The sequence below is a fragment of the Myxocyprinus asiaticus genome, chromosome 23 (genome assembly GCF_019703515.2).
Source record: "Myxocyprinus asiaticus isolate MX2 ecotype Aquarium Trade chromosome 23, UBuf_Myxa_2, whole genome shotgun sequence".
Taxonomy (NCBI): Eukaryota; Metazoa; Chordata; class Actinopteri; order Cypriniformes; family Catostomidae; genus Myxocyprinus; species Myxocyprinus asiaticus.
Window position 1 is genome coordinate 38593746 of NC_059366.1, and position 72089 is coordinate 38665834.

The following is a 72089-nucleotide window of genomic DNA, read 5'->3' on the forward strand; positions in this document are numbered from 1 at the left end:
GGTCTGGCACCACATCGAGACCAAGCCGGGGGTGGTGGTATGTAGCCGTCCCTACCGTTTGCCCAAGCACTAAAAGAAAATAGTTCAGGAAGAATTGGATGCAATGCTCGATATAGGGGTAATAGAGGACTCCCACAGCGACTGGTCCAGCACGGTTGTTCTAGTTCCTAAGAACAATGGGTCTGTATGGTTCTGTGTGGATAATAGAAAAGTCAATGCGGTGTCTAAATTTCATGCATACCCAATGCCTCGCGTTGATGAGTTGCTCGATCGGTTAGGCACTGCTCGATTTTATTTGACATTGGATTTGACAAAGGGTTATTGGCAGATCCCCTTGACACCAGTTTCTTGTGAAAAAACAGCCTTCTCCACACTGTTAGGATTACACCAATTAGTGACACTTCCGTTCAGTGTGTTTGGGGCTCCGGTCACGTTTCAGCGCCTCATAGACCGAATCCTCAGACCGCATTCGGCTTACGCCGCTGCCTATTTAGATGACATCATCATTTATAGTAATGATTGGCAGCAGCATATGCAACAGCAAGGGTGGTTCTGAGGTCTCTGTGATTGGCGGGGCTCACAGCAAACCCCAAGAAGTGCCCGGTTGGGTGGGTGGAGGTACGGTATCTGGGGTTCCACTTGGGCCACAGTCAGGTGTGTCCCCAAATTGACAAGACTGCAGTGATTGCGACCTGCCCGAGACCCAAGACCAAAAAGAGACAGTACCTGGGGCTGGCTGGCTATAACAGGAGGTTTGTGCCTAATTATTCAAACGTCAACAGCCCGCTGACTGATTTCACTAAAAACGGGGCTCCAGACCCGGTCTAGTGGACGGAGCAGTGCTAACAGGCATTTACGCAGATTAAAGCCGCACTTTGCGGGGATCGCTTTTATATGCACTTCCCGGTGCTGTACATCAGCCGTAAGCTCTCCTTGAGGGAAACAAATTACAGCACCATGGAAAAGGAGTGTCTGGCAATCAAGTGGGCGGTCCTCACTATCCGTTACTACCTGCTGGGGTGGGCCTTCACCCTCTGCTCGGATCACACCCCACTCCAGTGGCCCCACCACATGAAGGATACCAATGCGCGGATCACCCGGTGGTATCTGGCTCTCCAGCCCTTTAAAGTCAAGGTGGTCCACAGACCGGGGGCGCAGATGGCTGTCGCCGACTTCCTTTCCAGAAATGGGGGGGGGGGGAGTGGTAGACAGGCCAGATGGCTCCTCAGCCTGAGTTGGGCGGTGGGGATATGTGGCAGCGGGGGTGTGGTCGAGCGTCCGTCCGGAGAGAGAAAAAGCGTAAGGGCGCTTACACCTGAGCTAGATTATGTCTAACACCTGTCTCTAATTCCAGTGAGCATGGGGAGTGCGGCATATAAAGAGAGAGTCTGGCACAAGGGAGCCTACAGTGCTCATGGAAGCTGATGTGTTTATGTTTGTTAAGCTAATGTGTTTACGTTCGTGAAGCTAATGAGTTTGAGTGCCTACGTGCCTCTGAGACTGTTGAGTTTGTGAAGCTGTAAAGCACTGAAGTGGTGGATTAAAAGCCTTACTTATCTGGAAAACCCGCATCCCTGTGTCCTCCTTCCCTTCTGTTTGTGGAGTCCTTCACAATGGCATTCTTCAGTGAGAAGTTCTGCTCTTATATTTGATGCTGAATGTATGCCGATAGGTGTCAGTGCATCATAAACACAAAAATTACTGAGTGCACCTTTAATTATATGATGGCATAAACATTCATGTGGAATGTCTGTTGGGTTAGTGCACAGTAAGACTAAGGAGATATATATTGAGAGTAAACCCACAGAAATTCATGTTTTTATGATCTAGTTATTTCAGTATTTCCAGTGATTCAGTATTTCTTGAAATTGACTCTAAACAGAAGCCTCTCGTTCCAGTCCTGAGTAATTGGCCTGGAGTTTGTCTTCTGTAAATCACAAACTCAGTCAGCACTTCTGAGAGCATTAACAATCTTGCAAGGAAAAACATCCACCTCCGAAACCCTTGCAGAGATGCTCGAGTAGACCTGCAGCTATGGAATCTTGGCAGTGACTTTTGAAAACAAAACGGACTGATAAAATATTTTCAGATTTCATTGTACTTTCTCATCCAGAAACAATGCTATTTCCTGCAAAGGCTAATTTTCTGTGCTGCAGCAGATGTTTTTTTTCTCTCCTTTTCTCCCCAATTTGGAATGCCCAATTCCCAATTCGCTCTAAGTCCTCGTGGTGGCGTAGTGACTCGCCTCAATCCGGGTGGCGGAGGACGAATCTCAGTTGCCTCCGCGTCTGAGACGTCAATCCGTGCATCTTATCACGTGGCTTGTTGAGTGCATTACCGCGGAGACGTAGTGCGTGTGGAGGCCCACGCTATTCTCCACGGCATCAATGCACAACTCACCACGTGCCCCACCAAGAGCGAGAACCACACATTATAGCGACCACGAGGAGGTTACCCCATGTGACTCTACCCTCCCTAGTAACGGGCCAATTTGGTTGCTTAGGAGACCTGGCTAGAGTCACTCATCACGCTCTGGATTTGAACTCATGACTCCAGGGGTGGTAGTCAGCGTCAATACTCACTGAGCTACCCAGGCCCCTGCTGCAGCAGATGTTTAACAGATATAAAAAATTGGCAAACTCTTTGATTGTACACTCATATTACAATATGGGGAGCCGTGTTTGAAATCAGTGAATGATGGCACTCCTGAGTGAGGTTTTCATTTCCTTATTGATTACTGTGTGGATTCCAGATGGAAAGATAGTGCCAAAGAGGAGCATTTAGGCAGAGAATATGTATGAGTTGACAACCAGCGTTGGGAAAGTTACAAAGAAAGTAGTCTACAGATTACTAATTCAGATTTCGTGTCTTATTTCTTTATCGAAAAAAAAGTATTTACGTTACTACGTTACTTTCTACTCTTACAAATACTTTTAAACTGGAAAACAAAGACCAAAATTATTATACAAAACTCACCCATACTTCTTTAAGATATCCGTCAAACTCGGCACAGACCTTCAGAATGTTCTGACTTAATGTACTATAGGTGCATTCCAAACTGCATACTTCTGCACTATTCTATGCCATTTTGTAGTGTAAGCAGTGTGAGTAGTATGCTTACACTGAAAATGCAACAAAAAGAAGTGTACTATAGACCAAGACTATCCATAGGTTTAAGGAAGTGATCTTTGTCCCTTAAACATTTCCTTCTAGTTGTCAAACAACATCTCTCTATCTCTCTATCTCTCTCTCAATCTATCTCATAAAAACATTTTTCAACAAAAACTTTGTATCTTGTTGCACCAAACACGGATGACAACATACCCTCATCTTCATTCTGGAAGTCTGTGGATGGTCAAGAATGTTGGACATAGTCATGTCAGCCCACATTACAGGATCACAATTCGTTTCCTGGTGTTATTTCCCTGCACTCACACTGTTGTGATTATCAACCATTTCACCATAATGAGGCCCCACAGATTTTGGCCTGCTGTGTGCAGTCAAGGGCCAAAGCAGGGTGGGATGTGCTCTGACAGTTTGGAAAACAGACATGACTTCAAAGCATCAAGAGGTTGGCAGATCCTTCATAAGATGGAGAGAGGGAGAAGGGAAGGGAATGTCTGACAAGTTAATCCAGAGCAGGGGGGAGTTATTATGATTTTGGCTGTTCCTGCTCCATTCCTTCCTCCCCCCATCACTCATGTAGTGTTAGAGCTCTTTTAAATTTTTAAAGGAATAGCTCACCCAAAAATGAAAATTCTGTCCTCATTTGTTCTCCCTCATTTGTACCAAACCTATATGACTGTCTTCTGTGAAACACAATAGATGAAATCTTGAAGAGTTTACTAGTCATTTTTTTTAGGATGAAAAAGTATAAATAGAAATGTCATAGAAGTAGTACATACGAACAAGAGATCAAGGGCGGATATCAGGATTTTCAGTGAATAACACCTTAAATTTCAGTCTGTTCATAATATTTTTTTTTTTTTGTTCCATGGAAGAAAGTCTTTGGAACAACATGAGTAAATAATGACAGAATAATAATGACAGAATTTTCATTTTTGGGTGACATATCCCTTTAACAGAACCTCCTTGTGCAGACAGACCATCTAAAGTGTGCAAAATGGCTTCAGTTCTGATTAGGTGAATAAAAGTAGTGGTTCCAAGAACAGGGAGGAGATCTGGCCCTGTGTAACTCTTACAAGGATTCCATGTTTAGAATCAATGATGTAAGGTCCAGCTCTAGGTAAATCTAGGTTTATCGGGACATTTCTAGTGTCCCCATAATTCAAGTTGCTTAAACATACTAAACAATGGTTTTTTTTTTAAAATGGAAAAATGCAGAAAGTTTTTTATGATGGTTAGGGTTAGAGGATAGACTTTATAGTTCGTACAGTATAAAAATCATTATGTCTATGGAGAGTCCTCATAAGGATAGCCGCAACAACACGTGTGTGTGTGTTTGTGTGTATGTGTCTGTTTGTTTTGCACTGGATGCTTTATAGTCCAACCTCTTCAGTTCTGTTTGTGTGTGTTCTGCATTATGGTTGATTTATTTATTATTTTTGACAAATCTAAACACAAAATTGCTCCGTGTCAGTGTATCTCCCATTCCATTTCCCATGGTCTGTCAATGTTGTCTGCGAACAGTAAAGGTGTCACTTTTTTATGAAGACTCATGGAATCAAGTCAAATTATTATTATTGTTTTTATGTTCAGATTTCAAGTCTAGGAAAATTCACAAAGTCTTGTACCACTCAGATTGAGGAAACCATTTTTATAAAAAAACAAAACTGAAATCGGTCAAAAATGACAGAAAGGTCCAGTGAGGTTAAGATGGTGTTTCTCAACTGGTTTGCTTCAGGACCCAGATTTAACATTAGACATGAACTGATGACCCTATATTGTGGTCGGCACAAACCATGTTTATTCACATTGCAAATGAACCTATATTTAATATAGTCTTGTGGCAGGGCGGAGGGTGGGGCCGGGTGTGCGGAATCACGACCCGGCCCCGCTCTCCGCCCTGCCACAAGACTATATTAAATATAGGTTCATTTGCAATGTGAATTAGGCTGATTAAGCCCGAGAGGGATAAGGCCGACCGGAGACGGCAGTGCGACAGAGAGAGAGAGTTACGGACAGCTGTCTGACACCTGTGTGTGTGTTTGTCTTTTGGTTAAGTTTATTATTAAATTATAATTTATATTGTCAAGCCGGTTCTCGCCTTCTCCTTTCCTTTGAACTGTGTTACACGTCTATGTTGTATTTTCTTGTATTGCCATAGTTTTTTTTTTTTTCATGGTTTTTTGAAGATGTGGGCATGTTACACAACCTGTCCATGTTGGTTTCTGCCTAATTTGGCGATTGTAGCTTCTAATAATCTGGATAATTTGATTTAATTGAATAGGTGTAGTTTGCATTACCAAAAACATAAAATAAGGCTGTGAAATCACTGTTCACAAACTCCTTGTTCAAACTGACAATACAAATACAATTTCAATCTGTGAAGTACGTCATCATATTTTTTGCAAATTTAGTCTCTTTCAGCTGTGCACACATTGTATTTGGATTTTTATTTATGTTGCTGTGATTTCAGTCCCCTGGTAGGGGAATATTAGTGTAGCACTTACTACACTTGTATACAGCACTTGAATAATGAGTGTTTTTATTTATTTTATTTTTTTTTGCCAACTCTCCCAGTCTGAAAGAGATTAATAAGGTGCTGTCTGTTAGTCGCTCCAGGGTAAGAAGCTTTATGTGGGCAATTTGAGCATTTTCCAGGGGTGAACACAATGGTTACAACCTCCATATTGCATGCATGAATACATCTATTTATAGTCTGGCCTCTCTAGAGATTTACAGTGATAAAGATTTTAATAAACACATGTTACATTGTACAATTTGTAATGGCTAAACTTATCCCAAACAGCCTGGCCAGCCTTTCTCTCAGAAGCCTGATTGGGTTTCTGTCTAATAGTTTATATTGTAGTTTTTGATGAAGTAGGCCCATCAGATTATTTTTCTTTACAGTGAAACTGTAGCTTTATGGACTACTAAAGTATATGATTAAAAGCAGACAAAATAATGCTGTTCAGTGTATTAGATACAGTATATTTCTCACAGAGATGAAGTTGAGATTCAGAACAATTATTGACTAATCATGCATGTACCTGTAAACTGGTGTTATTCAATGAAGCTTAAGTAATTAGATCAATGGGTCGTTACATTAAGCACGTCAGTCACTCCCTGCTGTTATAAACTGCGAAATAAGGCTTGCCTTTGCAAGTACGACTTCATGTATTTGATTTGATGTAGATCCAGCCAAAGCTTAATGCAGAAAATACATTTTCAAAGACTTGTGCAGATTTGCTATTATATCAGACTGTTAGCTGGTAGCCTTGTGTATAGTTGCATCTTGGTCAACTTGAGGGTGTTGTTCTCACAGACCGATCTCCAGACCCTACTGTGTCCATGTTATGATTTGATCTGCCCTATAATTAGTCACTCTCTGCATTCAGTCATGTTGACCTTATGTCACTGTTGGCATAAATACAATGAATGGATGAACTGTGTCTCTGACGCACTGATTTGTCAGCGGGAAATATTTCCCGTGCCAGAGTGCCCATGCCCACAGTGCACTGAGCGGGATGGTAGAAACCTGCCACTTTTGTCTCAGGATAAACAAAGTCTGCAGGTTCTGCCTGGAGGGCATGTCCATCTACCCTACCATATGATGACCGGAAATTATGTTATTGCCACTACACTGTGATGAGGTTCATATTTTGAGCAGGATTCATTTGTCCCAAATGTGTAACTGTGATTGTAATGACTGGTTTGGGTTCCCACACTTTTTGACCAATGAAATTCCATGACATTTCCAATCAATCATGAATGAATAATTCTTTTTAAAATAGATTTATAGAGATTGCACTCACAAAGAGCAATTTCTAGCCAATGAAATAGTTTAGGGCTGATTCTTCTGTGGTGTAACATGTGAACTGCTTCTGGTACTAACTGGCTGTTAGAAAATCTTGGTAAGCCAATCTAGAGCCAATAATACAGAGGGTTTGGGCAGATTACTGTGACAGAGGTGTCTGTCCTCCAGTGGTGAGACCACTAGTGACTGAGACACATGCTGTAAAATTACTCTAACAGAAATTCAGAATGCTCAAATGAGCTTTGAAAATGGCATACAGATTTGATTAACAAATCTTCTGATTTAAAGAAATAGTTTGCAAATGTTGTCATCTCACCTTCAATACACATACTGTAGAATTGCTCCAAACCCAGTGAAGACAAAAAGAGGATGTTTTGCTGAATGCTTTCTCTGGACTTTTCAGTTCAATGAATGCATACAGTGACAAGGAGCTCAAAAAAAAATAATAAAAAAATAAAAATAAAAATAAAATAATTTAAGTAATGTTTTCAATATGATTTGTGCAAAGTATTCTAAAGCCATAAAATAGCTTTGTGTGAGGAACAGACCTAGTTTTATTCTTACTATTAGTTCTTCTGTTAAGAATAAATCCATCCTATTTGCTCCTTTTTACCATACCATGACTGTGCAGGCCAAATTGCTGACTACCGAATACGTGTCATTGACATGTAAATGAGGGCAGTCATGTGATCATGTGTAAATGCATTCATCTGTTTGTGTCAAAAAGTTGTGAATATATGAAACAAGCCAATTTTTACTGCTTAGTTTCAATAAATATAATATTTTTGGAATGGGGAGGAAGTTATGAATTCTCAAATTTATAGTTTGTTTACATATAGTACTGTAGTACTGTGAACTCTCATATCTCCAAATATCAAGGAAAATTTGATTCCTTGTGATATTAGAAAATCTTAACAAAAACTGAGATTTTTCTTAAGCTTCCACTGTGGAAATAATTGTGGTCTGTGTATTCAAAGGGACACAGAATACTGAAGTCATCATTTTGGATTAATCAGAAACAGACAAGAAGCTGCTCGAAACCCACCAGAACAGCAAATGCACAATAAAGTCTCAGCACAGCTGAACCACGACTAAACTCATCAAAACAGAACAAGTCATGCTTTTAGCCACACATTTTTGTTGTCTTTCCAGCTATTATCATGATTTTAATGTATGTGTGCATCAGTGGCGGCTGGTCCATAGAGGGCATTGGGGCACTGCCCCACCTGGTGGAAAGTGTTTTTCTTTTTTTTTTTAAATAAATATTTTTAAAGTAATTTTTTTTAACTTATTTTAAGTATGTGTGTTTGAAATGCATAATAACGTGTAATATATAAAATATAAATCATTATGTGGGGGAAAATTAGCTTCCTTTTCATCCCTTCTCTCGTCAAGAGTCCCGACCACCACCGACTGCGCGTGTTTGGGGCGCTTTTTCCAGCACCCCTCGGTGGAACAGTGCCAACCAATGCTGACACAAGATATTCACATGCGCAAAAGAAATTTAGCCAATCAGCGGCCTCGATATTATGGCCTGAGGGGCGCTGAGAGAAGCGCCCAAAGCATGCGCAGTCGGGACTCTTGACATAGTTACATTCCCTCTCACCATCGTCTCATAGGACAACTGAGAGTCTCTGCCAATAGATTGTAATACTATAGCAATAATGAACGTGGACACAGGAGCAGGATCTCAGCTGCCCAGTCTGCCCCTAAATTCAATAAGAGCTCTTCAGCAAAATCCATTTGAGAGGAGAACTTTGGTGGAGAAAATACGGGCAAAAAAACCCCCCAAAAAAACAAATGTATATTGGGAGAGTTACTTTAGAAATGTATTCCACTACAGATTACAGAATATATGCTGTAAAATGTAATTTGTAACATATTCCGTTAGATTACTCAAGGTCAGTAATGTATTCTAAATACTTTGGATTACTTCTTCAGCACTGGTAGATTTTTTCACTTGTTTTGACTGTAAAATCTCAGTACAGAAAGACAAAATACACGTTAAAAATAAATTCTCTGAAAAACCTAAATATCTTATGCAGTGTTGTTTCTAAAACAAGATAAATCAAATAGATCTTGTTTTAAGGATTTTTAGATATTTTTACAGGAAAACAATACAAAAATTATTATCAAGAATACGATTTTTGCTCTAATATCAAAGGTCTTACTAGAAAAAAAGAAATTATGATCCAACGTGAATTTTCTTGATAAAAAAAATATGATTGTGCCTGGTAACATGTGCATGTAAAATGTCTAGAAATAGCATTTTAGCTTAGCGTAAAGCTGACAATTTACACAAGGTTTATTTCTATTTCTTCTGCTCCAAACTTACTTCAAACTTACTTCTCTGTCTGCTCGTATGAATGAACACATCATAAGAAAGTGTTTCGGCGCTGTTCAAATGCACTTTGGATCGCATCATTTATATGGATAAATGTTTTCCATCTGAAAGGACTAAATATTAAATGAAACAAATGACAATAAAATGCAAAGTAATCTCTTCAGTAATCAAAATACTTTTTGAATGTAACTGTATTCTAATTACCAATGATTTAAATTGTAACTGTAGTGGAATACAGTTACTTATATTTTGTATTTTAAATACGTAATCCCGTTACATGTATTCCGTTACTCCCCAACCCTGTGTGTATATATACTGTAAGGGAGTTCGAGGAAAGGAGGAGGCGAGAAGCAAGGTTTCCCAGTTCAGGTGGGTGTTTTAATTTATCCAGTTTAAAGTTTACAGCTTTCCAGGAAAACTATTGACATTCACACACACACAACTTCACAATAACTTCCGTGGCAATATGGCTTTTCTTATGCCGGTCTCTCTCTCTCTGTCTACTGACGGTGTGGCTCTTTTATGCCGCTCTCCCCGTGCTCACTGAAATTAGAGACAGGTGTTAGACATAATTTAGCTCAGGTGTAAGCGCCCTTACCGCTTTCTCTCTCTCCGGAGAGATGCTTGACCACGCCCCCGCTGCCACATATCCCCACCGCCCGACTCAGGCCGGGGAGGCATACGGCCTGCCTACCACTCCCCCCCCATTCCTGGAAAGGAAGTCGGTGACAGCCATCTGCACCCCCAGTCTGTGGACCACCTTGAACTTAAACGGCTGAAAAGCCAGGTACCAACGGGTGATCCACGCGTTGGTATCTTTCATGTGGTGGAGCCACTGGAGCGGGGCGTGATCAGAACAGAGGGTGAAGGCCCACCCTAACAGGTAGTATCGGAGAGTGAGGACCGCCCACTTGATGGCGAGACACTCCTTTTCCACGGTGCTGTACTTAGTTTCCCTCAACGAGAGCTTACGGCTAATGTACAGCACTGGGCGCTCCTCCCCCTCCACCACCTGTGAGAGTACAGCCCCCAGCCCCCTGTCTGAAGCATCTGTCTGTAAAACAAAAGGGAGAGAGAAGTCAGGTGAATGTAAAAGCGCCCCCCCGCAAAGTGCGGCTTTAACTTGCGTGAACACCCGCTGACACTGCTCCATCCACTGGACCGGGTCTGGAGCTCCCTTTTTAGTGAGATCAGTCAGCGGGCTGGTGACATCTGAATAATTAGGCACGAACCTTCTATAATAGCCAGCCAGCCCCAGGAACTGTCTCACGCCCTTTTTGGTCTTGGGCCTCAGGCAGGTTGCAATTGCTGCTGTCTTGTCACTTTGGGGACGCACCTGCCCGTGGCCCAAGTGGAACCCCAGATACCGTACCTCAACCCGCCCAATCACACACTTCTTTAGGTTTGCTGTGAGTCCCGCTCGGCGCAGTGATCTCAGAACCGCCCTCAGATGTTGCATGTGCCGCTGCCAATCATTGCTGTAAATGATGATGTCATCTAAATAGGCAGCGGCGTATGCTGAATGCGGTCTGAGGATTCGGTCCATGAGATGCTGAAACGTAGCCGGGGCCCCAAACAAACCGAAACGGAAGTGTCACAAACTGGTGTAATCCAAATGGTGTCGAGAAGGCGGTTTTTCACGGGAAATTGGTGTCAAGGGGATCTGCCAATAACCCTTCGTCAAATCCAATGTCGAATAAAATTGAGCAGTGCCCAACCGATTGAGCAACTCATCAACGCGAGGCATTGGATACGCATCAAATTTAGACACCGCGTTGACTTTCCTATAATCCACACAGAACCATACAGACCTGTCGCTCTTAGGCACTAGAACAACTAGGCTGGACCAATCGCTGTGGGATTCTTCTATTACCCCCATATCGAGCATTGCGTCCAATTCTTCCCGAACAATTTTCTTCTTGTGTTCGGGTAATTGGTAGGGGTTGCAACGTACCATGACCCCCGGCTCAGTCTCGATGTGGTGATGGATGAGGTTTGTACGCCCCAGTAGAGGGGAGAACACATCCGCAAACTCCTGTTGCAACCTAGCAATCTCCGCGAGTTGACTCGGTGAGAGGAGGTCTCCGCAAGTGACTGGGGTGAACTGTTTATGTTTTGAACTCACCTCCGGTCCGAGCTCCGCCTTCTCGGGAACTACCATAGCCAACATCACAGGGACTGCCTCCCTCCATAATTTCAGGAGATTGAGGTGGTATATTTGACGTGTGCCCCCTCTATCGGTTCATTTAACTTCATAATCGAGATCTCCCACTCGTCGTGTGACCTCAAAGGGCCCTTGCCACTTGGTGAGTAATTTAGAGCTCGATGTGGGAAGTAATACAAGCACTTTATCTCCCGGTGTGAATTCCCTTAGCTGAGTTACCCTGTCATACAGTCGGCGCTGTTGTTCTTGAGCTTGGAGCAAATTCTCCTGTGTTAGCTGGCCCAAAATGTGGAGTTTTGCTCTAAGATCAAGAACAAATTGAATTTCATTTTTACTGTTTGAAGGTCCCTCCTCCCAGGCCTCTCACAATACACCAAGCACACTGCGTGGGCATCGCCCATACAGTAGCTTGAATGGGGAGAAGCCAGTGGAGGCTTGCGGGACCTCTCATACTGCAAATAACAGGGGGTCGAGCCATTTATCCCAATTTCTAGCATCATCGTGCATGAACTTACGAATCATGTTTTTGAGGGTTTTATTAAATCGTTCCACCAGTCCATCCGTTTGAGGATGGTACATGCTGGTGCGAATTGATTTAATACTCAACAATTCGTACAGCTCGCGTAGTGTTCGTGACATAAATGTTGTGCCCTGATCGGTGAGGATTTCTTTTGGAATCCCCACCCGGGAGATTATTTTGAAGAGTGCCTCCGCAACACTGCGTGCTGAGATGTTGCGAAGAGGCACTGCTTCCGGATACCGTGTTGCATAGTCCACTAGGACCAATACAAAGCGATGTCTGTGTGCTGACCGTTCTAATGAACGACGAGGTCCATTCCAATTCTCTCAAAGGGGACCTCGATCAAGGAAAGAGGGCACAATGGCGCTTTTGGGGTGGCCGGTGGGTTAACCAGCTGGCATTCGCGGCACGCCGCACACCACCTGCGGACATCGTCGCCAATGCCCGGCCAATAGAAGCGGGCTATTAGACGGTTCAGTGTTTTCCTTTCTCCTAGGTGACCCAACATGGGATTATAATGAGCCGCCTGGAATACCATTTCCCAACGGCTCTGTGGAACCAAAAGTTGGGTTGTATCCTCTTTAGTCTGAGTGTCCTGTGTCACTCTATACAACCACTCATTTATAATCGCAAAATAGGGGTATGAAAGGGCGATGTCAGGCTGGAGTCGTTGACCATCGATGACTCTCACTTGGTCGAAGGCGTGTTTGAGGGTCTCGTCTCGCGACTGCTCCAAAAGGAAATCCCCCTCAGGGAATTCCCTAAGAAGGGGAGGGGCTGCAGCCTCTCCCCCTCTCTCATCATTATGACGTGGAGCTGTCGAGGACGGCCCTGGCTCCGCCTCCCCTGCCAGAGCATTGCACATTGTACATCTTCCTGATTTCGTACAGGACCCATCCACACAAATTCCCTTTAATAAAACTCTAAAGTCAGGCCAATCAGTCCCCAAAATCAGTGGATGGGTGAGGCGGGAACTAACTGCGGCCTCCACTCTATGCTTTTTCCCCCGGAATTTAATCATCAGTGTCACCACCGGATACTTGTGAATATCCCCGTGCACACATTTCACCCTCACCGTTTTAGTTGTGCCCAAAGCCTCGGGTTGAACCAAGCATTGGTGGATAGTGGTTTGATTACACTCCACCAACGCTTGGTGAGTACCCCCCTTGACACTTACCGGTATCCGGTACGCTCCGGCCTGGTCGGGGGCAGCCTGCGGGAGTTCGGAGACCAGCACCACCATCCCCAGCTCCATCAGAGGACACTGATCCCGGAAGTGGTCCAGGTCCCCGCACCTCCAGCAGGCTGGCCCAGGCGTCATGCCTGCACTTGCGTCGGCGGGCACCTTCACCTGAGAGGGAGAGTGGCGGGGCATCAGGGTAGGGGGAGGTGTCGCCTCCCACACCCGGGGAGCTGGTCTCGGTGGCTGAAGTCCTCCTCGCCTGCGTGGGGCAGGAATGGGCCCTGGGGAGAGAGCAGAACGAGAGGAGAGAGGGGAGGGGGATGAGACAGGGGAAAACACAGAGGGAGGAGAGAGAGTGTAGGAGGGCTCTTCCGCCCTCGGGATCGCCACCATGTGGTCCTCCGCAAGCCGGACGGCTTCCTCCAGCGATGCCGGGCGGTGGCACTGGACCCACTCCGCCGTCCCTTTTGGCAGACGATGTATTAATTGTTCCAGTACCACCTGGTCGATGATCCCGTCGACGCCGCAGTCCCCCTCTAGCAGCCATCTTTAGCAGGCGTCGCGGAGCCATTGGGCAAAGGCAAACAGGCGGTTGGAGTTCTCCAGCTTCAGGCTCCGGAAGAGTTGACGATTCTCTTCCGGACTCTGACCAACCCATTGTAGGATGGCTTTCTTCAAGTCACCGTAAGCCAGGAGGCTCGTTGCCAGAAGTTGTTGAGCCGTGAGCTGGGCTTCCCCAGACAACAGCGGGATAAGTTGGGCCGCCCACTGGCCGAGCGGCCAGCCCCAGATCTCGGCGGTCCATTCAAACAAATCCATTTTCTGTAACGCAGGCGGGGGCAACGGCGTGTGAGTGTCCGGGGTCGCTGATGGGGACGCCTCCTGGCTGAGGAGGCTCCGGATCGCCTGCCGGTCCTCTGCTTGTGCGCGTAGGAGCTCGACAAACCGGCGATCTTGATCTTGTCGGAGCTCAAGCAGTGTTTGCTGGTGGCTCTGATGTAGGCCAGCGAGGGCTTGGAGGATCTCCGCCAACTGGGAGGACTCTACGGGGTGACTTCCGTCCATCTTCAACCAAACTTATCCCAGGTTTCAACACCAGTGTAAAGGAGTTTGAGGAAAGAAGGAGGCGAGAAGCGAGGTTTCCCAGTTCAGGTGGGTGTTTTAATTTATCCAGTTTAAAGTTTACAGCTTTCCAGGAAAACTATTGACTTTCACACACACACAACTTCACAATAACTTCCGTGGCAATATGACTTTTCTTATGCCGGTCTCTCTCTCTCCGTCTACTGGCGGTGTGGCTCTTTTATGCCGCTCTCCCCGTGCTCACTGAAATTAGAGACAGGTGTTAGACATAATTTAGCTCAGGTGTAAGCGCCCTTACCGCTTTCTCTCTCTCCGGATAGATGCTTGACCACGCCCCTGCTGCCACATATACACATTCTACTGAACTGGTACAAGCTACAAGTTGGAAATAATTGTTTCCCCCACTTTATACATACTGTATATACTGTACCTATTGTGCACATATATATTAAAACCACAGTCAGTTTCATATTGTATTTTGAAACATTTTTTAAATATTTTACTCTCCCAAAATGTGTTACTACCGAAATATGGAAATACACTATAATACAAAGTTATATATTTATCTTTTAAGAATTTGTGTCCATAAGAATAAAATGACAATTTCAACAATGTTGAATTTATAAGATACATCAAAATTCTTTGTAAAATGTATACATTTTATCATACTGATTTAAGACATAATGATTTATGAAATTGAACATATATTTAATCAATCATTATAATAATATTTTTCTTTATTTTGCATAATACAGTACGTGTATTGGTAGTGGCTGTAAGTGACCAGTGTAAGTTTTAAGTGTGTGTGTGTGTGTGTGTGTGTGTGTGTGTGTGTGTGTGTGTGTATATATATATATATATATATATATATATATATATATATATATATATATATATATATATAGTATATATCACAAAATAATGGGTAAAATCGGCCTTTTTAGTGATATAAAACTATTTTTTTTAAAAATTATATTAAACTACTGCCTTTCAATTAGGCAAAAAGAAGATATTTTTCTAACTAATTGTTCTGCCTTTGTAAAATCTTACATTTCAGAGATATCCAGCTGTTAAAATCAAAATAAACCAAGTAATACAGCAGGCAGTTTTGTACTTTGTATTAGGCCGGCATGGGTCCGAGGCTGTTTTTTTAGTCCCAGTCAATCCCTGGCGACAGCAGACTACTATTCTGCCAGACTTGGCTTTCTGAATAGCAAAGCCTTATTTATCAAAGAAAGACAACTTTTCTCTCATTCTCTCTTCCACATGATTGTGTGTTTTGAGACTGTATGTTATTTTATTGTGTTCCCATGTCACTGTAATAGAGCATTAATCACAGAAATGCAGGAGAAATTATTTATCATCACATTTCTATAAAATATCTTTATATTCTTTGTTATATGATATCATGGGTCTATCATTTCATCAAATACTTTTATGAAACGTTTTTTTCTGTTACATCCAAAACGTCATGGGGAAAAAAGCTAAAGTTCACTTGACCTAAGTGTTTTAAAGCTCACAGACTCTGATAAATGTTTATTTGCTTTTCTAAAGATTCCAAGTTAATAATATTTCATTTTTGCATTTTCAGAATTCTCATTTCCTGTGTTCTTGGAACAGAACATGATTTTGATCACATTCCAGACATCTCCTCCTGTTGTTAAGTCAACAGTTAGGTGAAGAATATTTGTGGTGGCAAGGAGCCTGACCAGTCCTGCACACAAGCATAGACACACACACACACACACACACACACACACACACACACACAGAACCCCCCCCCCCCCCCCCCAGACATTTTTGAATATATCAAAAATCTGACCCAAATATTTAGGAATCCAAAAAAAATAAAAAATAAATAAAAATAGTTTAAGGGTGGTAAGGAGACCACACAGGGAATGCACTGGACAGCATCATTTGACTGGCCACACACTGTCCTGCGGTCTCCAAACTATGTTTTTCCACTCTGGAAAAATTACTCAAAATTTGAGTTATTACTATAATTTAGTAAATAGCTGCTGAAATGTACGTCAATACATAGACTGTTTGGAAAGAACTGCAACATGCATACACATGCTCAAACCACTTTTTTCAATATTATTAAACAACATTACCAAGCAGTATTGTCCATTTCAAAGGCACTGAACTACATTGTGAACTAGATAATTACAACACAGGTGGTCTTACATTGTATAGCAATGCAGGTACATTGAGTTATTGTTAATGGTACAGCAAAGAATATACAGTGACCCCAAAAAGTATTTGAACACTCAAGCTACACTTAAAAATAATGTCATTGCACTTATCTAGCAACCCATTTCACAAATAGATGTTTGTTAGGTTTAGAATAGATATAACGTTAAAATTAATTGAAACAAAGTATTTGGACACTTTCCGGTGGTCAAATGTCCATACATTAGTCCCTTATGCATGCATAGCTTAGCTTGAATGCATAGCTTCAAATCTTGTACCATAGTCTTAGTAAGAAGTTACTGACAAAAATACTGAAGGTCAAGATCTCAGGGAGAAGTCAAAGACATTTGGTGGACATTCTGTTACAGAGCGATGATTGTGCTTTGTCCCACTAATGTCTTCCTAAGTTCCTTCTACAATAAAGTAACGTTAGCCGTATATTTCAACACAAGTCTAATATTACCAATAAAATGCCAGATTGAATAAACGACATGCCAAGTGAATGGAAACAACCTTAAGAATGCACTTCACACACCAAAGTCAACAGTTCCATGGCCTGTGAAGTTTGGCAATATGTCTTTCTCACACAGACTTTTCTCCATCTCAGTGTGCCTGAGGATCCTTTTGAGATTTTAGTGTGATTCAGAGATTTTTCCAGGAGGTCAGATGCAGAAAAAATAAATAAAAAATAAAATCTGTTTTTGTTCAGTTTCCTTAGAAACATTGATGGTTGTCCTTAGCAAGGATGTAACCTCAGCATTGGTGGTGGGCCAAATGCAGAAGTTTTTGAAAAACAATCTTTATTAATCGACAAATAATTTTAATAATAGCAATCTGAGCCAGTTACTTTTTGAATTATTATAATGGATCATCAGCATATTTTTGAAAATAATTATGTAGCTGAACCAAATCATGAACAAATTTCAGATTTGCACTGCATCATTTAATCGAAATGTATCCCTAAACCCCTAATCGACACTTTTACAAATGCAGCACCTTCATTATGTTTGACTGAGAGCATGTTTAAACCTCTGTCGGTCTGAATTCTCACCATCCAGGAGCTCTTTGCTTTCACATGTGTTATTGGTCTGATATCTCCACATGACACATAGAAAATCAGCCTAATAGCTCATGAGTGGATCATCAAAATTATTCAGCTTGATTAGGTAGAACTAATTATTTAAAAATAACATTGTGTGTGAATATAAATCTGAGCTGTAATTTTACAAAAGAAAAACCATATGTTCTTAAGATAAACTTTAATCACTTGCCATAGACATCTTTTAGGCACTTTAGGTACTATTTTTAGCTGCATTTTTGCATTGTAAGTGACTGGGTACAGTGAGATTACACACTTTATTTTTAACACCCCTATATATAGACAATAGAAAATATATATATTTTCAATATTTTGTTTATACTATGTGCAACACCCTCATTCTTCCCTGTTTCCTCCTTTAAGACAAAGGATGATGCTACCTCTGCACAAGACATTTTTGGTACAGATAAAAAAATTGTGGGACATTTCCCTAGGTTTGCCTCTGAAGTTCCATTCACACAATAGCAGTCGGAATTAGTAAATGCTCTTAGTTCTGCATGTTTTCCAACGTGTTTTATTTTCATTTAGAAAAGATGACAGGATGAAATCCCACATTGCAGAAGTGCTTTGAAACAGTCTGTGAGAAATTACTTTTAAATAACTGTGGAGTCATATAATCTGACATAGGAGGAAAAATTATTTAACAAAATTTGTAGATAAAACTAAGCAGCTTTACTTCATGAGGACACCCACATGTTTTAGCATGTTGGTTAAAATACTGTATGACCTTGTTTTCTGTGACATTGCCACAGGCATTGTGCTGTCTTATCAAATCAGCAGTGATAAGTGTACACACTTCCTCTGTCTTTTCAGGATATATCATGCCTGAATGTGTGTCCATGTGTGTGTTTGTGCATGTGTTTGTGTGTTTATGCATGCATGCTCTGGGCAGTACGCTATTTTCATTATGTCAGCTCACATGGGCCTGTAATGCAAATTGTTTTTCTGTTTGGATGTTAGGCGCAGTTGCTTTGCAATGATTATGTGGTGTGCAGCTATTACAGTCTTTAGTCATTAAAAGGAGCAGATGGTATTGTCCTGTGTCCAATGTGATGCAGATTAGCCATTTTTCAGTTCCAGTGATGACAAATAACAAATGTTCCTGTTATGTCTGTCTGTCTAGCTATCTCTATGTAGTTTACATTTCAATCATATTCATGACAAACATTACACCAGATTTTGTATTTTGGATAGTTTACTCACTACTAAGTTTAGTTGCATGCTACCTGCTTTGTTTACCATTAGAGATGAAAAAGGAAGCGTCATGGTTAAAACATGACCCCTAACAAGTCTAAGTACTGGTCGAAGCCCAGGAGTGCCTATCCAAACATCAGTAGCACCATCAATAAATTTCTAAGGGACTTTGCTCCTTCCTGTGACTAATGCAGTCTGTTTTATGCATGTATGACTCAGACTGAGCCACCGCAATGATTGGCAGAGAAGGTTTATTTATGTATTTTTTTAAACAACAAACAGAATGTGCCAGCTCTTTTATTATTTTATTTCAGATGGAATATTAAATGTTTATTGAAGCATCTACATCAAGCAATGTCAATGTCAAGCGTTGTCAATGGACCATAGTTAATGGCCCACTTTAGAGCATCCTCCAATACCCAGATGTTTCTGAGAGTAAAGCAGGATTTGGCAGAATTCAAAATTTAAGATTGGGCTTCCATTTCATTCAGAAGCTGGAATTTGAATTAAATAGGTAATGCTGCACAGGACATCTTGAATTAAAATGATAAGAAGAGAACATTTTAAGAACATTTTAATTCAAAGAATAGTTAGACCCACATATGTAATAACAAAGTATAATTACATTATTAATTTTGACTAATTATGCATATTTTATCCCTAAAACAGTATGTATAACATATTATGAATGCAATCCTTTTTTTTTTTTTTTTTTTTTTTTTTTTGCCATACAGCACCACAAAATATCCAGTTAACTTCAACTGGATATTTTGCCAGTTAACTTTATAAAATAATATATTGATATATAAAATTTAAATAAATTAGAGCATTCTGGAAAGTGACACATTCATCCATGCTCCATAAAATAATAATTCTGGAAATACTATATATGCTGTGTGTATGATCACGTTTATAGATCATTTTCATTCTGAAAAATGAAGTGCATTATTACAAACTATGCATACAACATTTAATTTCTTTATATTCTCATAGAAAGTTATAGACTTTAATTACATTCTAATTCAACTTTCTTCAGTTTATATATATATATATATATATATATATATATATATATATATATATATATATATATATATATATATGTATATATATATTTATATACATACATACACTGGTGGCCTTTTTTTCAAGTTTGGAATAATTTACAGATTTTGCTGTTTCGGAAGGAAATTGGTACTTTAATTCACCAAAGTGGCATTCAACTGATCACAAAGTACAGACAGGACATTACTGATGTAAAAAACAGCACCATCACTATTTGAAAAATGTAATTTTTGATCAAATCTAGACAGGCCCCATTTCCAGCAGCCATCACTCCAACACCTTATCCTTGAGTAATCATGCTAAATTGCTAATTTGTCACTAGAAAATCACTTGCCATTATATCAAACACAGTTGAAAGCTATTTGGTTTGTTAAATGAAACTTAACATTGTCTTTGTGTTTGTTTTTGAGTTGCCACATGCAATAGACATGTCTTAAGGTCAATATTAGGTCAAAAATGGCAAAAAATAATAAGCTTTCTCTAGAAACTCATCAGTCAATCATTGTTTTGAGGAATGAAGGCTATACAATGCTTGAAATTGCCAGAAAACTGAAGATTTCATTCAAAGGTGTACACTAGAGTCTTCAAAGACAAAGGACAACTGGCTCTAACAAGGACAGAATGAGATGTGGAAGGCCAGATGTACAACTAAACAAGAGGATAAGTACATCAGAGTCTCTAGTTTGAGAAATAGATGCCTCACATGTCCTCAGCTGACAGCTTTATTGAATTCTACCCACTTAACACCTGTTTCATACAAAAGTAAAGAGAAGACTCAGGGGTGCAGACCTTATGGGAAGAATTGCAAAGAAAAAGCCACTTTTGAAACAGAAAAACAAAAAGAAAAGGTTAGAGTGGCAAAGAAACACAGACATTGGACAACAGATAATTGGAAAAGAGTGTTATGGATCTTAACCCCACTGAGCTTTTGTGGGATCAGCTAGACTGTAAGGTGCGTGAGAAGTGCCCAACAAGACAGCCACATCTATGGCAAGTGCTACAGGAAGCATGAGGTGAAATGTCACCTGAGTATCTGGACAAACTGAGAGCTAGAATGCCAAGGATCTGCAAAGCTGTCATTGCTGCACGTGGAGGATTTTTTGATGAGAACTCTTTGAAGTAGTTTAAGAAGTTCTGAAATTTTTTTTCAAATTCTAATAGTAATTTTTCACATTATTAATGTCCTGACTATACACTGTGATCAGATGAATGTCAATTTGGTGAATAAAAGTACCAATTCCTTTCCATAAGAGCAAAATCTGTACATTATTCCAATAATGCCAGTATATATATATATATATATATATATATATATATATATATATATATATATATATATATATATATATATGAATTGCCATTTAAAAGGTATTTTCATTTCGTCAACACTGGTGTCAATATTTTAGAGACCAATTCAGTGTATGGGGTGATATGCTCATCTGGTACTGCTCTCTTTCTCTCGGAGTATTTATGAAAATCCTATGTATTCAGAGGCATGAAGTGAAGCACATATATACTAGTCACTCCTCCTTCTCTATCAGTATGACGGTGCTCCACCCTCTCCATCGCATTCATCCATCCTTTACTGTCCCACGAGTGGATAACATCGGATTTCAGCACCGGGACAGATCCTCCACACATCTTCCACCGTCTCAGGCATCATGGCGACAGAGGTAAGAATTAACCCACAATTCATCGGAGCTTCATTTGAGACGATGAGCGTCACTGCGCACAGCAGGTCCGTGTTTTTTCACGATGGTTTGTAAAGTTATTTTGACACCTGCTGTAGGTTTGAATTCTCATCACGTTTCCTTTCTTAGCGCTTTTAGTCAGACGCGATCAAAGAAGCCAATTAAGAAATGTAGTCGCTATTTTCTCTTTAAGCTAATTTCGTCGACATTATACGGAGTTTATCATTGAAATCATCTCAAAGTTCTTATTTTATCTCGAAACACTAATATCTTGTGGTAAGAGCAGACGGGGCTTGATGAAGATTGAGTGAGTGAAACGGACAGACTGTTGTATTATTCAGCACCCTGGACAGAGACAAACATACAGACTGAATCAAGATCCATCGCTTCACAACCCGCGGACTCATTATTAAAACTATATTGGCTATAGACTACTACTCATTTTTAAACTCGTTTTTAGTCTTGCCTTTACTTTTAGAAAAAAAAAATCAAATAAAAAAGGAATGCCTTTGAGGAAACGCTGCGTGTTTTGATAGAATGCCATAAGGGATATTCACACTGGAAAATGAAGGTTACAAATCGTATAGTTCAGAATATTATTGTATTAGAGTCCGAAGCTGTTTCAAAACAACCAGCGATGTGACCGCACAATTGTTAAAATACATATTTAAGCGCCAATTTGCCACGTTGCTTGGCAACCGTAAACTGCGTACAGTTAGGTGATGTAACGATATTACTTGGCGGACTAGTGTTCATTTATATTGGCTTGACAAAACCAACATACATATTCTTGAGTTAGGGTTTTTCAAAATCCCTAAACCAAGATCAACATTTTTGACTGTCACTACAGATTTCAAGCAGCACTCACCAAACTCAGCACAGACCTTCAGACTGTTCTGACTTTGGTTGCAATTTATTTTCTAACTGATCATATGATGCTTTTCCCATAGCAGATAATGTGAATCCAATAAATCCCCTAGCCTAGGGCTGTTCTCACACTGAACGTGTTTTTTGCATCTATCTATCTATCTATCTATCTATCTATCTATCTATCTATCTATCTATCTATCTATCTATCTATCTATCTGTCTGTCTATTTATCTATCTATATATCTATCTATCTATCTATCTATCTATCTATCTATCTATCTATCTATCTGTCTGTCTGTCTGACTTCCCCTTTAAAAAAGTTTACTTCTAAAGAAATGATTTGTAATTTTGAAACGTGTATAAAATCATGACCACTCACATGATATGAGGACTCTATCAGTAACCTTATAAAAGCTATTTTATTCTACATGGGGCAGAGGCGCCCTCATGGGGGCTTCCATTTAGGAATCACATGACCAGCTGAATACTACTCTTAATCTCATTAAACGTCTTGCTATTAGACACTTTCACTCTTGGATTAATTGCTTTACATGCAAATCCATGAGTTATGTCAAATATGTAGAAAGAATCGATCAAGTGATCTCTTATGAGGAGAGACACACCCAAACATAAAGCCACGTTTATTTTGTCATTATTCTCAATTAGACAGGTAATAAGAGCATGGATATTTTTTTATTGGCATCTGTTCCCAAAAATGTTATTTTTTCTCTAAATCCATCATCAGTTCCTTTCAAATAGCATCATAAATGGTTTATATACCCGTATAGATTGCATGGCAATGCACTTTCTGTCTACTTACTCAGCCATCTTGATTACAGATTCATTCAAAAGGCAGGCAAATCCCTCCAGTGCGAATATACAATGAGATTCCTCTGTTTGTAATGCATTTAGGGAAACAATTCTATTCCTCAGCAACCTAGTTATCTGTACTGGGATGCACCTTTTGAAACTGATTGTTAACTTTTACCAAGCCAGCGTTTTCTAGAGAAAATGTTTTTCCTGTCACAAGAATAACTGTCACACAGTTGCTTTGGGCATCTTTTGCTCTGGTTGTCCTCCATCCTGCTTGTCTTTATTAAAATATGTTGTAATGAGTCATCTGAATAATCCAAGAATGCACCAAGTGCATTTCTTTCGGTTCACTGGTCAGTTTAGCATTCAGTGCTTGTTAACTTTGAGTTTGTTATTCTGATGCTTCCTTAGATGGATCTTATAGTTTCTAGACAATGAGCTTCCCAAATGAAGTACAATTAATCCTTAAAATAACTACTTTTGAAAATAAATCAGGTTGTGTTATGCAAGTTCTTGGGTCCCTGTGACATGTGATGTGTGATGTGTGATGTGTTTCTTTTTATAGCACAGGGCTGCTGTTTAAGAAGGCCTTTAGAGGATTGCTTGCTATTCATCAGTCTCGATGAGACTCCAAATTTAATAGTGTACTTTTTACCCTTGTGCAGGGGAATCAAAATGACTGATAAAGGAATACTTCACCATGAATACTCTCCCTCATGTCACTCCAACCCTGTATTATTGTCTTTTTTTTACAAAATAACCATAATGGCTAAGCAGCACTTTTCCATATCATGAACATGGAGGGTGATTTATACTGCCAAGCTTAAGAAAGTACTATAAAAGTATTATAAAAGTAATCCATATGATTTGTGTGCTATATTCAAAGTCTTTTTTAAGCCATATGATAACTTTGTGTGAGAAGTAGACTGAAATTTAAGAATCACGTTAAAAGTGGTTTGTTCTTGCACGTCATGTTACTGATCGTTACGCTGCAAGTTTGAAAAACACAACCACAAATGAGGTTTAAGAGCAAACGTACAGTTGAAGGGAAGATTATCAGTAAACAACTTAAAAAGACTTACAGTTCCTCAGCCAACAGCCACATTTCTTGTATGGAAAACAGAAGCCCAGACATTCTTGCTAAAGATCTCCATTCTTTTTCATTGAAGGAAGAAAATTAAATGGGACTGGAATGACATGGGGTGAGTAAATGATGACAGAATGTTGATGCTTTGGGTTTACTATTCCTTTAAAGACCACCACATTGATTTGTTGTGTTTTAAGGGGCTGGTAGAACTCAACACAGCCATCTCTGGTTACATACTTGCAACCTGGGCCAAGCCCAATTAATTACACATAGCACTTGAGTACATGTCTAGACTTTTTCAATTAACTGTTTTTTGTCACTTGTTGCAGTAACTGTGATCTCCAATCTGAGTAGTCCCAATTTGCATTTTAAATTTCCACCATGCAAAGTGAATGTGCATGACAGAATAACAAAATAAGACCACATTACAGTAATGCTCACTGTCATATTACCAGGAAAATTATGCTGATACAGTTGTACAGTAATAAGCTGAATGTTGAAATGCTGAAAGCTGAAAAGATTTTTGGGTCTTATTATGAGAAAGGAAGAAACACAGAGTAAGAGAGTGGACAAGAGAGGAGGACAGTGAGATAGCAAGACAGAAAGCAGCTCTACTGTGTAATGACCCTCTTAAAGTGTCACAGCTAACACAACCTGTAATTTGTTTAATGTGACCCTGCGGCCAAGTGCACTCAGCATATCTGGTAGCAGTTAGAGAACAACACGCTGGCCTTTCAAGAGCTGCTTCATTTTCTAATGGCGTGACATTCATACACTGTTTACACTCAATTAATCTTAAATATCTGCAGAATTGCTTTGATTTTTTTAGTATGTGGCACATTAGCTGACCTTGTTAGGTCAGTTAAAAGTTGATAATCTGAATAAAACCAGTAAAAATATGCAAAGGTAGCAATTCATAAATGGTGCTTGGACAAGAATAGCCTACTTGTGATGAATTGTCATGAACTGCTTTAATTCTCAGTGTCCTTTTAAAACAGATTATTGCCATACAGTGGCCCTCAATAAAGTATTTGGACACTTAAGTCACACTTTAGGAAGTATAAATTATATAATTAGTCTTTGCATTAGGTAATAACATGTGAAATCAAATGGCATCTGCAAACTTAACTTTTTCTTAGAACTAACTTCACTTTTCTGAGCCAGTTTTGCATTTACTTTAAACCAGCTGGTTTATTTCTTATTCATTTTTTATTGTCATTTTACTTTTAAATAAATAAGACTTGGTGTGCTATGGTACCGAATGCTTAATGCACATTCAAACTAAATCCTTATATTTCCCTGAGCTGTACTTAGCTGCTCACCTATTTTTTCTTTGTAGAACTCTATTTTGCATGATAATCATTCACTCATAAACAAGCTTCAGAAGACAGCCAGATTCTATTTAAGAGCAAATGAGTCTCTTGGGGTGACAGCAAGCTGAGTTTATAGTCTCCTGATATTTAATTAACATGCATAAGAAAATGTGCTAAATTTAAGATCAGCAGTGTTTGATTGTAATGGCATCTGTGTGTTACCAGTCCTGCTCGACCCATTTTTTTTTTTTGCATTGTTTAAGTATTTTCATGAAAATTAAGCACATTTTCCTCGTAACCCAATAGTTAGTAGACCATGTAATGCAAAAAGTAATGAGATTTGTACACATTACAGTAATGAGAATGAGATTTATTTTTTATATTTATTTATTAAAATACTTTTTAAAAATAAAACTATTTAAAATATTAAATTAATTTTAACTTATTTTTTTTAAACTTTATTTAGTTATGTATTTATTTATTCATTCATTCATTTTATTTTGATGACACTAATGTCAAAATGCAAAAATAATAATAATAATGTTCCTAAAAAGGGCTTCTATTTCTTTAAGAAAAAAACAGCAAAAATGAATCAATAAATGAATAAATAAACAAATAAAAAAGGACTCAAGACATTTCCTTGAGCAATACACCCATAATACCACATCCAGTAGATTGCTAAGTGGAATATTAATGATCAGTTTTTTTTGGGGGGGGGGGGGTTCATATTTTTTGTCTCAATTACATAATCACATTGTGACAGATATGTTGTGTCTCTGGGTCTAGATAATGAACATAAAAATCTACATATAATCTTACGGTATGACAACTGTGTTCAGCAATGTTTGCCAATTGGTTTGCACATCAGCGAGTACAAACATGACATGATTGAAACGGATATCATATTGCATTTTAATGCTTTTAATGTCTTTTATGAGCTGGTTAAAACTGGGCCTATTAGATGATTTACTCTTTCTCTGTGTAATGGGTCCAAAACACTGCTAAACATCCAGCACTCCAGGGCAGGACGGAGGTTTTCTATCACTCTGTTGATTGGAGTCCTTCCCTCATGACATGGTCAATAAAGTGATTTCTGGCTCTTCTACGGTGTCTCTCAAGGGTTTGAGAGTACATCAGCATTTCCCTTTTTCTGTGAGAAGAAACTTGAGTGCTGTTAATGTTCTGCCTTTGTCACATCTGGTTAAAATCATCTTCCACATTCATGAGGGAAAGGAGAGGAAATGCCTCTAGAGCCTATGAAGTCTTGAAGCTACACATCTCTTTTCCTAATTTGCCTCTGCAGATCTGCTCAGCTACTTATGAACTACCTCTCGGTTTTGGCAGCATCTGGAATCAACCTCTGAATCCTCAGATTTTCTGCCATGCACACTGTTTCATTAAAATTCGTAACCTTTTCCTCAACTGATGAATTTTAATTGGCTGAAAATACCTCACTGCTGAGGGTCATGATGGCTGGTGATGCTAATGGTCTCACTTCAAAAATGTGACTCTATCCTACCTTTCAGACATACTCACCAATTACAGCTATGCTAACTTTGACAGCATGTGCTTTAGAGAAAATGGATAGTTCCTCTACTAATAATCTCATCTTTCCACCCACGGTCATATTGTGCATACTGCACACAAAAATGTCAAAAGAACTGGCAGAAATGATGAGTTCCAATCTAGGGTGTGTTTCCCAAAAGCATCATTAGCCAATTATGGACGCAAGTTCCATCGTTACCAACATAGTCCAAAGATTTGGTGTTTCTTCACCTGTGGTTAGAAGCATAGTTCCTTGTTAGTTTGCTGTGTGGATATCATTTCACTTTGCTGAGGCTTCTATATCTTTTATTCTATATATACCTTTCATTCTGTCAACACTTTGACCACGTTAAACATGTATTTATGAAAACTGCTCATTCCGTGGTTTCGCAGAAAGCTGTGTTCTGAAACATCATGTAAATGAAAATACAGCTGTTTAAGGGATTTAAATTAAGGGAATGAAGGACTGTTAAGAGGAAGCACTTTATCACACACGGTTTATGTTGGAGAGCATGACTTTCATGTGTTTGTTAATGCATAAGTGGGGTTTAAATGTTTTTGAAGAGTGCGCATGTGCGTATGTGCTCAAGTGCATAGGGGGAACCCTGAAGTCTGATGTAGAGGGAAACCCCACTATTGCAGCGCAATGCATCTGTCATATTACACAGGGCATGCCATTTTTTAGCAACTTTCTCATATTAAATGGCTTTTTGGTGTACGTGTAAATGAGCTATTAAAATTGTATATTTGCAGAAGTTACTACTCCACCTCTTGCATAACATCATTAATGACATCTATATTATGTTGAACTAATGTGATTCGAACAATGCATGTGCGACAGTTCCTATGGTTTCGGGAAACATTCGTGACTAGCTTTTTAATTTCTCCAACAAAGCATCGTATCATGGTGGTTAAGCAGTGAGTTTCATCACAGTTTGGGAAAAGCACCCCTGATTGGCTGACACTGTGTAACTTCCTAGAGTGGAAACAAAGTTGTGTGTACAAGTTACAGGATTGATAGAATGACTGCTTTTAAGGAAAGACTAATCACTGGATTTGCAAAAGTAAAAAAAAAACAACAACAAAAAAACAAAAACATATCTGTGGCTATATTTTTCCAAAATTATTTTATTTGGCTCATTAAACATATTGCAGCAGTTCCGAGGTGAAATATCCACTGAAAGGTGCTAAAAGCGAGTTTTTAAGGTTAGTGCTCTATTGAGGTTTAAATCACAAAACCCACCTCCCTATCCTAAACCTTAAACCTAAACCTAACCAATAATATCATAAAAAGCAAATGTAATGTCAAAACACAATTGCTGAAGCAACCACGTAATTTTGTGGTTCTTGCATGACACTTTCGGCTCACGTTTCTATTTGCGTGCATGGCAAGTGCAACAGTCTTTCAGTTGAGCTCCTGCGCAGTTTGATCACACTCAAACAAACTTATGAATGTTTTGATGTCATAAGATGGCATTGTGTGGAAAACAGGGCAAAAAGTAAGTGTTTATTAATTGATTATGTGCCCTTTTACTCATAATTTTTGTGAAATGAAATAAAAGCGCATCTAGTGTACATCTAGTGTTCATTTTAACAGGAAACTGGTGTGATACATACAACATGCCATTTAAAAGTCATTTTGCGAAAAATTTGGTATAGTAACATGTTTTTATGAGACCAGGTTTCCAGGTTAGTGGCATCAAATCTTTGGAAAATATTCAGAGGTTTGTTCGAGGCACTTAGTAGCAAGTAGACTAGATACCCATGAGCAGAACTGTATGTTCCGTTTTAATATTCTTGATTCTATGAGTACTTTCCTAGGCAGTCTATTATTGTGGTATCAGCATTTTCATATAAACCCTCCCCTAAATGGTACCGTATGTAAAAACAAAATGATCTTTGATTGGTTGCTTTTCATGTTGTTCAGACAGACCTTTGCTGTCTAAGTAGACGTTTGAAAACTGGACTAGAGTTTATACTGATGGTCAAAAGTCTGGCTACATAAGGCTACTCTCCTTATAATAACCACAAACTTACCGATAACAGTTTAGATGACCTCCCAAATTTGAATAATTTGCATATCTTCTGGGAAAAACCCAACCATGGTTAGTCACATGCCAACAGCTGCTTGGGGATTTCAGACAGCAGAACAGTTATTATGAGTGTCCCCAACCTGTGCTGGAATCTCTCTGAGCAGTGCCTCCATAGAGGAGAGCAGGAATAATTAGGCTAGTCTCATCTGGAGAGAACTAAAGGCTTTGTGTGTCTCGTGGCAACAGAGAAGACTAATTATTATTCACGTCCATCCTAATGAAGCTTCAGTTGCTAATTCTGACTTTTTTTTTCTCGTGCTAAAGATGTCAAGAATGACAACATGCTGTTAAATTCTGCATTTACTGCTATATATGCATGAAATCATAGAGAAAATATTTATTTCTCAAGGCACTGAAAGAGTTTTCAGTTATTATTCATTAAAGTATTAATGTTGTTTTAGATGTGTCACCTAAAATGCCTTAAGTGTGATAAAAGGGACAAATCTGTATGATTAAAGCTATAAAATTAATGTTGATAACATAGAGCTGATCATACAGCTGGTATTGGATTAATTCAATATGTAATGATTAAATTTATTTTAAAAACTCTGACATGTTATACAATGAGGGTACATGTTCATATGTCGTATAAGATGTGCACACAAAAATATGCATTTTCCCCAAATCTTTATATTTCACAATCCAACATGGTTATGCAAAACTATATATCATATGAACCAAAGGAAACCCACTTTCATTCTTTTTCATTTTCTGTGTGTGGTTCAGTGCTGGCCTTAAATATTATCTGTGTTATTTAATCAATAGAAAGAATTAACAATATACTTTTTTTCTTTTTCTTTTTTGTCATCAATGCTTTCAGGAATTACATTAATGAGACCGCAGCTGTGGCCACTGTAAACCTATAAATCTGTAAACCTTGTGTTATATCTTGATCTGAAAAACAAAACAAAAAAAGAACAAGGTCTCGATTAAAGAACTTGTTTGGAAACTTTACATTAGATCTGAAACTGTAAAAGACTACAGTGGTGCACAAAAGCATAAAGCAACTAAATAATAATTCCACGTTTTAATTGAAGTATCTGTTGCAATACAGTTAGAACACTATTGCAAAAACATAACTGTTATAATCATGTTAGGCTCTGTTGTAGAAATAATACTGTATATTAATGTTCGTATGTTTACAGAAGGATAGTTATGTTTTAGGTGTTTTATTCAAACTTATTTTTAATGTTTAATAAAAAGGGGGGCAGGGGAGGGCTGTTGGTTTAGAACAGAAAATTGTAAGTTGCACAATTTGAGGTATTCATGTCTATAGCGTGATCACTATAGATTTCAATAGTTAGGGCTAGGGGTTTGTTGAAATCAACAGTAAATATATAAATATGAATAATTGTAATTAATGCCTTAGCAAGCATCAGAATTAAATAAATATTTTTTTATATTTAAGACATTTATCAGATGCTTTTGTCCAGAGCAACTTTATCCATTTGGGGGAAAAAGGAAAAAAGATTTTCCCATTAAACAGATGCATTAATTACAGTGTGTTAAAGTAGATGGTAGTTGATATAGTATGCTCTGACAGACAGCTTCAGGATCCACAATCTGAAGAAAATCTGTTCTTAATTCATTGAGTTATTTTTATTTGAAAATGAAATTTATTAAGCTTATTTTTGCCTGCAGCCACTGTCAGTGGAGTGACTGAGTGCTGGAATATTTCCATCCGACTGTATTGTCTATTAGAAAATCAGGAGAAAAAATACACAGCAAATGGTAATTATGGCTGAAAGTTTGTCCTATTGGATGTATCAAGTCTCATTCTGTCCAGCAGATGTTGTTGGCTCTCTTAATCTATTTCATGATATTTCCAGAGCTGGTGAAGATGGTTTTAGCACATAAAGCCCTAAAACAACTCACTGTTTCTTTTCCTTTCTTTGATTTATACTTTGTCTTCTTTCTGGCCCATGTTTTATACACATATATATTCCGTCGTATTTTAAAATATTATTGCTTTATAAGCCTCTGTCCATTTTTCATTTTGAGAAACCCTTGATATAGAGCCAAGCTTTGTCACTTTGTATTGTGGGCTTTCAGTGTGTTAAGGAAGAGATAGAAACCATAAAGCACTGACTTCAGTGACACAAAATTAGTCAAGTTATTAGGCAACTTGTATAACAATTTTAAGGAGCACAAATCTATTTTTCTCTGATTACCCTGAAAAGTGTAAAAACTGTAGCTCTGTGGCTAAAACATTACTCTGTTTTATTGAGCAACATTGGTTCATCCAAAGATGTGAGATTGGTGTAGGACCAATGGCAGATGGGGGAAACCTGTTTGAAAACAGTTACTTGTGTAATTACATTTGGTTAGTAATGCTTTAATTAAAAACCTTTAAACCAATTCTGTGTATCATCAGTCTGCCATCTTTTTTGACTATGTATTTTGTTTCTCTTTGTAGTTCCACAACCTTCAGGAGCTGCGTCACAGTGCATCTCTGGCCACCAAGGTCTTTGTCCAGAGAGACTACAGTGACGGCACCATCTGCAAATTCCAGACCAAGTTCCCAGCAGAGCTGGACAGCAGGGTGGGTTTCTTCCTCCTGAGTCAGACCCATAGAGGTCATCACAACACAAGAGCATTCACTGACTGCAGGCATTGTCTGACAGCCGAGACAAAAATGCTCCATCCTGCCCATACATATTAAGCAGAAAAAACAAATACAGAGAGAAGTGAGGAATGCAAAAAATGTGTGTGTATTTGTTGTATTGTGTGTAGAGCAAGAGAGGGTAGGGAGCAACTGATGTATCATATAACCATTGTTTATGTTGTTGCGCATCCCATGAGGCATTGCTCATCCTTGTAATCTTTTGAATGCCTTAATATAAAGGGGTCATGTTATGAAAAGTGTTTTTCAAATTGTCCTTGATCTTTTGAAATAAGAGTAAACATATTCTAAATTTCAAGCAGGGTTGTGCACCATTCAAAATTGAATGAAGAATGCCAATTCAATTCCAGATCAGTTCCTGAAATTTGGATTGAATTTGAATTAAGGTAGCAAAAGGGATGTAGAATTGCAATTTGAATTTGAATTTAAGGAAGTAGAATTAAAATGGAATGAAATTCAAAGAAATTCATATGACTATTTTAAGTTTTCTTAACTTCTTAATAAAACATTTTATTTTTCAGTATAACATGACACATATTATCATATGCATGACAAATGGGGTATTTCCAAAAACATTTCACTGTAAAGATTGTTCTTATATTAAGTAAACAATGCTGAAAAAACACTGAAAGATTTACTTGATTATTGTAGTTTGGGCTTAGCAACTTTAAGAAAGGCAAGTAATGCATCTCAGTGCAGCTTTTCTATTACAACAAGTGTTGATATGATGAGTAAACTTGTGATATTATTGGTTTAAGACAGCAAGCGCTTCGCTGTACATGAAATATATATTTATAGATATGTGCATGAGATGCTCAGAATACTGAACAGTTTAAAACCATGCAAGTAAAGGTAGCAATTGTCAGGACTATGTTGACAGTTCAAGAAATCTTCTTAAAGATATTTAATTTAAATGTGTAATTTTTAAATATGCAAAATTAATATGTAATATGTACATCTAATATGTAAAAGTCATGGCAGGTTGACATTCTAAGTTCAAATAACAAAGTAGTTTTTAAGTAGATTAATTCTAATTTAAAGAATTAAGAGTTCCTCCTCCTCTGCAGTCAGCAGCGATGGAGTGGCAGACGCGCTGTCGTGACAGGTCACGCTCAGAGGAGAGTGGAGACTCCACCCCCAGGTGGTCCAGCTGGTTTGGAGTCGATTCGGTCAAGCGCAGGTAGGCCTGTTCACTTCCCGGGAATCCTCCCACTGCCCGCTCTGAAACGCCCTGTCCAAGGCTTCCCTCGGCACAGATGTGCTGGCACACAGCTGGCCCCGGGGGCCGCGCTAGTATGCGTTCCCCCCAGTGAGCCTACTTGCACAGACCCTGTGCAAGGTCAGGGAGGTCGAGGAGCAGGTCATCCTAGTGGCCCTACTGGCCCACCCAGACTTGGGTCTCAGCCCTCACATTCCTCACGACAGCCCCTCCCTGGTAAATTCTCTTCTCTCAGGGATGGGGCACCATCTGGCACCCAAGGCCAGACCTCTGGAATGTTCAGTCTGGCCCTTGGACGGGACGCGGAAGACCTAAGTGGCCTACCACCCGCAGTGGTAGACACGATCACTCAAGCTAGGACTCCCTCTACGAGGCGCCTGTATGCCTTGCAGTGGCGTCTGTTCGCTAAGTGGTGTACTTCCCGACGCGAAGACCCCCAGAGGTGCGCAGTTAGGTCGGTGCTTTCCTTCCTGCAGGAGAGGCTGGTGGGGCGGCTGTCCCCCCCCATCTTGAGGGTGTATGTGGCCGCTATGGCGGTGCACCACAATACAGTTGATGGTAGGTCTCTCGGGAAGTACAGCCTGATCATCAGGTTCCTTAGAGGCGCAAGGAGGCTGAGTCTTCCCAGACCGTGCCTCGTTCCCTCATGGGATCTCTCCGTGGTCCAGCGGGGAGCACCATTTGAGCCCTGGAGTCAGTTGAGCTAAAAGCAGTCTCTTGAAGACTGCCCTCCTGACTGAGCACACCTCCATCAAGAGGGTAGGGGACCTGCAGGTGTTCTCTGTCAGCGACACGTGCCTGGAGTTCGGTCCGGAATACTCTCACGTGGTCCTGAAGCCCCGACCGAGCTATATGCCCAAGGTTCCCACGACCCCGTTTAGGGTGGTGAACCTGCAAGCGAAGCTGCCCCAGGAGGAGGCAGACTCAACCTTTTCATTGCTGTGTCCAGAGTGTGCTTTGCGCATCTACTTGGATTGCACGCAGAGCTTTAGATGCTCTGAGCAGCTCTTTGTCTGCTTCGGAGGACAGCGGAATGGGAGCGCTGTCTCCAAACAGAGGATCGCCCTCTGGGTCGTTGACGCCATTGCTTTGGCATACCACGCCCAGGACATGCCACCCCCCATGGGGCTTCAGGCACACTCCACCAGGAGTGTGGTGGCCTCCTGGGCCCCGACCAATGGTGCCTCTTTGGCAGACATCGGTAGAGCAGCAGGCTGGGCAACACCCAATACCTTCATGAGGTTCCTCAATCTCCAGGTTGAGCCAGTTCGTCCCGTGTGTTGTCAGGTATGAACAGGCTGGGTGTACCGCTTGCGTATAGCGCTTTTCCCCTCCTGGAGGGGGAGACATGCGCTTTTTACTCCCCAGCAGTGTTCACGAGACTGTCCTTCCTCCTTAGCCCTGTGGCAGGCAGATTCATGTAAGAAATTTGATGCCGGCCCAGTACATGTGCTAATAGGCCCTGTACTGGGGTAGGTGCTCCACATGCACTGGTTGCCTGTATGTAACCCCGTGTGATGTATCTTCCACGAGACGGTTTCCCCATTGGTAAACTCACGGCTTCCATGGGCAGAGTCCCCTCTGCCACCGGTCACCATGTTGTAGAGCTCCATCCCCTCTGGGTAGAACCTACCTCGGTAATTCTCCAGATGCGACACTGCCGACAAGATTCAGTAAGACCATGTGACGTATTTCCACACAATTGCCTCCCCTTCGGGCAGGATGTGGTCTCCGCGGTGTCTTCCCCTTGGGAATGGACACCCCCCTGAAGCGGACACTTATGGTCCCCAGCTGAATGATTTCCATTCTTTTTTAGGGAGAAAAAAGAAGAGAAGAGGCCACGGCTGGGGCAGCCTGTCCCCATTTTGGGCAGTCGACTTGTCCCTGAGGTGCGGGGGACCGTATGACGCTCGTAGGAGCATTAGGGGAGGTTACGTGATGGCCGGGTGCACTGGCTACGGGGCATGCAATGGATTGCCCGTCTCATACCGCCAGTCCACGTAACACAGTTCAGCTAGTTGTGGCATTTCGTATAGGGACCCCTAGTGTCACTACATCAACACAACGTCGAGTGAGTGACAGATAGGGAACGTCCTGGTTACTTTTGTAACCTCCGTTCCCTGATGGAGGGAACGAGATGTTGTGTCCCTCCCGCCACAACACTGAACTACCCGCTGAAATGGCCAGAACCCTGTCTCGGCTCCTCAGCACAAAACCTGAATGAGTGGTTGAGAGCCAGCTCCTTTTATACCCGTATGTCCGGGGGAGTAGCATGCAAATTCCACTCGCCAATTCCCATTGGCCTTTTCTCAAAGATCAGAGATGTTTGGGGTTCCCAAGGGCAACCCCTAGTGTCACTACATCGACACGACATCTCATTCCCTCCATCAGGGAATAGAGGGTACGAAAGTAACCAGGACGTTTTCTAAACCTTGTTGTAGAGCGATTAATTTCATATATTTAAAAAATATTGTACTGTATTTCTAGGGATTTCCTAGAAAAAGTGAGCAGACCCACATTTTCACAGAAGAAAGTAACAGAAAGTGCTTGAGAGGCTCCCCTGTACAGTATCTGAACAGTGTTGCAATATTCAAAGAAAATATTTCTTCTTGTATGAAGATTTTAATTTGGAGTTTAAAGGGATAGTTCACACAAAATTGAAAATTCTCTCATGATTTACTCACCCTCCTGGCATCCCAGATGTGTATGACTTTCTTCTGCAAAAAAAGAAATTAAGATTTTTAGAAGAATATTTCAGCTCTGTTGGTCCATACAGTGCAAGTGAATGGGTGCCAAAATGTTTAAGCTCCAAAATCCACATAAAGGGAGAAGAAAAGTAATCCATATGACTCCAGTGGTTAAATCCATATCTTCAGACACGATATGATAGATGTGGGTGAGAAACAGATCAATATTTAAGACCTACAGAGCTTAAATATTCTTCTAAAAGTCTTTGTGTTATGCAGATTACGACAGTCATACACATCTGGGATGGCATGAGGGTGAGTAAATGATGAGAGAATTTAAATTTTTGAATGAACTATCCCTTTAAGTCTCAAGTCAACTTTTGCAAAGTAAGTGCAACTCGAGCAGTCTGAATATGTGGTTTAGAAAATTAGACTATAAAACACCCATAGAATATTGTCCTGGGCCCTGTGAATTTACAGTAAGTGACAGCCTTGCTTCAGAGTGAAAGTGTTCTTACAGAAGTGAGAGTGAATGGCACGATCAAAGAGAGTATTCAATAGAGGGGGTACTCTATTTCTGTTAGTGTAAAAGCCTCACATTGTTGTAACTGAATACTGTGTGCAGATTGAGAGGAGTCTGTTCGAGGAAACTGTGAAGACACTCAACATATATTATGCAGAAGCTGAAAAGATTGGTGGCCAGTCCTGCTTGGAAGGCTGCCTGGCTTGTGCTACGGCCTATATCATCTTCCTGTGCATGGAGACACGCTATGAAAAGGTACTGAGATATAGTCTTCTCTTGATTAATTTACAAAGCAGTAAACATTCATCACAAAGTCAGTTCTGAGATCTATGCTTGAGAACAGATTCTGGCCCATGGATGGCTTTGACGATCAAAGATGAGCATTCAGACCTGGTCACCCAAGAATTCTCAAAGAATCTAAACATTTGAAAGTGCATTTTGATGTGCCGGCCCATTCAAAATCTGACCACACACATTCAGAGTAGCAGATGGAAATCATTTTGGAACAGCAGTCAAATGAAGTTGAGATAAGGTTTGATATGCATGGATATGCCGTACTTAGACAATGGTTTCCTTCAAGTGTGCACCTGTTCTCCTGTAGGCATATCTGACCGAATCATAACATGGCATTCTGTGCTGTGGTACACTTCCAAAAGGCAACTAATTACTCTTCACAGGTGTGCTCCACCTGAGATAAAACACGTAAAGCTGAAAGTGCCTGCCAGTTCTCTGTTTCTTGTTCCACGTTTATCTTCATGCTTTAGCATGTTTGAAAAATTATGATGTTGAATTTAAGGTCACATTAGGTCAGAAAGCACAATGCCCAATGATTTTTAACCAAGTTTATTTAAAGTGCATTTACAAAAGAATAATTAGTATCTTTGATTATTACATTTATAATTAAGTATTGTAGGGGGAAAGTGTTTCTCTATAATGCTGTAAGATGAAATTTCCCCTTCACATGTCTAATGGTCAGTGTTGTATAAAGTATCCATTAGTCATACTTAAAGGTGCACTCATTAACTCTTTTGTTTGTCATTTTTGACTTACAGTGACACCTAGCTGTGTGAATGCAGTGTCATTCAAAATCAATAGTTTTTAGTTACAGAGGCCATTGCAGAAATTCACTATTCAGTCAACCATGATTATTTTACTTCAAGTGTGAAAGTGTCCAATAATGTGGTGGCTACTGAGATTATGCAAGTAGTATTCAGCTGGTCATGTGATCTCAACATGGCAGCCCCCATGAGGGAACCCTCTCCATGTAGCATTGACATCATCAATACGACTCCAGCAGTTAAATTAATGTCTTCTAAAGCAATACGATCACTTTTGGTTTGAAAAAGATCAATATTTAAATACTTTTTAACTATAATCCAACATGAGGTTAAGCTTTATGAGAGGGTTTAGACCAAGCGGACTCTCGTGTGACATACTCACGTTGCCATTATACTGACGTAATCTCATGTTCTCCACTCAGATGAGACATCCAGGATAAGCAAACAAACGCACCATTGTGAGTAAAGAAACAGATAAATACAGATCAAAACCAAAACCAACCAAGCTACTGTACAGCGTTCCTCCTTTTCACTTGTAAACAGTGCTGCTCTTCCAGCTTAAATATGTTTATTTTTTTGCACCAAAGCGATCGTGTCACTTTAGAAGATATTAATTTAACAGCTGATGTTGTATGGTTGACATTTATGCTGACTGTCTGTGATTTTTGTAGCTTCAAAAGAGAAATCTCAATTCACCTGCATTTTAAGGACCTACTGAGCTAAGATATTTTTCTTTTTGTCTAAAAATGAGTTTTGTTAAAGAAAGAAAGTCATACACACCTGAGATTTCAAGTGGGTGAGTAAATAATGAGAGAATTTTCATTTTACTATCCCTTTAATTTTGTTGCACTGGTGCTAAAAAAGCAAAAAAGTGAAAAAAAGAGAAAGAAATAAGAAATTGAAAAATAGGCGTATTCTTTCCTACTAAAAATCACTTGAAAGCACATTGCATCGCAATTACGACTTCTGAACTCATAAGCACAAACTTCCCAGTAGGACTTAAATGCAGCATAAACTGCAACATAACTGAACTGAAATACTCTTTATACAGGTTATGTCCTGAAAAGGTGTGGATTTGACATATGATTGATATGAAGAAAAAAAAAAAAAACAGTCCATAACAAATTGAAACATTGAAGGAAGGTGATATTTAGAATGAGCCCTATTTAATGACCAGATCAGAGACTTGTGGATGGGCTCTTTTCATGTGGGCCAGTAAGCAACCACCTGGTAACCACCCACCCTAGCAACTGCATAGCAATGTGCTACTAACATCGAGAACAACATAGCAACAGCAAAGCAACAACATAGCAACAAACTGTTGGTTGAAAGGGTCGAGAGAATTTTATCGGAGTAAAAGTAAAATTACCTTTCTCTTCAAAATGTAGTGAAGTAAAAGTGAAAATCAACAGAAATATGTATATTCAAGTAAAGTACAACTATTCAAAAACTGTACTTAAGTACAGTAACAAAGAATTTGTACTTCATTTCTATGCAACTCTGCTAAATGTGGTCAGCCAATCAAGTTGCACATTCCACAAATCATTTGCTTTAAAGGCTTAATTCACCAATTCATGTCGCTCAAAACACTGCAAAAAAAAAAAATATTTTAATAAACAGAAATTTTGTTGTCAAAGCCCCTTTGAGGACAGGCTGGGAATTCCCTCACAACAAGTGTTGCGTTCTGTCTCAATTATTTTGGGTTCCCTCGCAATAAATAGCCATAGTAATATTGTAGTAATCAAGACTGTAGTTATCATGTTTTTTGGCAGAAACCATGGTTTTACTTTAGTAACATTGTAGACTGTAGTAACCATGTTTTTTTTTTTTGGGGGGGGGGGGGGGGGGGCATGGTTTAGATACAATTAACCATGGTTTTACTATTATAATATTGTACTATTATAATATTGCAGTCTAGTGATTACTGTGGTTTTACTACAAATACCATGGTTACTATAGTATTATTGTGTTTGCTCTATAGGCTATGTGTAGCCTCCGATAGAAGTTAAGCCATCTCTCTATTAAAACTTTATTCACAAATAAATTATTACACCTTTATTATTGTAACTGTTATATTGCATATTTCTGAATATTATTTTCAAGTTCAATAAAGTATATTTCATATCCATCATTACTGAATCATCCTTTTGTGTTTTTATATTAAATTCATATGGTTTGCATAGACCTACTGAGGCTTTAGATAGTACTATAAAAATGTAATGTTTTCAATTGAACTCATATTAGCCATTTCACAAGTTTCACCTCTTGAATTGGTAGGCTATGTGTAGCACAATACAAATATTAATATGTATTGTGTAGAGAATTAAGACACTTGAATAATTCTATTAAAATATGTAAATAAGAGTGTTATCTTCCTCAAAATAAGTTATATATTGGTTATAAATGTTTAAACAAACAACATAATATCAACATGAAAATGGCACGCAATGACTTCTGATCTGCAGGTAAATATCTCAGACCCCGAGTGACCACAGACAAAGCATGTGACCTCAAACCATGAGATTCATCTGCCAGAAGAGCAGTGCCGAACCACAACTCATGTGAAATGTTCCTCCGCAAGTTGCTTACAATGTTATGTTTCAAAAACAGATGTCGCTAGAGAGCTCAAGTGTACATTGCTTGCCTTGGAGTATGCTACATGTAGACTAACATCTTAAACCATATAATGAAACAAATTTTCAGATGTGAAGACATGCAGAAAATAAAACTTTTCAGAAAACAGACAGACAGCTGGTCATTTACCTCCATACAAAAATTTCTAATAATCTTATTTCTAATCATGTTTTGCAGTGAACACAAAAGGATATAACTAGTAAAATGGCCTGCTCTTGCATACAACTGATGTGTATTGTGATTGCTGGCTATCAAGCTGCAGTTTTGTTTGGTTTTCAAAAATTGCATACCAGATCAGGACATGAACATAGCTCTGCTTGCACACAAAATGAAAACTTTAAAGTTCCTAATTTGTTTTTATGATAATTCTTTATATACGGTTTAATTGCCTCCATTTATGAACATACATATAGTAACCTACTTTACATAGTTTTAGCATTGCCAGTTAAGCATGTATTTCATTTATTTATTTATTTGTTTATCTTGCCTAGGGAACCAAGTGAGCCAGGGCAGTTCGCCACTGGTGCCCCCTCAAACAAATCAAATGAATGACGCCCCTGCATCAGGTCTTTGCAGAGAGTTGTTTGTAAACTCTAGATTGTAAATATGCCCACCTTAATGGCAAACTCTGATAAACTGCACCCACCCAAGATGTGCATCATTGTTTGCAGCACCAGCTGTCAGGAGGCCACACATGAGTGGACATGGATGAGTTCCCTCACCCTGCAGGCTACAGCTAGATAAGCATCTTCCTCATCAAAGACGAGTGATTGCACACACAAGTCAGGGCAGCAAAGACAAAGATTTAGAGTTAGCTGCACTTTGTCACAAGTCAAGGCTTAAGACTGTAAATCACACAATGACCTTTCCTTCTGTAGAGCAGCCGTTCTCAACCTTTGGTTTCAATACAATTTTATAATAAAAATACTAAATCTAAGAAATGAAGGCATACATATGTTATTAATGCACACTTACAGGCGTCAATAATGTGGCATGCAAATAGAGTGCACCTCTAAAAAAAAAGCCTGTAAAAAGTAAATTTGGAGTTTTGTAGCTTTTAGTCCATGTCTTTTAGTTTTGAGGTCATTTACAGTACTGTGTATGCAAGGGTACTGCTAAACGTGGCCTTGGTTCCAAAATATTTTTTCTCATTCATTTTTAATTTGTATTTGTTGTGCTGTATAGGCTACTTTACCTTTCTTGTGCTATAATTAAAACAAAATAAATAAAAAAAAAAAAACGAAAGAAAGAAAGTGCAACCCAGTGGCTCATTTTGCAACGGGATACTACTATACTACAGTACTCTTACTATTTCTGCAATATAGATACGAAAAGGACCAGACAGAATGGCACAAAGAGCACCAGCTCTATATGGGTGATAGTAAGAAAAATATAATTGTATATATATATTTATTTATTTATATATTGTATTTACAGGTGCATCTCAATAAATTAGAATGTTGTGGAAAAGTTCATTTATTTCAGTAATTCAACTCAAATTGTGAAACTCGTGTATTAAATAAATTCATTGCACACAGACTGAAGTAGTTTAAGTCTTTGGTTCTTTTAATTGTGATGATTTTAGCTCACATTTAACAAAAACCCACCAATTCACTATCTCAAAAAATTAGAATATGGTGACATACCAATCAGCTAATCAACTCAAAACACCTGCAAAGGTTTCCTGAGCCTTCAAAATGGTCTCTCAGTTTGGTTCACTAGGCTACACAATCATGGGGAAGACTGCTGATCTGACAGTTGTCCAGAAGACAATCATTGACACCCTTCACAAGGAGGGTAAGCCACAAACATTCATTGCCAAAGAAGCTGGCTGTTCACAGAGTGCTGTATCCAAGCATGTTAACAGAAAGTTGAGTGGAAGGAAAAAGTGTGGAAGAAAAAGATGCACAACCAACCGAGAGAACTGCAGCCTTATGATTGTCAAGCAAAATCAATTCAAGAATTTGGTTGAACTTCACAAGGAATGGACTGAGGCTGGGGTCAAGGCATCAAGAGCCACCACACACAGACATGTTGTCGTATTCCTCTTGTTAAGCCACTCCTGAACCACAGACAACGTCAGAGGCATCTTACCTGGGCTAAGGAGAAGAAGAACTGGACTGTTGCCCAGTGGTCCAAAGTCCTCTTTTCAGATGAGAGCAAGTTTTGTATTTCATTTGGAAACCAAGGTCCTAGAGTCTGGAGGAAGGGTGGAGAAGCTCATAGCCCAAGTTGCTTGAAGTCCAGTGTTAAGTTTCCACAGTCTGTGATGATTTGGGGTGCAATGTCATCTGCTGGTGTTGGTCCATTGTGTTTTTTGAAAACCAAAGTCACTGCACCCGTTTACCAAGAACTTTTGGAGCACTTCATGCTTCCTTCTGCTGACCAGCTTTTTAAAGATGCTGATTTCATTTTCCAGCAGGATTTGGCACCTGCCCACACTGCCAAAAGCACCAAAAGTTGGTTAAATGGCCATGGTGTTGGTGTGCTTGACTGGCCAGCAAACTCACCAGACCTGAACCCCATAGAGAATCTATGGGGTATTGTCAAGAGGAAAATGAGAAACAAGAGACCAAAAAATGCAGATGAGCTGAAGGCCACTGTCAAAGAAACCTGGGCTTCCATACCACCTCAGCAGTGCCACAAACTGATCACCTCCATGCCACACCGAATTGAGGCAGTAATTAAAGCAAAAGGAGCCCCTACCAAGTATTGAGTACATATACAGTAAATGAACATACTTTCCAGAAGGCCAACAATTCAATTTTTATTGGTCTTATGATGTATTCTAATTTTTTGAGATAGTGAATTGGTGGGTTTTTGTTAAATGTGAGCCAAAATCATCACAATTAAAAGAATCAAAGACTTAAACTACTTCAGTCTGTGTGCATTGAATTTATTTAATACACGAGTTTCACAATTTGAGTTGAATTACTGAAATAAATGAACTTTTCCACGACATTCTAATTTATTGAGATGCACCTGTATATTTATATGTATGTATAGATAGATAGATAGATAGATAGAGGTGCTGTTGCGTTCGCCTCTGTATGTCATTACTCATTCTGAAGTTTGTTCATGGCCACTGAACTCTGAACAGATCGGTTTTCTTGCCCCTCTCACAAACATCTCATCCTCTTTCACAACCGGTTCTGTAGAGTGGAAAGCAAAGCGAAGAAGTGATGCACAGTTTCACCCCGCTGGGGTTGAGAAACACAGGCAGCCTTTTTAATGCCCACTTGAAAAGTCAAATCAAATAAACCAGAGTTATCTAAATAAACTCATATCTGCTGTTTTCAAAAATGGTCCTGGCAATTTACAGCACAAGAGTGTACCTCAGTCTACAGGCACACACTCATACTGAATGCCATTAAGATTGTATGGAAAGTTAGCTATAGCAAAATAATGAATTGGGTGATTAATGTTCATAAACCATTTTACTTCCATAATCTGACGTATTTCCAAATGAAACAGATTACTGAACCAGAAATTTTTTTAGGATGGGACACAACAGAATGGAGCCAGGTGGTTGGAAGGGAGATGTTGAAAAAGTAAGAGGGCTGTTAAGAAAAAAAAAGAAGAAAAAAAAAAAAAAAAAGTCTACTGATTTGAAACATTTACTCAAATACTGTATAATAAAAAGAAATTGTGATTTATATTTTGATTGCAAACAATTTCATTTTTGTCAGAACACATGGCTACTTTTAAATGTCTGTCAATGGAGAAACATGCTTTTTGTACACATAATGGTGTAGTTATAGCCAGACTGTTTGCAATATGAATTTGGCGACAGTAGGTCGAAAAATGGACACAGCTGAAATCGATCTGTTTACACTAAAATTCTAATCACTACCCCCAGTGGCCAAAGCTGGAAGTGTTTTCTAACGTACAGGCAAATAAAAGCTCCAGTTTTTAAGTGAAAGCTCCACAGAGTTTCGCCAAAAGCAAGTTAGAGTTATTTTTAGTTTTAAATGATGTAATACAGTCAACAGAAATTAATATTTAATTAACTGTACCCCCTAACCAAAACCGCTTCTCAGTCGATTTCAGGGTACATGAACATTTGGAAGCAATATGTTGATTTCCTATATTGAAGATCATGTTGTTATGGTATCTACCAGTAGGGGATAACTGCCAAAGTTGACCTGCCAAACCTTCACTTCCTGGCTTGGTGACATCAGCAAAAAAGTTGTTTCAGAGGTGGAGAGTCAATTTATTTTGATAAAGGATGTTTTACGAAAACAAACATTCAGAGTAACATGCACCAATGAATCATCTACAGTTAAGAACTGGACCGAATATAAAAACTTTTGATTAGAAGTTGACTTTCATGCACAGCTATGAGCTATTTGCTCTGTTTGTCCTCCTCGCATCTGTCTCTTTTCTAACCCTCACAGATACTGAAAAAGATCGGCATGTATATCCAGGAACAGAACGAAAAGATCTATACACCTAGAGGTTTGCTCCTCACCGACCCCATCGAGCGGGGCATGAGAGTGGTATCCTTTGCAAACAGCCCAGGATGGTTTTCTGTCTTACATTATTTCTGTCTTTAAGCAGTGGTTGGCACCAGTTTGAAGAACAGAGCAAGTGAACTTTCAACTTTGCTCTCTTTGAGTTATCTTTTTGTTTACTGAAGAGGCTTCTATTTTTGTCATTTGTAGTGAAGGTATTTTCCTATGGCCATGTTTTCTATTTGCTTATGGTATTCTAGAAAAAGCATGATGGTTTATATTTGGTTTGGCAAAGAATTAACACTGTTGTAATTGTTTAGCTCCTGTTCTTTCTAAAATGGGAGGTCACATTAAATGAAAGGCTCTTTAATGAAAGTCACATAACATACAGAGAACATCACATCACCTTCAATCGTTCAACTGAGGTGACTCCTTGGCTACGTTCACACCGCAGCTGAAGGTGGCCCAAATCTGTTTTTTTCACTCACATGTGACACAGATTTGTTAATTGGATGATCGTGTGAACAGCCAAAAGCGCTTTAAATCTGACATTTTAAAATATGATCTGGGCCAGTTTCATATGTGGAAATTTTTCCAATGTGTCTTCGATGTGAACAGCCAGGTTAGATTCAATGTGATATTTACATGAATCTATTTACATACCTCAACGTTCGTCATTTGCCCGCTTGATTTCCAGTGTATATACGCCTGTTGTATTTAAAAACTTTTAAGTGCAAGTCATATCTGTCTAGTTAATGCATTCAGTTTTTTTTTTTTTTTTTTTAAGAATAGCAAATAAAAGTATAGGTTTCAACAGTTGGGTTCAGTGATTTATTTGGATTGCACATTAAATATGTGTAATGAAAAGATACAAATGCAAATTTATATAATGGCATTCTTTGCTTGTGTCACTCGCTCAGAAAACACAGTTTCTATATTTCTCAAACTGTATCAAAAGTTGAATGCAAGTCAGTCAATGGAAATATGAAATAAAGATAACTCGTCTTACCTTACATGTACTGTATGTAATGCCATTTTTCCACTATACGAAGGCAAATGACTACATAAAAATACTTTACCCATCAACGGTCTTTCTCCAAAGAAAAAAGCAGATTTTTACAGTTTCAGAAGGTTAATATCAAGTTTATGAAGTTGTTACTGTAAATTTAACATATATATTTTTACTTTTTTATAGTACCATCATGGTCATGTAAATTACAACAGTTTTAAACTGTTAAATTTACAGGTTGTTCTGTAAAGTTGTTTACATTTTTACTGTATTTTTTACATAAGTATTCTGGCAACCACATCTGCCAGTTTTTTTTTTGTTGTTTTTTTTTTAAACAACAGGATTTTTTTTCAGTGTAGGCATGTGTTCTATCTGCGTTAAAAATGGATAATTAAATGTTTTATTAAAATGTAATTCATTATTCATACTACAATTGTTAGGAAGGCAACACACACAGATGGACAGTGAACCCAGATGCAGGAACTTTATTGAAATGCAGGTGAGTACAGTAGTAAATGAACTTAACTGGCACAGAGTAATGAAGTTAGTTGAGGACAATTGCTGATGAAATGGGTGGTGAGAGCATGAGGATAACATAACACTACTTTAGAAGAGCAGTGAGATCTGTATAATACTAATGGAGACTGTTCTTGATTGCTGGTGAAATTGTGTGTAGGTGCAGGTGATTAGAAGCTCAGGGAGAGTGATTGGAGTGTGGATGGAAAGGAAGAGTCTGGTGGAGGAGTGACAATAATGATGAACATGGCGGAGTTTGTTCATGCTCAAGGAGTGCTACACGCATGTGGCTCAGTTTAGGAGTGTCGGCTGTTCAGGCCAGTGTCTGATATGGGTTACATCTAAAATGTCATGTGAACAATCTAACAAAACTAAAAACTAAAAAATCAGATTTGAGCAAAAAATCAGATCTGGGCCACATTCAGCTGTGGTGTGAACATAGCCCTTGAAATGTTCATATAGAGCAGAAAGGAAAATCTGCCTTATTTGTAGGCACTTCTTCCCATTTTCTTGTTTGATGTTTGTAGCTAGGAAACTCTGTGAAACTGAAAAGCATCTGAGGCCAGAGCTGATTAGAAACACTTCATTTCTGTGGTTAAAGTATAATTACAAAAGAAAGGAAAGATTGTCAAGAAAACTGCTTAAAGCAGGTTAAAGGACTGAACTGTTTGACAGTTGGAGTTTGAAATCATCAACATTCCGAGCCAGACTCGGAACATTCATCAGAATAGTGGAATTTTGATTGCCCGCTCCAGGAAAACCTTGTTTGATTGGTTAGAAAATAAAATCTTAAGTAAGAACAGGCTGAAGGACTGTGCCAAGATTGGTGGACATAACTTGAAAGTAGTTGCAGTCAGAAATGTTCAATGGAAGTCTATAGGATTTTTTTCTAGGAACTAGAAAACCTCATGATATTTGTCATGATGTGACCCCTTTAACAATTCATATTCATATAAAAGTTAAGGAAAGAAAATAGCATTACAAAATAATATGTAAATAGATTTACACATTCTCAAGTCTGTTCCGAACATGACTTGAGAAATGATGCATCGCAACATTGCAATCACCCAACATCATCATGTTTGTATTATAGTCAGAGTCATGTATTAATATGGATGCAGGCTAAGTTGTCAGATCACTTCCATTGTGATTTGGGTGAACACTGCCGCATGACCTAAAGAGTACAAATAACCCGAAAGGCGTAAAACCAATTCACATCGAACACCTAAATACAACATTCCAACATTACCCTAGTGCAAGGTTGTTATTAAGTTGACATTAAAGTTAAACTACATACAAAATGTCTTTAGAAGCCTAACTGTTTCCAAGCAACTCTCATAATGAGGTGGGAAATGTTGCTGCATTGCTGATGTCAGTGCTTTTGATGTCTGGCTGAATACTTGTCATTTTACTAAGATTAGGCTCAACACACAGCCGTACCCCAAATGCCTACTAGTTTGCCATGACAACCTGTTCCCTTTTTGATTATTATTTTGCTTTGAAATATTTCTTCTTTTCAGAATGTTTAGTATGTAATGTATTTCAGAATGCTTGAGGCTGCACTTAGGGGAAACCCTGATGTAGAAAGGTCTGGGTGTGTTCCCTTGCTCTTGACGTTAAATATTTATATGTCTGACACAACACTGGTCCATAGTCTTCAGGTACTGTGCTGTATGACATTAAGCACAAACTCAAAACAGCATCCAGGAACATATTATACTTTGGATACCACAATTTTGGGTGAGTTCTTTTGGGAAATGAAAATCTATCCAGTAGACCATCAAGCATGCTTGGCAGTGCTATTCCCCATTCTTCCCATTGACTACAGGTCCAGCTGGCTTTGGCAGCCCGATCTTCAGCTCACAGACCTGCAAAATCCAACCAGCAGTCACTTCAGGTCAATGGGCAAACAATAGCTGCCATTCAGTATCTTTCACACTTACTACTTGTATCAGGGACGTGCACAGACTTTTTGAGGGGCAGGGGCTCTAAACCTTTAGAGGGGCAGTCGCTTCAAAATTGTCAGTTGACGGGGTGGGGTTTGGGGATTGCGTGTTCGCAGTCTCAAATTCTTTTATGCTATAATGATTTTTTTTTTTTTTTTTTAGCCCTTTGTTACATTTTAAAGCTTAACTAAACACATTAATGACACTTTCATCATTGGAGTAGGTAGGCCTGTTAAAGTATAAAAATGTTATGCTTAATAGCGTGATTAGTCATAAAATTCTATTGAATTATTTTGTATTCATAATTATTTTCCCTAATATGCTAAAGACAAAAATATTAATGTTGGGATAATTTGCACTATACTGAACAATATAAAAAAACAACCAAACAAACAAAAAACAAAAAAACACCTTGGGTGTTTCACTGGTTCAAAAACGTAATTGTGGATAAGAAATAAATGTGCAATGCATTGTGTTGAACAAAAGAATGCACAACTGTAATACAATTTAAAATATTTTCCAAACACTTTTTTGTATTTATAGACTACAAGGTTTTGGGTATTTTAGGTTTGGTTCATAGAAAATAAAAAATCATTCTGTTGTTTTGTTAATTATTAAGCCAATATGAATAAAAGATAATATGTCTGACTTTATGCAAACTAACACAGACGGTAAGTAGACTGTTGATTAGACATAATAGATTTGCTTATCATCACGGGAACATTTACTGAACCAACCAATAATTGAAATATAAATAACATATGTCATCTATACCTGCAGATAAGTCTGATCTTTAAACCATGCCAGCTCACAGAAATAAAAACATAATGGCATGTAACACAAATGGACATTGCGAGTAAAGGTGCAGTGTGGGCCTATAAGTGTATTCTCCAAATATTGCAAAATATGCATACTATATTGTAATTGGGAGGAAAAGAACAACTAAAATAAATAACAAAACTTATTTTGCTTATATAGATGCGCACAATTATGAATAATGAGTCAGATATCTGAACCAAACTTTCTTAATTTAAAGTGCGTTTATTCCCTCAGTCATACGCCACGCTTCTGTCGCGAGAGTGCGCATGTAATCTGAGATGGCCTCTGTAACTCATTGGGTATTATTAAAGTCATTATAATGGATTATTATATTCTGTAATCGATGCATCAGAGTTTCAGCATAATGTTGATGCATTTTTACACCCTTACATACTATTATTAAGCTTAAAAAAGTTATTTCATTTGGCTGTGCAAGCTTTCATTTTGGGTTGCACACCCTGGAACACCTCGGAGGGGCACCTCAGAAAAAAGGTAGGGACTCAAGCCCTAAGGTCCACCCCCTCTGTGCTTGACTAGTATTTCATAACAGAGTTTGGGTTTAACAAACAGGAAAATTGGTGTATTGAATGAAAGATTGCAGTGTTTAACCCTTGACTGTGACTGTCCAGATCGAGATCTCCATCTTTGAAGACAGTGGTTCCAGCAGCTCAAGCTCCAGCGGAAGTTCTCCGTCCAGTGCCACAGCTCAATGACTGGAGGAGCAGCACCAGGGTTACGGGTACAGAGTGGCCAGTACGCTCCCCAAAATCCGCATGTTGAAACATGAGAGCACCAGATTTTAACAAAAGAAAGTAAGAGCGGATGTACAGCTCACTTGCTCTCTTCTTCCAAACAACAAATGCAAAGCCAGGAGCTTTAACTCACACACTTCCCATTCCCTCCTCTCATTTCCTTTATTTCAGCCTCCTCTGCATTTCCATTAGTGACAGAAAAATCTCCGCACCGAGTTCATCAGACACCCTCATTGCTGAGATAATAAGAGTTAGCAGATGGGTATGATGGACAGGGTGCCGACTTTACTACAGATTTACTTTACTGCAGAAACCCAGTGAGCTGCCGAGCTGCCTACTGCCTACAGTACGTAGGAAGCTGCCTTCTAGGCCATCTTCATAATGGCCATGTAACCTTATAAAGGACTGATTTGGAACACTACATACGTAGATAGCAACTCCACACACATTACAGACTGACTCACAATTGATTTCAATAAAGTTTGGTGTTAGCATGTTGCTAAGCTGACAGTGCAATACTCTAATAAGCATAAATACTGTATGACTTATAAAAAAAAAGTCAGTTTTTAAATATACTATTTTATTGATGCTTTTGATAGAAAATCTGTACAAACAATCAGAAATACAAGAAATAATAATAAACACACCATGTGTATGTTGCAAAAGAGACAACAATCAGTGCTGAGGAGAGGCCATGAACATACAACATTTCTCATCCATTTGTTAGTTCTACATTGTGCCAACAGCCACTGGCACGCATTAAAAAGCTGTCTGTTTATCAATATCAATTTTACATCAGCAGTGGCTTGTTTAATACTGATATCATTAATACTAAATAAAAGTAATCAATTCCAATGTATTGAATAAAATTGTTTATATTGTTGGTCACTTTATAACAAGGTTGTATTCATTAACTTTAGTTAACTACATCAGTTAACTACAGTACATTAGTTAACACAAATTTACAATGAACAATATTGAACTTTTCAGCACTCATTAATCTTGGTTAATGTTAACTTCAACATATATTAATACATTTTATAAAAATAAAAGTTGTACAGTATATGTTAACATTAGTTAATGCATTATTAACTGCAATTATTTTTTAACTTGTTAGGTATTTAAGTATTTTTAATAATTCACATTAACTAAGACAAAAAATTGCTTTAATTTTTGTTTATTGTTAGTTTCTGATAATGTATTTACTTGCTATATGCTAATGAATAGAACCTTATTGTAAAATGTTACCATATTGTTCAATATAAAATATATTCAATATATAAAGTGTATAAAATGAATTATATTATTTACTATTAATACTTAATATTATTTTGTTTTTGTCAGGCCCTTCTGCGGGCCTCTCAACTCGGGGCTCCTGGCACCAATTACGTCCAATTCCATAATCCGTCCTTGTCTATACACTGACTTTGGATCTTATTATATTCCAATTGCCCAGTCCATAATCTGTCCTTGCCCATACCTCAGACTTTGGTGCTTATTTGGTTTGGACAGTGACTGAGCTCTCTCTCTATTCATCCTCGACTTACCGCAGGGGCCAAATTTAGCATTGCCTCAGTTCACTGGCAGTCTTAACCATGTGCAGTGCTCGAGGCTCATGTTCCCTCCTTTAGTTCCACCACACACTTGCAACGCAGAGCTTTAGTGTTTGGTGTTATGTACTATATGCCCAAAAAGAAAAGAGGTGAATGCTAGCCCTTCTGGAAGAATTGTTGTTTATTTTTTTACTTATTTTTCTATGATAAAATCTACCTCCAGTTGGTGCTTGTGCAGGGACCAGAGGAAGGCAGTGTGGACAGGAGCGGGTCAAACATGTAAATGAGCCTTAGATAAAGTTTAATTGTACTGATATGGTTCAGAGAAGATTGACTTACCAGCAGTTCACAATGAGTTGTGAGATGTTGATTATATCTAGCATTTCTCTAAGACTCTCAGACATAACACATGCAAGAATTCACACTAAATATTGTCTTGTAAGGAATAACAGCCCTTTCCATGATTGGGCATATTTACTTCCCTTCAGTTTAGAAGTTTATACAGAATGTAGAAAGAATTCTACTTAATAATTTGTGCAGATGTACACAATTGATATCAATGAGCTGTTGAGTTTGGTCTTTCTTTATCTTGCAGCATTGTTTTTCACAGTTTGGTATAAAGCAAGAATGTAAACAATTATTCATTATTGGGGGGGGGGGGGGGGGGGGGGCAAAAGGTAAGTGAAGCGGTCATTGAAAACCCCATATTGATTGGCCACTCATTTGAATATTGGATGTCTAAGGTGGATGGCTGAAAAGTAAACAAACTGCTTTAGAAGATGGAATATAGCACATAAGTCATACAGACTCCTTTTATGATGCAGTTTTTTATTATTATTATTATTATTATTATTTATTACATAATTGGAGCAGGGCAGTAACAATCACCATCCACTTTTGTTGTATGAAAAAGAGCAGCTCAGACATACACTGCCTAACATAATCTCTTGTGATTCACTAAGAAAATATTGCGGTGAGGAAATTGATCATTTGAATTTTTGATGAAGTGTTCAATGAATATCATAGTAATATTAATTGTAGATAATACATGTTATTTTATTTTTTTCTATTCAAACAAGCTTTTTCAGACATGCATGTAAGGCAACATTCCTATTTTACCTTATTTCTGTGTTAAAGTTGATGTGTGTAATTTTTACTTTTCAAAGTAAACCTTTTGTAGGTTGATTTCACCTAATAATTCTACACTGTTGCACTATTAAAACAATTCTCTGTTTGTTTGATCGGTCCGTCCAGCCTGAGACAGCATTATTGGCTCGACCAATGCTTGAAGTTTAGGGCGGGACTATCTGTTTAACAAATGGAAGACAGGGGAGTTTTCTGGAATCTGTTTGAATGTGCAAGTGGTGCAGAACTTACACACTTCAACTTAGATTTTTTTGTTCATACAGTATTATTACTCCACTTCTCTACTTCATTTTTTCATGCCATTCTTATACATTTTATGTTCAGTTCCCCATCTGGCTACACTAAACTCGACTTTTTCAGCTCAGTCACTCATTTGATTTTTAGTACTGTAGCACACATAGATCTCCTGGGCCTGCTGCCTTCATGTTTCACTGCAGTATAGATACCCACCCTGGTGCTGATCCATTGGGACTGTGGACTGCCAAAGAGGCTTCTGTAAATTGTACATGACTTGCACTATTAATGCATGAAAGTTTTTTGTCTTGACGTGGACTTGTGGTTTGGTACCATTATTGAGCAAATGAAAACTATTTGTAGATGTTCTGTTTTGATAGAGCTGTTCATGTGTTGAATGATGGAAATGGTTTGTTTTTGTGTGATATATGCAAAGGTGGGGAACCTGTATGTGAATATTTTAAAAAGTGAGTTAAAGTCAACATGAAACACTGTTGGCAACCCATTTTGCTTTTGAAATCTGATGTCTAATACTATAATCTGATATATAGCAATATATCTAACACACACATATACTGTACACACACACACATATACATGTGTGTGTGTGTGTATGTATATATATATATACATACACACACACACACACACACACACACACACACACACACACACACACACACACACACAACCGTTCAAAAGTTTAGGGTCACTTACTCATTCTTAATGTTTTTATTTATTTTATTTTTTTTTCACATTTTAGAATAATAGTAAAGTCATCAAAACTATGGAATTATAGAAATGGAAATATGGGAATTATGTTGTGACTAAAAAAATCCAAAATAAATCAAAATATGAAGATGCTAATGTTATATTTTAGCATCTTCAAAGTGGCCACACTTTGCCTAGATTTTTCAGAAATGTACTCTTGGCATTTTCTCAACCAACTTCTTGAGGTATCACCCTGGGATGCTTTTTAAACAGTATTGAAGGAGTTCCCATCTATATGCTGGGCACTTAGTGGCTGCTTTTCTTAATTATTCGGTCCAAGTCATCCATTTCAAAACAAATTTAGTTTTTGTAATTAAATAAATTAATATGTTGGCACAATTATATTTTTGTCTACAAAACTAATTTCAAACATTTAATTATCAGATCAAAAGGTTTTTAAGATCATGAGAAACATTTCAGGCAAGTGACCCCAAACTTTTGAATGGTAGTGTGTGTGTGTGTGTGTGTGTGTATGTGTGTGTGTGTGTGTGTGTGTGTGTATATATATATATATATATATATATATATATATATATATATATATATATATATATATACATACATACATACATACACACACACACACACACATACATACATACAGTGTATGTTCATTTATGGTTTTCGCTGATAAAAATAATCACATACTTCTATATATTGTGTATGCAACATATATTTTTAAATGGTAGAAAAATGGCAGCTTTCATATATGTAAAATATATTTTTCAAACATTGGTAGATATATGGAAATATATCAGATTTCTGCAAGGGGTATTTCCAAGAGGAACAGGTAATTTAACAAGAGCAAATGTGCTAGATTGGAGTTGATTTTATCCATTAGGAATTAACTGGATCATGAAAAGTGGATGTTACATATCAGAATTGTGATGTCAGCCAAAAAAAGACAGTTGTTTGAAAAAGTTATTGCATTTTGATAAAATATTACAAAGACAGATTATTATTTTTTTTTTAACAAGACCAGACAATTAAGCCCAGGAACATGCATTAATAGAGTAAATAGGGTACATTTTTATTTCATGTTGACTTAAATATTTGTTGGGCATTTTTAGGTAAATTGCTCAAGAAAAAATGTACAAGTAATTCTGCAAAACCTTGCCACCCACAACCCTTATGTTTTGAAAAAACATTTGGCACAGATACAGCTCTGCATGATTTTACTGACTAATATTGCCTCTTATGATGGAGTGTAAGGGGCCCTTAATCCAACATTTAGGGTCAGAAAGGGCCCCAGGCTGTTCCAAAAAAATCAGTAAAACATGACATAAAAATTTAAGTTACATTAAAAAGACATATATTACCATGTGTTTATATGGACAAGCCTTCTATTTTTGTCAAGCCATACATAATTCATATGACGTGTCGGGCAGAGAGTGACTAACTCAGCACCATGCCATGAGTTTTCCACAATATTCACCTTTCATTTATATCAACAAACACTTGAGCATGCGTGTGTGCATAGGTAAGATGGAAAATACTTAATGTCTCCTAAAGGAAAAAGGGAAAAGATTATATACATACATATACATATATAATTAAAGATACTTACTAGTTTTGTATTTGTATATTAACTGTATAGAGAGAACACTGAAGTATGACTTAAAAGAAGTAAAAAGTATCATGTCTTCCTAATGTAAAATCATAACTTTCCATCAAAAATGTATACTTCCTTTGGGAGTATTATAAAATCTGTCTCATTGCTGCTACAGAGACAAATGTGTTTTATTGTCTCTCCTAACATACGTTGAAATTAACAATATACAGTACAAACTTGAACGGATATTTTTGCTGTTGTTTCTATACTACTGTTGCATTGTCCTGAAAGTGTGTTTTTATTTTACCATTTATATAAAAAAAGTATTTGTCTCCAAAATGTCTGGATGTGAGCAGGATGTAAAGAGGTTTTATATTCTGATTTTGTCAAGAATGCTAGCCAAAATAAAATGGTTAGTTCCTCTTAAAACAGATCAGCTGAAAATGTTCCCATCACACGAGACTAAAAATAACTGAACTGATTTTGGGGAATGTTAATGAACATGGCAGATTCATCTTTGGTTGCTTTATTAGAATAACAAAAAAAAAACAAAAAAAATCTGCCACTCATACAATCAGGCTGAAGGCCCTTTCACATGACTTGTGTTAGGGCTTCAACACATCGTTCAACGCAAGTGCCCTGGGCTGATTTGACCTCCACATTTATATTGTGTTTCATGAAACTTTGTTGTCTGTGGATTATCTTGGTCGATTTTAAATTCAGGATTCAAGATCTCCACATAAAGAAGATAATCAATTTTTTTCTTAATTTGTACTCCTAAAAGACATCATTAGTGAGGCAAATAAAAATAAAAAAATGAAGATTCTGTCCTTATTTACTCACCCTCACGTTATTCCAAAGCCATTTGACTTACTTCCAAGGAATAAAAATGGAGATGTTAGGCAGAATGTTAGCCTTAAAGGGATAGTTCACCCAAAAATGAAAATTCTCTCAAGATTTACTCACCTTCCTGGCATCCCAGATGTGTATGACTTTCTTTTTTCTGCAGAACACACATTTTTAAAAGAATATTTCAGCTCTGTAGGTCCTCACAATGGAAGTGAATGGGTGCCAAAGTTTTGAAGCTCCAAAATCCACATAAAGGGAGCATAAAAGTAATCAATATGACTCCAGTGGTTAAATCCATGTGTTCAGTCACGATATTATAGGTTTGGGTGAAAAACTGATAATTATTTAAGTCATTTTTATTATAAATTCTCCTCGCTGCCCAGTAGGGGGCAATGTGCATTAAGACTGTGAATTACCAAAACAGAAGAAGAACTGAAAGTCATACACATCTGGGATGGCATGAGGGTGAGTAAATGATAAGTGAGTAAAAGTAAATTTTTGGGTGACTATCCCTTTAAGGCTAACATTCTGCCTAACATCTCCATTTTTGTGCCAAAAGCAAGTGAAATGGTGTCATAATCAGACAAGGTTTAAATGTGAATGTTAGATGGAGGTTTTAATGAGTAAAACATACCTCCCTAACCTAAAACTTTAACCTAAACCTAACCAATAGTGTCCTAAAAGCAAATGTGACAAAAAAAAAAGAAAAAAAAAAAAAAAAAGGCACATTTCTGAAGCAACCACATCTTGTGTTCCTTCAATGACGCTTATCTCTTAGGTGTCAACTGCGGTCTTCTGAGCCCAAAGTTAAAATGTATTTTTTGTATTTATTTTTTTTTAATAATCTGTTAGAGTCAAAGTGTTTGGATATCATAACAGCAGTGTGTGAGTAACAGAGTGAAAACGGGTTTATAAAGTCATAATCAACTGTTTGTACTTGTAATTTGTGTGAAAGTGAAAAAACAGTTGTTGTAGTGCCTCTAGTGTTAATTTCACCAGAAAACTGCAGGGAAATGTAAAACGTGGCACGTAAAACACAGTTTGCAAAAATTTTGTTATGGTAACATAAATACTGTGAGACTAGGTTGGAACTATTCCTTTAATTCAAGATCCAGCTCACACACCCTTTCCAAAAAAGGAATCAATGTCTCCATAAGACATTAAGCAGCATTACTGGCTAGTGAAGAAGTCATATATTCTTATTTCAGAGGAAATGATATTGCCCTTGATGTGACAGATACATATTCTCTGCCAGAAATGGAGAATTAAGAGTTACGACTCTGGCAACCCCAGGCTGTGTTTAGTTCTGCTGTTATATAGTGCACTTGCATCGGGTCTGTTCTTGCTCTAGAATATTGATTCAAGAAGGACAGATTCACCTGTCGATAATATGAAAGCCCTGTTATATTCAAATGTCAAAAATAAAATTATTAAGATTATTTCAAAAGATCAAAGTATCATGCCAAGATTATTGAAATCATTAAGTAAATAATTTGTTTACTCAGATTAATCTCAAACAAATGAAAACACTTGTACAATTATTCATTTAGAATGGAAGTTTATGGTGCAACTGTACCAGAGTATAAAAGCACTAAAAGAAATGTGAAGCTTAATTTGTTAAAATTATTCAATAAATGATTTGATTAATTATTCGGTCTGCAAAGTTGTCGTGAAAGTTTCAGCGACGGTACAAAGTGCATGAATATTTAATAAGGTAAGTACTGAGGCTTTATATGATTGGTTGTCTGTTGCTAAACAACTTTCTCAATCATTCTAACATGCATCAATTCACACTGTATACCTCTGGCACCGCAACACGGAGCAGGGTTTTATAACCCCGGGTAAAAAGCCGTGCAAACCCCCTTTCAAAATTACAAGTGTGAAACGTTGCTTTACCAGGGTTAAAAGCAGGGTTTAGAATGAAGATAACCTGAGGTTAAGCGTAGTGTGAAAAGTCAAGTTAAGTAAGCTTTTTGATTATTCATTTGTTGATTTATTTCCCCAGAAAAATGTGAACACTGACTTTTTATAGTGGCACAGTAAATGCAGACTTTACCTTTAAGCTCATGTATGTTCATAATTTTTCATGAAGTGAAACAACAACAAAAAAATCAACAGTAAGGCCATTTAAAGAAAGGTAACTCAAAACTCCAGAGTACTATTATTTTGGAGAGTGATAAAAGGCAACAAAATGAACAGCTAATATGAACTAAAATTAATTCAATGTATTAATTTCAATGTAAACACTCAGGTCAGGGTGAGCAGCTGAGAGAGTTAATGATATGCTGATCATTTCAAATTTAGACAGCAAATGTCATACTCTTTGTCAATCAACAGGAAAAATCAAAATCACTCCCGTGTTAGAACGCAGGCCAACTCTGAGATCTGAACTTTTAAAAACAGAAATAGGAATGAAATAAAAACACAAAAGCAGAGAGGCAAAACTGAAAGAGTTATTGTTGTCTGAGAACCATACGGTAATCATATAGGCGGAATAGATCTGATTTGTTTTATATAGTGTAAGGTCACTTTAAATAAAGTGACAATCAGTTTGAAACTATTAGGAAATGTTCTGTTCATAAGATTCCAGTTTCTGACAGGAGCACAGATGGATGGGCCAATAAACTGCTGAGATGATCTCATGGCATGTCTGTGTTCTTTCTAGTTTAGATGAAAGCAGCTCTTTCCATCAGGGCTCAGGGTGAAGCTGTTCCTACAGTGGCAGTGAATAGAGCTGTGCTCACATACAGCACTTTGCTGACACTTGTTAACATCTGGACATTCACAGAGAACATGCCAATGGAACAGACATATGGCCTAAGAGGAGACACCTGAACATATATTATTTCTAAAAAGCTTTTAGAGAGCAGGTGCTGTAGTTCATATAAATAAAATAGGAATTATGTTCATGTTTCCCTTTTCAGCTTTCTCGTCTACTTTTATAGTAGTAAAATGTAGTCAAAGTAGTAACTGATATCAACGTAACTAATCTTGGATCATGGCTTCATTTCATCTACACACTCAGGTGAGGCACTGTCAATAATAACAGTCACCTTGACTCTGTGAAATATCGGCAATATAGAGCCACATGTTTTTTGAAAACTTTTACGAATGTAATACCTTAAACATTGCATTACTTGCTATGAATATATGCCAATGTGAGTGAAAACACTGGAGACTGGAAAGTGAAAACAGTCGAATAGTGGAACACTACTGTGTTCAGGAAAACAGGGGATAGAAGGGTTGCCACTCCTTAGAACATGTAATATTACATTTCTATTCTTTGTCATTTTAATGTTAATGAGGAAAAAAATGGCATAACAGACATGAAAGCTGTAAAAGTGGTACTTACAGTACTGTTCATGATGAGGGGAAAAACATCCACAACGCTTTGAAATCTGCAAGCTTTGACTTCTGAGACATCGGTATTGTATCCATTAAGGCTGCACGACTGACTGATTGAATTAAGAAAGAAATCGCCATATGGCCTTGCACGATTCCAAAACCGCAAAAGGCTGCTTTTATTAAACAGTCATCATTCAGCACTTCAGTCAGTGATACATGATCAAGCGACACCCCCTAGCAAGTGTGCAGGGCAGCACAGCCATAATAGATGATGTTTATCATATTACAATTCAAGTCGTCTTGCCTAGAAAGACGCCTTTGATAGGTCCTGGTTTCCTTCTCTCCTCGTCTGTGCGAAACATAACTATGTCAAACCATACATTCCTTGCACGACTTATGGGTGTGTGGAAAGTGCAGGTGCATTCCTAATCATCTCCAGGTAAGAAACAGTTTTGTGATGTGACGGTTAATCCCGGCTTTGAGGCTCACTGCAGCACATGCAACTTCCAACACACACGTCTGGAGGTAGTTCGACCACGGGCATACATCTCTCGCAATGTTTCATTACTGAGGACAGCAGAGTAGGAACATTAATATAGAATGGTGATTAAAATAGACCGAATAGACCATGGCTGATTATACTTGACAAAGCCAACATACTGTTATTCTACATAGTATAGGGTTTTTTCAAATTCCCTAAACTAAGACCAAAATTATCAATCCTAAACATCACAAAGATTTACAGTGATAGAATGTTCAGGCGGGCCAAGACTCTGTCATGGAATGTTTATGATTTCAAACTAAAACTGTCCTGCCAACTAACTGTCCACACGTCCATCCAACCAACCAACCAGCCAAACAACCATCCAACCAACAAACCATCCATCCATTCAAGCAACCAACAAACCAACGGTACCGCCAACCAAACAACCGTGCAACCAACCAACTGTTTAACCAACCAACCGACCAACTGTTTAATCAACCAACAAACTGTCCAACCAAACAACCAACCATCCCTCTAACCAACCATCTGCTCTACCAAACAACCAACTGTTCAATCAACCAACCAACTGTGCAACCAACCAACCACCAACTAACCAGCCAACCAAACAACCGGCAGTCAGTCTAACCAACTAACAATCCATTCAATTGTCCAACCAACTGTGTCTGTGTGTCCTGTATAACCTTCAAACCTCAAACTTAAAGTTAATAAAAAAAAAATAAAACAAATCTATTCTATTCCATTCTAGTTATATTTTAAAGCATTTTTACAACATATGTTTCAAAGCAGCTTTACAGAAATGAGGGCCTTAAAGGGGTTCTATTGTACATTATTTTATCAATTTTCCCTCAGACAATTAACAAGTTGTTAATCAAACAGGTTTTTTTTGGTCATAATTTAGTTTTTTTTTTTTTTTTCACCATCTCTCTAAGCCTTAAAATACAATGTTTTTTTTTTTTTTTTTTTTTTTTTTTTTTAACACTTCAGAAATTAGAAATGCAGTTCATTGTAGTTACTAGCAAACCTTTCAATAAAATGCTCTTTGCACTACATTGTGACAATAGGCAGTATAAAATGAAACATGATGTCATGATGTTTGGTCACAAGATGCAAAGAGAACCAATGAGGTTTTATGTTATCAACCTAGCCACCATTTTTAAAAGTGCTTTATTTTATTGATATGATTTAATAGTGAATAAAAATGTGTTCTGATCATCACACAAAGTTATGACTTAAAAGAAGACTTAAAGTCGCACTGAAGTGCCTTGACGAGCCCTGTTCGATTCGCTGTTTTGACGAATTTCCTAATAAACAGGAACTGGGGGTGGGACATGTCAAACAGCATGCCCCATTTTTAAAAAGAGCCATTAGGCTTTAGTTTACAGCCACATGCACCCGTGAACACACACACAACATTTTTGTTGTTTTTGATTAAAGATTAATTTAAAATTAAATAACATGCACAGATAAATCATTTATAATAAAAACAGCAACATCCAATAAGAAAATAAGGGTTGTCAATTTTGAATTCATTGTGACTAAGTAAGGAATAATGTACAGTCAGCTAGTTATTATAGCAAAATAAATCCCAACAGGGTGACCATGCCCCCGACACGTAGCTATTGGCTACATACATTTTATATTGATTTGCGTTGAAATTACATTATTATGTAAGAAGAAATAGCTGAACAGCTCAAATCCACCTCCTGATTGCACTGAGATATTTTGTGAAAATGGCTGTCTGACTTTTCATTATTTAGCCTATTAAGACAACTTGCCAAATAAACCAATAAATGAACATGAAACATTGATGTGTGTTGAAATTTTGTAAGAAATAAAATTACTGAACAGCTGAAACCCACCTCTGGTTTGGGTGGAGTTCTGTTGATGTTTATTTTGTAATTAATGAACGTCTGACTGGAGAACGCATAGTGATCCAAGAAGCAGGAAAGATGGCTCACAGATACCCAGATGAGCTGTCTGATTCGTGGATATGCGGTTGTTACAGAGAAATATCAGACCGCTAGATGGCACCATTGATCAGTCAGAATAGAGTTTTTCAGACAGCCGAGTGATAAAGGAATATAGGGTATGAGTCATATCGGCTACTTTTACTGTGGATTTATTGTGGATGTAATTTTGTGGATGTAATTTTTCAAGCTTGACAGACCAAGTTCTCTTTTTACTTACCAATAAACCATGTAATAACCTTAAAATTAACTTAAAATTCCATATAATTACATTTGTATGAGTTCGAGAGACATTAGGATGAGTAAATAATGACAGATCTTTCCTTTTGGGTGAACTATTACTTTAATATTGTGTGACCATTTTTAAGAAAAATCCAATTTTAGAGATTTAGTAGTTTACTGTTGGTTCCCAAAGCTTAGTGACTAAATAACTGGTAAGGTACAAAAAAATAATAATAAAAATATGTAGAAGAACTAGTAAGTGTCTAGCCCAGAGCAATTAACCACACACAGGCCCTGAGCATCCTTGATAAAACTCAAGACATTGGCACAACAAAAAAAGCCATCTGTATTTACACATTTCTGGATGAATTTATTAAGATCAAGGCATCATAGTCTACAGTTGCAGAAGAAACAGTACAGAGCAAGCAAGATCTTATTAGAGGGAATTCTTCATGTTTCTGCTTATGTTCCAGCTTAATCTTTAACATGATTCTTTCAATCTTAATACAGCATAGTTAATTTATTATTTAAACATTAATCCTGCAGTGCTTTCAAAATAAATTTTTTCAACAAAAAGAGGATGAACATGATTCAATCTCCATGACTTACTCTTTGGTTCCTGGCTGGATTTAGTTACTTAAAATATTATGGTTTGACTGCTTTTGGATCACTCCTCTCAAAGCCGACCATGTTGGCTTTGGCTAGTGGTGTTTAACCTTAAAGACTAACACTGATATTGTTGTGCATGTTGCAGGATGTTACATCCAGCTTACAAATCTATATATGTGCAGTTGCAATAAGCCGTGTTGTAAGACATGCTTAGCAATGTTAAGAAAGCTTTCAGAGGGTGCAGTCCAAGGCTACGGCATGTTGTTTGGTGATCTAAGGAAGATATTGACCTGTTCAGTACCTTTGACTCATTCTAATTCAAAAATAACCAGTCGACCACACACAGAGGCTGAAAAACATTGCACAAACCCATGTCTTCCGAGTTATTGCTTTAAGCATTCCTAACCACCTCTGAAAATTAAAATGTCAAACTTAACCAATGTCAAATGGGATGATAATTCTGGCCTAATTAAGGGATATTTACTAAAACAATAATAATTAAAGAAACAGTTCATCCAAAAAGTAAATTTGTCATCATTTACTCACCATCATGTTGTTCATGTTGTGTAAACTATCCCTTTAATAAACAAAAACATTACAGCTGTTAGAGAACTACCTGTAAGCTAACCAAAGTTATCTGTGGTCAGAATTTGATAAAGGATATTTTTATCAACCCGTTGGGTTTCATATTTGTCTAAACAAATCAACAGAGATCAGAGAGTAAAAGTAAAAAGTCATTTTTTTTTTTTTTTTATTCCATTGTTGCCAAGTTACTTTGTATGTCCTCCAGTTTTTTGATTCTCTGAATCAAGCCATTCTGGTTTGAGGAACGCCAATGGCAGCAAACACATCATTGTGATGTTCAGACCTCCCAAGCAGAGTTATTCATCCATCAAGAAAAGATGCTCAATTTCAATCCTATTCTCTTCAATGTCATTGTGCTTTTGCTCTTTTCCAATCCCATCTATAGTTTATCAGGCCAGTACTGTATTGAAGCCAAAGTGTCTACAGAGAACAGCTAGAGGGAACTTAAGAAAAAAAAAATCTGGCCAGGAGATTAATATATTTTTATTACACAATTGACAGTCAAATACATCCATTTAGCGCATGTTTAAACAGAGAGACGATTTAAAACAGCAAAGATGGATGCAAAAGCATGTTCAGTTAAAAAAGATTGACCAGTTCATTTGAGTCCATGCACAGATGTTCCTTTTTATACATTTTTTTAATAGCAAAAATATTTTGCTCACCATTATGTTTTCAGTTTATATAAGTGAGTGTTTTTAGTTTTATTGGTTGCATTTAGGGTAAATTCTGTTTAATGCTGTCCCCCTCATTGAGATCCTTGTTTTTATTTGTTGCCTTTATTGTTTTACATGCTAAATGCTGCCTATACAGTATACCATCTATTATTTACCACAAGATATATATTTTTAAAAAGACATTACCACCTTAAATGGCTTTCAATAGCTTAACTTTTTCTTAGTAATAATGTGTAGTGTAATTACTAAGAAAATACTTATTTAAAAGTGTAGCTTGACTGTTGTTTAACAACTTGTACAAGCAGTTTGTATCTTGGAAAGCTACAGTTTCAAAGTAGCTGTTTCCCACTGGTATGAATTGCCAATGTTGCAGCATTCCTCATTTGTAAGTCACTTTGGACAAAAGCATCTGCTAAATGAATAAATGTAAAATTAAATGAAAAACAAATGTCATTTCAACACTGATTACTTTGAATGGTTAAGCAAACATTCTTAATTGTTTCACTATTTGATCAAATAGCTGAAACTGTTCCTAACTTTCCACAGACATTCAGATGCTAGAAAAGGTCAAAGAGTCACTGTGCAGTGAGATGAATTCCTTCATGTATTTATGATAAAGTTAGATCATTCTCACTTCTCATGAAACCATGTTGATGTATACAGTGCAGCTGGTTACTTCGTAAATGGAAAAGATATTAAAATCATCCGGATGAAATGTTGACCTGTGTGATATGTCTTTCAGTCTAGTATCTGCATACAATGTTTCAAATTTACCTTGCTGGCTGATCGCCCAGCAATAGCCAGAGGAGAGCACCTGGATAAACAGGTATGTCAGTGGCGTGAGCGCTATGTTCCGCTATTTTGAACTATGAGGTGCATGGCCCACTGCATTCCTACATTCACCCCCAGCACAGTGCTCTTTGAAACCCTGACCCAGCCGTAGGAATCTAATGTTGCATTTAAAGACAACAAACATGCACCAACCTCATCTCCACAGACTAGGACTGTTTGCCTTCCTTTCAAAGATCCGATCTTGCTCATTTTCTTCTTTTGATTTCTCTATGCCTGGTCACTCAATTTTTCTCTTAGACTAACTCCAAGTCTGAATAACAGAAATGTCTTAAACATCTGAGCCCCTACCAGAGATTAATGTCAAACAGCCTCAGATAACCTGTCTGAGATATACATTAGACATGCCCTTCTCAAAACTGCCCAAGCTTGATATATTTGGTTTTGAGATGCTGAGACTTCCAGGCTTAGTTAGCACTTAATAAACATTAAAACTCTAAAAGCCTCAGGTTACCCATGTGCCCAACCTAGTCTGAGATATAGATGTGCTCTTCTTGAATTGACACTAGCTCCATTCACCTGTTGAAGTTTGCATTTGGCTTTGAGATGTTCAGGCTGCCTGGGTCAGTTATCACTGAATGAAGATTAAAACCACTCATGAATGTACAGATTTATGCATTGTTTAGAATCTGAGATGAATTAAACAAAATGAAAACTAACACTGAAAAGTTCTCAACTTTATTTTACATATGGATCTCAATTGATAGTGAATTCAGCAAAAAGTAACAATTCATTAAAATAAGTGAAAGGTTGTAACTGTTTACAAAAAAATAAATTCTTTCAACATTTACTCACTCTTATGCCATCCCAGATGTGTATGACTTTCTTTCATCTGCTGAGCTCAAATTAAGATTTTTAGAAGAATTTCTCAGCTTTTTTGGTCCATACCAAAAATGGGTGCCAACATTTTAAAGGTATGACACTGTAGGTGTGGGTGAGAAACAGATAAATATTTAAGTCCTTTTTGGCTATAAATTCTCCTCCCTGCTTAGTCAATCTCCACTTTAACTTACACATTCTTCTTCTTGTGTTTTTGGTGATTCACATTCGTCATGCATATCGCCCCCTACTGGGCAGGGAGAAGAATTTCTAGCAAAAAAGGACTTAAATATTGATCTGTTTCTCACCCACACCTATCATATCATTTCTGAAAATATGGATTAAAACACTGGAGTCGTATGGATTACTTTTAGGATGCCTTTATGTGCTTTTGAGCGTAAAAATGGCACCCACTCATTTGCATTGTATGGACCTACAGAGCCGAGATATTCTTCTTAAAATCTTAATTTGTTTTCTTCAGAAGAAAGAAAGTCATACACATCTGGGATGGCATGAGGGTGAGTTAATCATGAGAGAATTTTCATTTTTGGGTGAACTATCCCTTTAACATTGCCAACTTTTCTTTGAATATGATAGACTTGCGTGCTATTCTCATATAAAATATTCCGACATAATGACCCAGAGTTGAGGTGATGTAAACATCGGTAGCAGTACATTGTATAATCTGATAAGGCTCTTCATTCTGTAATGATAATCTGTCAGATAAACATTGCAATCCCTGTTGAAAAGACCAGCATTGCTGGTTTTGGATGCTGGTCCCAACTTCTTAGGTTTCTAAAGCTGAAGTGTGTAATTTCTGCGGCACTTGTGCAACCGAACAGAACTGCAAAAATAAACATAGTTTTCAAACAGCTTTCCTAATACGCCCCCCGTCTGCTGTTGTTCGAACAAACAGATAGCCACTCCCCCAGCTCACAATCATCAATGCTCTTCGACAAGCCAAGTTCTTCTAGGTCAAGAATTTCAGGACGTCCATGAACAGAAGTATCACCAAACAAATACCTTAGACCAGGGGTGCTCCAACCCTAATTAAACACACCTGAAGCAGCTAATCAAGGTCTTCAGGAGTGTTTGAAGATTACAAGGAGGCATTTTGGAACAGGGCTGGAACTAAACTCTGCAGGGCTGTGGCCCTCCAGGAACTGAGTTTGACACCCCTGCCTTAGACGAACAAAAACATCAGTGCATTACGTCATAATTTTTAGGCGAACTAAAAGAAGCCTGTTCGCCCGCTAAGTAAAAATTGGTCTTTAACTATCTTAACATTCTTGGCCAACCAGTTGCACCAACAAGACCATGTTGGTTAACCACCATTTTTTGCAGGTTAACAGCATTGCTTTGTTGGTCAGCCAGCTAGACCAGCATAAACCATTCATGCTGGTCTAAGTCTTTTTTAGCAGGGACTGCTATAACAGAAAACAGGAAGGCAGAGCAGTTTCAAATATCATGACATGCGTTTGAGATTCTACGCTGTCTTTCCTCCATTTTCAGCAAATAAAATATTGAATTTCAGTCTGTTCCTCAAACAAAGCAATTGTATGGCTTCAGAAGACTTGGACTATGACATCAACCCATTTTTTTATGTTACTTCAATGGTTCTTTTGTTTGTTTGTTTGCATTTTTTGTCCTTATTGGAGCTTTGCATGGAAACAAGCAGTTTGGACACTCAACAGCATCTCTGTTCCACAGAAGAACGCAAGTCACAGGTTTGTATCAACATAAGTGTGAGAGTAAATAAGGAGAGAGTTTTTATTTTTTGGGTGAACTCTCACTGGAGAAAGACTGTATTAAACTTTAATATTTAAGTTTTCACGATCTGCAATCAAATGCTGGCAACAGCTCTGTATTTTTATTTTTTTTTACCTACCAAAGTAACAATGAATCCTAAGAATTTGTACTGTAATATTTAAACCTGAGGAAGTCTGAACTGTACTGTATGATCAAATTAAAAAAATATGACAAATAAAAGTTTTTGATCACAACATGTCTGGTTGTCTGGTTTTATGGTTTTGCAGCAAGATCGCTGTGGAATTTCAATTTGGTAAATGAAACCGTGTTCTGCAACACTCATTCATGCCAAAAACATGCATTGATTCCGACAGCAGTCACAAGTACTGTTGAGGGTCAAAAGTGTACGGTACAATTTTCTTGTGAATGTATTACTACTCAGAGCTCAAAGAACGTAACCCTGCATGAAACAGATGGCCGGGCATATGCTCTCCTGAAAAGCCTGCTAACACGCTGTTGCCTGGCAGGACTCGAAGTGTGACTGAATGTGCTAGAATTCATGTGAACCCTTGACCGATTGTTTACGTGCCTGTTCCACGCTGAGACACTGCCTTCTATAAAGATCATTCCAATTCCAATTTCACCCCACATCACAGCTGACAAATCCGATGAAAAGTTTCTCATTGGAGTGAGAATGCTTTGTCCTAAAACAGGAATCTTTTGAGGCTCACAACTGGAAAGCTAAGCATTATTTCTACAGATCTGATTGGCTGTGTTTAGACTGGCAGCTATTTTATTTATTTATTTATTTTTTGCATATCTGACTTAAATTAGTTTATTTGTAGTCTGAAGCATTAAAATATATATTGTGCCAGGGCGGAGGGCGGGGCTGGGTTGTGATTTCGCACACCCAGCCCCCAATTAGGCTGATGAAGCCCGAGAGGGATAAAGGCGACCAGAGACGGCAGTGCGAGAGAGAGTTATGGGCAGCTGCCCGATACCTGTATGTGTCTTTTGCTTAAGTTTCTGATTAAACTATTATTTATGCTACCAAGCTGGTTCTCACCTCCTCATTTCCATTGAACTGTGTTACACTGGTGCTGAAATCCAGGAAGGAAGAGGGACACGCCGTAGTAGAGTCCTCGCCACTACCAACCACCCCAACAGAGCAGCCGCAGCCATCCGCCGGGGGACGGAGGAGCCCGGCCGCCTGAGAGCGGAGGAATGGCCGCCGACCGCGAGGGCAGGAGGGGCTCCTAACTGACCGCCCGGAGGGGTCAGGACCACTGCCAGGGGTGGAGGAGACCCCTACCAGCTGCTGAAACGCGGCGGGGTTTGAGACCTCCGAACGCCTGGAGTGGGAGGACCGCTGCCAGGGGCAGGGGAGACCCCTTCCGTCCACCGGAACGTGGTGGGGCGTTCCATCCGCCAGGGGCTGGTGGACTGCCTCTGATCCACCCGGGGAGGTGCGGCTGTTGTCCGGTAGAGGGTGGAGGAGTGGCCGAGGACCAGGCTACCACGTATCAGAGAACCGGTGAGTAAATAATTTTTTTTGGGGGTGGGGGGGGGGGGTGTACGTCATGCTGGGGGCTCCCCGGCCTGAGATAATGAGGGAGGAATGTGGCAGGGTGGAGGGCAGGGCCGGGTCGTGATTCCACACACCCAGCCCCTAATTAGGCTGATGAAGCCCGAGAGGGATAAAGGCAACCGGAGATGGCAGTGCGACAGAGAGAGTGTTACAGGCAGCTGCCCGACACCTGTGTGTGTCTTTTGCATAAGTTTCTGATTAAACTATTATTTATACTACCAAGCCGGTTCTCACCTCCTACTTTCCTTTGAACTGTGTTACACACATACACACACACATACACATTATTTATATATATATATATATATATATATATAAAATAGATAAATACAAATATGATCCAAACCGCATCCATATGTGGTTTGAAATCAGATTAAAATAAATGTTTTGGAACATGTCTGAACAGTCACATCGAAGTAGTTTTCTCATCATTTGGAATGCAATGTGTATGTAACATTATACAAAATATGTAATAAGTGTGCAACTAGGTGACGTAAAATGCATAGAGTAATAAAAAAAATAATGTGTAAAATGCCTCTCGTTTATTTTCTCTCATGCACCTTGTGAATTCAGCATTGTGGCTGGTCATTATAGACATGAGCAGAGGCTAAATTTCCAGTTTTATTGACAGTTGTTGTATGAGTAAATCACTTGGCATTGCGTTGACGTTTACGTAATCACTGTAGCAACCAATATACGGATGTATATACAAAAGGTATTGACTTCACTGTCTGAACAAATGGATCAGATTTCATCACTTGCAAAATGCCAGTGTAGACAGTCAGTCCTAAAGATCGGATTTGTGTGCATTGTGAACAAAGCCTTTAGAGACGACAGTTCTTAAGTGAGACATTGCAAGAGTGACAGGGGAAGTGACACGTCCATGGAGAGTTCATTTAACAGTTGACCCCCAAACCTCTCAGTGTAGAAAAAGAAGGAAAGCAGTGAAACAGAGACCAAGCAGGGTGGCAGATGTCAGGACAGCCTCTGTCGTTCATGCCCACAAGCGGGGAGTGAAGACAGAGAATAGAGCAAGTACAAGATGCCCCAGACAGGAAGCCCAGAGTTTGGAGGCTGAGGATCTGTTTCCTCCAAAATAAGCCACCTGAGCTGCAGAGTGAAAAAAGGGAAAAAGTAAACCAAACACTATTTTCAATAAAGTCTAACAGTCCGTGTAAGAACAGGAAGAATTTAAGTAGTATTAAGAGAAAATCTGATGGCAGTGTAGAAATGGGTGCCTTACAAAAACATTTGGCAGATGACCCAGAGGAAATTTTTATTTAGTTATGTTTTTTCTTCTTCTTTTTTGGAGAGAAAGAGTCATACATCTGTGCGCTACAATAGCTAACCCTAACCCTTTTATCCAAAGTGACTTACAGTGCATTCAAGGTATACATTTTATCAGTTGGTGTGTTCCCTGGGAATCAAACCCATGATCTTGGCATTGCTAGCGCCATGCTCTACCATTTGAGCTAAAGGATTACTAAATCAAAAATGCAATGTTTTTCCTAAAGTTAAATTAGGAGAAATTCAAAATTAAACAAATTTGACACTTGTTAACATACATTAAGAGAACAGAGCTATAAAATTAATATCAAAATTTTAAATATACAGATCAGATCATTTTGCCCAGGACAAATTTGATAAGAAGCTGATAAATTGAGTTCATATTGAAATCTCTGATTGCAGATTTATTTTGGTGACATTGTTGAGATCTTTTCTGAAACTCTTGAGGAGATCGACATGTGACATTACTAGTGCCTTTGTCTTAGGGGACAATTAGAAAAGCAGGAGACATCAGCAAAGTCTCCATCTGCTTTCCATTTAATCTCATTGCTGTCCAAAAGAAATCTCAATTGTGATTATTATTTCCTTTGGGAATGTGTAACACAAACACAGGTCTAAATTCAACTGAAGCAGGCCAAAGTTTTAAGACATTACATTACTGTGAAATGTGGGCAAACAGTTTTTCTCAGGGACTTCTTAATGCCCTAAAACATCATTCCACTTAAGTCATCTGGCTTTAGTTCCAACTCACCTACACATGCTGTGCCCTCATCATTAGGCTCAAATCCCTGGTTACACCTCTTGTTTGCACGGCACTTGAAGCTCCCGTAGGTGTTTGTGCAGATGGGTCGCTCAGGGGGACAGACAGACGGGAACTGTGTGCACTCATCTCGGTCTAAGGAGAAAAGGGGGAATTAAACATAAGGTAACCACAAATGCATTAATTTACAGGAGTGAATCCCCCAAGTTATCATTCTATGTGTGAACTAAAGGGAGTACAGACTACATGCGTTGCTCCTACTACTCCGATCTTGCCAATTGACATAGGCTCCTTTCCAAAACCTAAGGTAGTAAGCTGTATTGGTGTCTGCTGCCTACATAGGCAGCTACTGTACTTTTTAAGGCAGCATCCTAACTGAAATGGAACCTCATAGGTGACCAAACACTCTACATAGACAGCAAATAAGCATCATGCAAGTACTGCTCCTCACATGAAGCGCACAGGAGACTATTGTGGCAGCGGGGGCGTGGTCAAGCATCTCTCCGGAGAGAGAGAAAGCGGTAAGGGCGCTTACACCTGAGCTAAATTATGTCTAACACCTGTCTCTAATTTCAGTGAGCACGGGGAGAGCGGCATAAATAGAGCGACACAACACTTAGTCGAGAGAGAGACTGGATACGACAGAGCCGAGCCAGAGCAAGGATTTTCTAATAGTGAAAGTTTATTTGTGAAAGCAGTGTGTGTTAGTGTTTAGTTTAGTGCATAAAGTTAAACTGTAAAGTGGTGTCGAGGAAGAGGGGAAATAAAGCCTCACCTTAAGAAGGAGAACTGCTTCTCGCTTCATCTTTTACAACTATATTCCTAATTGATTTTAATAGGGTTTAGCTTAGCATGTTGCTAAGCGAGCACCACAGTAATCTTAATAAGCATAACAATACGAATTTTGAATTATTTTTTTCCACTGATGCATTCTTGGATTGCCTTCTCCACAATGGATACATGCAATGCTGCCTTAAATTTTTTAAATGTTGTTTCTTGCCATTTGGAACATTGGTCAGAATCATGCTATGATGCTTTAAAATGCTGCCTATTTAGGCAGCTAACTAGGTTTTGGAACAGGGCCACAGTAATAACCATACAGTAGCAAAATTTTGGGACCATAAACAAGAAACATGGATACCAACAATTTAACTTGTGTGGTGCTATTTTAGACCAAACTAAAGTTTGCGTATGTAGAAATATTATCATCTAGCGACTGTAATCGAACTGCTGTCAATAGAGATGTCATGGTTTATTTATGCTCTTTAAGCTATTGCTTTTAAAGTGTGTATACACTGTCTGGACCATAACATAGACCATTTAGCTGAGATGGACCACTTGTATTAAAATGCATGGGAGGCCCAAAATGGTGGGTATAGAAAAGGAAGTCCTGCCTTATGTGTAAAAGAGCCAATCACCTTTTTGATAGAGACATCGCCTGTCAGTTAAGTCAAGAATGTGCATGTGTATTACCTGGACCAGCATAAAAAAGAGGGGGGAAAAATACGTTGTTTTTTTTGTTTTGTTTTTTTGTGATCTGAGATAAAGCAACACACTTTATTACATATTACTCTCAGATTTAACT

The 72089-nt window shown here is 38.4% G+C and overlaps 2 protein-coding genes across 2 annotated transcripts in view; one reads left to right on the top strand and one right to left on the bottom strand.

Moving 5' to 3' along the window:
- The first annotated feature begins 21330 nt into the window (after window positions 1-21330).
- LOC127414080 (golgin subfamily A member 7B-like) lies at window positions 21331-50421 on the top strand. The gene is made up of 5 exons (XM_051651813.1): window positions 21331-21458; window positions 31614-31739; window positions 36352-36504; window positions 44339-44440; window positions 49315-50421. Exons 1-5 carry the CDS (start codon window positions 21447-21449, stop codon window positions 49396-49398), a joined length of 477 nt encoding a protein of 158 aa, XP_051507773.1. The 5' UTR covers window positions 21331-21446; the 3' UTR covers window positions 49399-50421.
- An 18701-nt stretch (window positions 50422-69122) lies between these two features.
- Window positions 69123-72089, bottom strand: part of LOC127414063 (cartilage acidic protein 1-like) — a 57198-nt gene continuing 54231 nt past the window's right edge. Inside the window, exons 14-15 of the mRNA XM_051651769.1 lie at window positions 70496-70639; window positions 69123-69567 (exon numbers count right to left, since the gene is read on the bottom strand). Of these exons, the coding sequence (XP_051507729.1) occupies window positions 69452-69567; window positions 70496-70639 (260 nt within the window). The 3' untranslated portion in view covers window positions 69123-69451. The remainder of the gene's footprint in view (window positions 69568-70495; window positions 70640-72089) is intronic.

Coding starts and splice junctions, on each gene's coding strand:
- LOC127414080 (XM_051651813.1), top strand. Junction 31,740..36,351: donor CAGCAGAGCTGGACAGCAGG/GTGGGTTTCTTC, acceptor TACTGTGTGCAG/ATTGAGAGGAGTCTGTTCGA. Junction 44,441..49,314: donor TCGAGCGGGGCATGAGAGTG/GTATCCTTTGCA, acceptor GTGACTGTCCAG/ATCGAGATCTCCATCTTTGA.